Source organism: Polypterus senegalus, chromosome 4, assembly GCF_016835505.1.
Source record: "Polypterus senegalus isolate Bchr_013 chromosome 4, ASM1683550v1, whole genome shotgun sequence".
NCBI classification, from domain to species: Eukaryota; Metazoa; Chordata; class Cladistia; order Polypteriformes; family Polypteridae; genus Polypterus; species Polypterus senegalus.
Genome location: NC_053157.1, coordinates 246237100 through 246309188, shown reverse-complemented (window position 1 = coordinate 246309188; position 72089 = coordinate 246237100). Strand labels below are relative to the sequence as shown.

The window sequence follows — 72089 nt, the reverse complement described above, 5'->3', positions numbered from 1 at the left end:
CAAAAATATAAGACTAATAAATAAAAAGACTGTAATCCTAATAGTAAGTTACAAAAGAGTGAAAAGGAACAAAAATAACATGAGTGTGTATCTGTAGGTGAGTTTAAAAAAGGCCAGGCTTAAAAGTTCATGAAGAGAAACAGGCCGTGGAAATAATAAATAATTAGTTATAAAAGGCAACTCGACCACGAGACTGCCCAGTCCCCTCTGGGCAATCTACCTAACATAAATCAAACAGTCCTCTTTGTATTTAGGGTTTTCATGGAAGGACCTGATGATGATGGTCACGTAGACTTCTGGCTTTCAGTCCATCAATGTTGGTGCATCAGGATGCTTTGAGTAGGTGGTGGTGGCGCAGGCCGCCACCACAAAGAAACCGGAAAAAGAAACAGAAGAGAGAGTTGGGGTCAGTACGGATTTTAGAGCCACTATGAATAGTTATTATGAAGAATTGAACATACAGAGTATCAGTATTAAGTTAAAGTGAAGTTATAAAAAGGCCATGTCAAAGTAATGTGTTTTCAGCAGTGTTTTAAACTGCTCTACTGTATTTGCCTGGCGAATTCCTATTGGCAGGCTATTCCAGATTTTGGGTGCATAACAGCAGAAGGCCGCCCGCCTCACTACTTCTTTTAAGTTTAGCTTTTGGAATTCTAAGGAGACACTCATTTGAAAGTCTAAGGTTACGATTTGGAATATAACGTGTCAGGCATTCCGATATATAAGATATAGAGCGAGATTATTTAAGGCTTTATAAACCATAAGCAGTATTTTAAAGTCAATCCTGAATGACACAGGCAACCAGTGTAGTGACATCAAAACTGGAGAAATGTGTTCGGATTTTCTTTTCCCAGTTAGGATTCTAGCAGCTGCATTCTTCACTCGTTGCAAATGATTTATGTCTTTTTTGGGTAGTCCTGAGAGGAGTGCGTTACAGTAATCTAGTCTACTGAAAACAAATGCGTGAATTAATTTCTCAGCATCTTTCAGTGATATAAGAGGTCTAACTTTAGCTATGTTTCTAAAGTGAAAAAATGCTGTCCTAGTGGTCTGATTAATATGTGATTTAAAATTCAGATTACAGTCAATGGTTACCCCTAAAAATAATAAGAAAACAAATGAATGGTAGTTCTATGGAGGAACACATAAATATGATATGACTGAAGGAAATGAAATCTGACTAAGGCCCAGGGGTGAGGATGAGGAGAACAGAAGTGGATACCCAAGATTTAGAAATGACAATGTGTGTTGGTGGTATTCAATTTCATTAAGGAAAGACTTAAGTAACCATCTGCTTTAAATCTGAACCTACAGTGAGGGTACATGGGTTTGACTTATGAGCATCAAGGGTACAGATCTGACTTTAGGAGTGGGCTACAGACCACCAAATACAAATAAGAGTGTCAAACAGGCATTTACAGCTTTAAATGGTTGAGGCCCCATTTACTGTACGTCTCCGAACTTATCTGCACATTCACACCAGAGTGCACATTAAGATCTCACGATTTCAGTCTACTAAAGAGTCCAAGGATTAATAAAACAACAGAGGGAGGTCAAACTGTTAGCTGCAGGGCGTCAAAGCCATGATCTGATCTTCCTGCTCCTATAAGAGAAGAAAGACCCTTCACTCTCAGGCTGAGGACTCACAACTTTAGCCTGGCACAGCTGGTAGGGCTGACTGTTCTTTGTGGTTATTACGTCTCTGTTAGTCATTTGTATAAAAGTGTTAGGTAATATAATCATCATGAACTCTTACTAAACCTTCTCTATTCTGTTTCTGTTTTCATTTCAGTATTCTGCTGTTCCACTTCTCCACTGCCAAACTGTTTAGTAGCCCATGTCTAAGACAACTGAGATGAAATTGAAGAGTTAAAGGACGGATAAGCCTGCCCAACACAGACGTCTATGGTGGAAGGACCAGCAGGAGGTGGAGGGCCAGTAGGCTGAGGTCTTCTGACGTGTCACGTTCTCTGACTTTACATCATATAATTCAACATCAACACTCCACAGGTTTATTTTCTCCATGGATTGCTGATGATTGGAGTTTGTGTTTTCCTTTTCTCTTTTGTTAGCTGGGCATGTCTCAATGATGATATTAATGGACGTGTCCTGTTTAATCCTCTTGTGTTAATTAGTTGAAGTTGTTTTGTTAATTGTGTTTTTAAACAAATCTTTATTTTTATGTGTGTACCTGTTGTAGGTTGTAAAGTTTGTAGCCATGTTTTAAATATCAACCTGCCTCCAGTGATCTGAGCCTGCAGCAATGCACACAATTCTGTTCTCCACATTTTAAAAACATCTGCAAGCTTTTAGTAATTTGAAAAAAGCTAATTTACAGAGGATATGATAATAATGGTGGAGTTTATTGGGAAACCTTATAAAATATGACACACAAATAGAGTTCATCAATGTAATTTCTGGCTGTTTATTAACACAGAATGTTTAAATACCAAACTGATAAGAAGTCGCCTGTCCAAACTCTTTATTGTGTAATAATCAGAATAAAATTAAGCGGTAAAGGTCGACTATTTGCTAGGATCAAAAGATAAGAAGCCTCACATTGTGTGGACTAAAAGTTGTAAAGAAAACTGAAAACTGATCTAAAAGAGTCAAACTGGTAAAAATAATAATAATATACAGTCAAGGGTCAACGCAAGAAAAGTCTGTAAACACAGAAGCATTACGGAATTTTACAAAAGCTGATGAACAATGTCGGGTGTGGATCTCTGATAAAGTGCACCAGGGTGCTCATGCATAATGCGGTGCGTAGAATTTACACTAAAATATGGCGTACAGACAAAAGCGGAAATGTGCGTACGCATAAAAAAATCAAGATGCATTAATCTGTGTGTACACCAACTTCAACGTTCTTCCACTAAATAAATCCCAGTCAGCGTGAAAAGTAATCCACTTTAATCACATAGTTCATTTTGTCATTAAAGTAGAACATCATAAACTTTCTCTTTAAATTGTTTAATTTACTAATTTCTCAAATCCCATCGTAACTAAAGTAGCACGTTAAATGCTTTGTTTTGTATGTGTTCTTCTATGTGTGTAAATCACTACGTGCTTCTTAAACGGGCTTTCTCTTCCTCCGACAGGACACAGAATCCATTACATTTGTGATATTACAGCTCTCTGAATAATTAAAATACTGAGGTGTATACTTGATATCATTTTCATGATGATAGGAATTAAAGCATGTTATTAAACATGAGAACACGGTGGCGCAGTGATTGTTCCTGCCTCACGCAAGTTGCTTATTGCGCTGTGCGTGACCTTCAATGAAATAATTTATTGCATCAGTACTGTCTCTCTCAAACATACTAACCTCCAATTCCTGTCCTTCCTTTTCTTTCTCCAATTAACCAATCGTCACACAATCAACTCAATAATAGACTGTGGCAAGCAGCTGGGGGTGGTACCCAGCCGGGATGCCCAGAAGGACTGGAGGAGGGATTACGCCTCCTCCAGACCATGAGGGGGCGACTGCCCTGGTGGCTTTGGGGACCACGGGAACAGAGCTTAGAAACTCAACTCCATAGGGGCCCGTGGTCACCACCATGGGGCATCCAGATGCCAGGAGAGCCCTGCTCTTAAGCACTTCCGCCACAAAGACCAGGGACACCCGGAGTGCTTCTGGGTACATGGCCGGCACTTCCGCCACAGCACAGAGTGCCGGCAGAAGATCATTGGGAGGCACCTGGAGCACGTCCGGGTGGATTTAAAAGGGGCCACCTCCATCCATTCGATGGCTGGAGTCGGGTGGAAATGGACGTAGCTTAAAGGAGAGGAGTGGAGGCGGACCTAGAGGAAGAGAGGCTTTGTGAGGCCTGGACTTTGGGGGAGTATTGGGTTGTGTGGCTGCGCTGTAAATAGAATATGTACAATAAACGTGTGTTGGGTGTCGAACCTGTGGTGTCTGCCTCTCTGTGTCTGGGCCAAATTCCACACCCCATAAATGATAGGTTATGATAGGGGAGGGCGCAAATTAAAAAAAAAAAACAAAAAAAAATGAAATTTATTTTGAGGTTTTCTTTCTAATTGAATGGGAATTTTATGAACTCCACTACATTACGCTAAACTTCACTTTATCGCTGGTACGTGCCAGTCTAAGGGTTGACACTTCATTTTCTTGGTTGCCAAGCGTGACTTCCACTAATCCTCTTTAGTGGTGCCAATACTGGCTCAGAATAGCATCTCGATTTAAATGTGGCTCATATGCTAAATGCTCTTTGTGGTATACCCCTATTTTAGCATGGTGTAATTCATTAGTGGGTTGTGTGAATCATTGTAGAACCATTGCTTGACAAAGCACTGTTTCATTGTTTGAAGGGTTCTTTGCATATGAAGTTGATTCTTTGTACTTTGTGCTTGATATTTAGAAAACCAAAATGAAGCCTTTACTGTATGGTCAGACTACTTAGCAGGACATTACTAGACCAAAAAAACCTGAACTTGGCCTGTGATATGGTATGCAGCAAGAGTCCTTTTAATTGGTGTTTCACATCTTTTCATGGTTATTTGCTGCATGGAGCAGATTGTGGATCTAAATAAATTAAAGTTCTTTCTGGAACCTTCATGTGGAATGGCCTTTGGGAACTAAAAATTTTGTTGGTGTTTTGTGTGAAAGATGACTGTGTCAACTGTTATTCTGAATTGTCATTTGTGGTATCTGATAAATGGCTTTAGGAATATATGTGCTTGGGGATTTGTTCTTTCCCTGTGGGGTGATTTTTTTTTTGATCACCATTGTGAAGCACTGGAATGGAAGTAAAGATTCATAATCATTGAAATTTCTTCTGTATTTCTTCTTTGTGAATAAAAGAGGAGGCTAACATGGCAGGAACATACGGTCAGGGGAGGCAGGGGAGACAGAGCCTCAGCTGTCAACATGAAAAGTAAAAAAAAAAAACTAATAATGATAACATAAAATAAAAGTGTCCACTGGTCTGTGCTATGAATTTGTTTTCTGTATGATTCTAATGATTTTAATAATTTTTATTGTAAAATTCGCTAAATTGACACATTTCCTGATTAAATACAGGGGAGAAACATGAGGGGCAGCAGCGATGAGTCTCACCTCCCCTCAGACTGCACTCTCCCTCACACACTGACAGGGTTGATGCCTGCGATTGGCGCATGTCTGTTGCTGTCTCTCTGTATGTCACCAATATAATGTCTGCAGACACGTTTATTATACACACTTTCCACAGCCTGGCTAATATCTTTAATGAATGTGTGTGAAATATTTAGTCTCACTGATTGGACATAAAACTGCAGTGAAAACGCACAAGGTGAGTGAGGCAGACAGTACCGTGCTGCCCTGAAGGGGGTGCATATGAGCCTAACAGGTGCTCGTTGCTGCTGTTCTTCTACGCAGAGACACCAATAAGTTAGTGATATCAGAAAGTCAATTGCACTGCAGCGGTCCATTTATTTTTATGTTTTTGTTCCGATTGACTGCCAAAATGGAAGGTTACGATGTTTAAAACTAAAGGAAATTAAGTAGGTCTTTTGCAAGATAGTGATGGATATTTTCGTAGAGATGGGTAGGCACATGGACTTAATTTACAAATAAAGTTAAGACAATAAATGGTTTTTAATTTCATAAAATATGGGATCAGAGAAAAAAAAATCCAATATTTAAAAACTAAATGACCTAAAACAAAATACTCTTTTGTTTTTCTTGTTAACCTTTTGTTGAACAGTCTGTATTAAAATTGAATAAAGCATCAGAATTAAACGCTTTTAAAAACAACTAAATATTTAAATTAAGGTCAAAATTGAAATCTGTTTTTTTTTACACCACTCTACACTTTCATTTGTATTAAATGAGTATAAATAGAGAACACATAGAGGGTGCAGAGCAAATGCGCTCTCTCCTCTCTCTCTCTCGCCACTATAAATGTAACATTCTTTCTTAGTCAAATATGCACCTTACCTGCTATGTGTAAAGAATGCTGATGACATATTAAACATAACTAGTAGTCAATGTGCATGCTGGTTCAAATATTTGTAAATCTGACTTTGAAGGAGTCACTAGCCATGAAACTCACTGCACGTCACTGCAACACAAGGGTGTTAAATGTGAAGCCATCCCTGGACCAAGAATTCAAGAACTGATAAATATTTAGCAGAGGACGTTACAGAATTCTCAGGAGATGTAGGAGTGCCGAGTGAACAAAAGTGTTTAGGCGTCCAACACCTTAAATGAGAATTACGATGTGATTTTACACACGTGACATTGTTCAAGGCACAGATCAACATAGTGCACATTCAACTCTCTGTTTCCTTTATTACTAGTCTGATGTGCCATGTTTCAACTAATAGTGTGGGGTGCTTTTAGATAATGAAACGTATATATAAAGAGTATCTGGCCATAATTTAAAGTTTAGATATTAAAATAAATATTTTTCAATGAAACACAAAAAAGGATTAAAAGTAAATATTGTAAAGGCAGATGTTATTGTGAGCCATAAAGGAGGGGATGAGAGAATCTGAGCCATAGACAGTCGAAATGTCTAGCTGAAACAAATCCACCAAGCGGCATATCTGGCCTGGGTGTTTGACACAAGAGGTGCTTGACAAACAGCCATCATGGACCTGACACTGAGCTGAGAAATGGAAGAAAGTGGGAGAAGGTACAAATGGTAAAAGACTGTCAAGGAAAAGGAACTGTAAGTGGTATAAGATAGGAGTCCAACCAGTGCTGATGTATGAAGATGCCATCAAAAAGAAGTAGGAGCTGCTCATCAGGACAGAAAGAAAAGAGAAAGAAAAATAAATAAGGATATCAACAAGATGTCAGGGGTATCACAGAAAGTAGGATGACATGGTGCGGATCCCTCAGTTAGAAATGCATGCTGTTGGTGGATGAAAAGACATTTGAAGGATGGCAGATGGTTGGGAAGAGAGATTTGGTATCAAGTGTTGGGTCTGAGGGCAGACGATGCTGTGGTCAGGATCAATGGAGATCAGGATCTAAATGGCCGTCTGTTAACACCTGAGGAATGGTTTCAAGTACAACAAGAGCACAGCATTGCATACATCTATTATGTCACTGTGATCAAATGTGGACTATACAGTTAAAAAGACATCCTGAGTGGAGATGCTGGGCAATTTTATCTGAAAAGAAATCACTGAAGTCGGGGTCTGCAAAGTAGGATGCCGTTTCAGGATCTGGTCATCTTTAAAGGTGTTTGGTTTATCAGATTCTAACAAATGCTTACTGTAAGTCTGAGGCTCCATCCATTTCACTGTTTCTACTAAACTACTGATGACTTTAGAATTCTCAAATCTCCCATATGTATGGCACAGATGGACAAGATGCCCATTACTGAAACTGAAAGACAAAATTGTCATTTATGAATTAATAAATAAGGATTATTAATCTAATCAAACAAATATAATCTAGTGAAGATATTAAAGTTATAAGAATGTAATTTCTTTATAACTAATACAATGAACATTAAGAAAACTGCATAAAATGGGTTTGTGTGTGTGTACTGAGAAGGTCACAGTCTTTAGAAAATGTAAGTGCCTGGAACTGCTTTGTTTTTCAATACTGCTGTATGGCATAAATTAAGATGTAACCCTAATCTATGTATGACCTCAGAATGAACTGTTATTTTTTTTTTATATATACATTTTTTTATATAAAAATCTGTTGAAGAGAGAATCAGAAAAGAAGCTCTTATTGTAACAAATGTGAAGTCAAAGGTGATATATATATATATGTATATATTGTCAAGCTTGGGTCAGAGAGGTGCACAGGAGAGCACAGAAGGTTTTTCAAGGAGTATAAACTTTATTGCTGCCCTGGCAGATACACACAAGTCTCTTTCAGAATCAGTCCGGCCACACAGGGAACAGCTGTCAAACATGACACCTCGGCCCCGACTCCTGCTCAAAAGAACACCAAGTCTTCCTCATTAAAAGAGTACAGTGGCTCGGAAGCAGCGCCTGGAACAGAGGGAGTCTGAGGGAAGAGAGACAGGAGAGTGACATGTTAGAACGGCTGCAGCTCGGTCTTTTAAATGTTCAAATCCCCACGCGTTCAGCACGTCATGCAGCAAGTCAGCAAGAGCCTGTAGCTAATCCCGTAAAGAGGAGCTGTGAGAGTGTGTTTATGACTCATTGAAAAGTTGTTTAAGAGGGGTATCTGAAGGGCGACCGGGTCCCTTTTTGGCAGCGCTCACAATATATATACAGTATTTATATATATTGTGAAGACTGGCCTCAACCACGAACAGACACCAAGACAGCTATGTCTGAAATTTACTCTTTTATTGTGTTTTCCTCCTTTCAGTACAGCACAATGCACAAATCACTCTCAGTCCTTATTATTTCTTCTCCTGTAGTCTCCACTCCTCTCTCGCAACTCCGCCTCCTGGAATAGAGTGAGGCGGCCCCTTTTATACAGTACCTGGATGTGCTCCAGGTGCTTCCTGATAAACTTCCTGCAGCACTTCTGGGTGTGGCAGAAGTGCTACATGAGCTCACAGAAGCACACCAGGTGTATCTGTCTTCTGGTTTGGCAGCACTTCCTGTTGTGACGGAAGTGCTGCAGTCCATGTTTCCTGGAACGTTTGGGCGCCCCCTGGCAGTGGCCATGTGTCCCAACAGGGTGGAGGATCCCAGCTCCAATCTTGTGCCTCCCCAGCACCCCAGGGTAGCCACCCTCTCATGTCGCAGGGGAGGTATTGGCACTCTGCCGGTCCTTCCACGTCCCAGGCATCCCGACTGTGCAGCCGTCTATCACAATATATATACATATGTGTGTGTGTGTATATGTATATATATATATATATATATATATATATATATATATATATATATATATATATATATATATATATATATATATATATATATATATATATATATATATATACAGCTTGCACCAGTTATTATGTAGTGTCCATCTCGTGTGCTTAGCACCTTGAAGCAAAACTGGAACACTGAATTGCAGCATTCATGATGTCAACAACAAATAGTGTCTATCCCACCATAAACACAATTTGGCTGTTCTTAAAATGTGTGTGCAAACACACCATTTCAATCATCTGTAAAATCTCTCCACTCCATGTCACTCCATTACAGCCAGTAGAGTACTGACAGGTGAACACAATAGGACATCCTTAAACACCACATACAATTGGTGTCTCAGCTCTGCCAGGAAATGCCATCACCAGTGACATTCCTGATTTTTCTGGAGCGGTTGAGGTCATTTTCACAGTTTACTTCTTGCCATCAGCTCTATCTAGCTCTACTTCAGCCAGTTTTAGTTCAACCAAAGAGGATTGGGACAAGTTGTGCTTGGTAATCGAGGCAACTAAGGGTCATCTCATAAGGTATTATCTAAAGTTGCTGTATTGCTACTCACAATTTACTGTATTTTATTTTCCACCACTTATCCAAAACTGGGCTGCAGGGGTAACAGTCTTTGAAGGTATGCCCATACGTCCCTTTCCTCAGCCACAATTGCCAACTCATACTGTGCTGCCTCAAGGCATTCTTAGGCCATCTTTGGCCATAATCCTCCCAGCGAGCATTGGGTCTTTCCCAGAATCTCCTCCCAGCTGGTTGTACCGATAAATCCTCCACAGGGAGGTGTCTGGGGGTTTCCATATCAATGCTCGTACCACTCCAATTGAATCCTCTCTATGTGGACGGTCAGAGGCTCTACTCCTGCATCTCTGCAGTTCTTACTGAGAACAGCATGGGTTCCCTGCCTTCCATTTTTTTTCCATTGTCTGATAGTTTGGTAAAACTTCTTCGAGCCCAATTGATAGTCACTTTCCATGGTCTCTTTGAACTCCTCCCACATCTGGGTTTTTTCCTTCCCTGACCGCTAAGACCACTGTCCTTTTGGCCTACTAGTATCTCTCTGCTACTTCAGGAGTCTCCTGTGCGAGCCATACACAGAAGGCCTGATGCCTGATGGCATCTCTCACCTCTGATGTCTACCATTGGGTCCGTAGGTTGCTACTTTGAGATGCACCTATGGCCTTCATGTCACAGCTCTTTGCAGCTGCCTCCGCAGTGGAGGCTATGAACAGGGCCCATTTGTATTGGATGTCCCCAGCCTTCCCGGTATGCAGGAAAATCTCTTTTGGAGGTTGGAGTTGAAAGTCTTCTGGAAAAGGGCCTCAAGCAGATGTTCACAGTCAACACTCATTGCTTGCTTGGGCTTTCTAGGTCTGTCCTGGTGCCTTCCTCACCATCTGGCTCAACTTACCACCAGGTGGTGATCAGTTGAGAGCTCTGTCCCTCACTTCGTCCATGTGTCCAGAGTATATGGCTGCAAATCTGAAGACAAGATTATAAAATTGATCATAGATCTTTGTTCTAAAGTGCTCTGGTATGAAGCACAATTATGAGCCACCTTATGTTGATGCCCACTAACAAAACACTGCTTGGGTTTAGACCTGGGTGATTATTTGTCCCAATCATGCCTCTCCAGGTGTCTCCAACATTTTCCACGTAGGCAATTAAGTCATCCAGCAGAACTATGGATTCGCAGCTGGGACCATTTCTAGGATCCCCTTCAGGCCCTTCAAGAAGGTCTGTAACTCCGAACTGACATTTATTTCATAGGCACATATGGCAGTCATAGACTTCCCATCTGTGAACATCAGCCACACAGAGGCAGCCATCTCGTTCTCCAGGACAAACTCCAATATGACATCAACCAGCCAGAGACACAATACCCTCTCACCTGAGACATTTCACCCTAGGCATCTCTAGAGTAAAGGGGAGTTCAGCCTCTATTGAGGGTTTGGCTCATGAACCAAGTGAGTGGTAGGACATGAGCCCAACTACTTTAAATCTAGTTGGCAGCTCTCCACCTCACTCTCCAACTCCAGCTACTTCCTATCAAAAGAGGTGACATTCCATGTCCGTCCCACGAGTCAGTTTGTGTGTCTGGGTTCAGGTCCACCAAGGCCTCTGCCTTTACCTGCTGCACACGTCATATTCCACTGAGACCCTGTTCCTGTGTCTACAGGAGTTATTAGTCAGTTAGTTAGTTACTTAGTTAGTTACCTTATCATTAAAATAAATCTAATATGTTGATTACAAAATGGTAAAACATTATAAGTTAAGATATCTGTTGAAAACATTAAGAATTAAAGGTTTAAAACATTTAAATTATCTGTTTGTTATCATGGTACTTTTTTTTTTTTGTCAGTTTAGCATATCTAAAGTTTCTGCTTTCTGAGATTTGCAATTGTTTAAATTATACTGTTATGTTCCTTAAAAAAGATTAACATTAAAAGCTATGCTGTCCATTGAAATAGCCAAGAATTATTATGATTTATCAAAATTATGTCATTATTCCCAATTGTTCTTTTTTGTCAATGAATGGGGAAAGGAAAATACATAAAAATGCATTATAAAGGTGTGTTGGTGTGCTAGTTATATAATCATCAAGATATAAAAAGTACCACAACCCAAAAAGTGAAAGCACTTTGAAGGATTCCACAGTGGATGAAGAGGACCTTGGATGTATGTTGGCTGTTGATAAATGGAGGGCTTGCTTGTGGGGTTGAAATTTCCTGTCCACACCATCATAAGGCTTTGGCCACTCTGTTGTCCTCCAAAGTGCCTGTTTGCCCTGGCATGTGGATGGCATGCTGGGCAGTGCCACTGTACTGTTTTAACTACACTACAGCTTATCATCCGGGGTCACAGAATCACATTGCCGACTGCCTCTCTTCCTTATCCTTCCCTGCTACTGCTGAGACCATTTCTGACAATGAAGCGGAGTTTGTGGTGATTTAGTCTCTGGCTCTAACTGTCCTATCTAACTGTCCGATCTCTAACCTCTCTCTCTCTCTCTCATTCTTCCTAGGGCACGGAGCAGAAGCAGAAAATGGCCGACAGTGGGGTAATTCGCGTGGAAACCGTAGTTGAAGAACTCCAGGCACACGATGAACAGATTCAGAAACTCCTGTCCCGACGGAGATACCTTAGAAATCTGAAGGCCCGGCTGTTGGATAAACCGTCCTTGCCATCTGGAACTGGCGAAACATCAACCCTGCGTTGTGCCGACCTCACCCCGTGTCTCAGTAGGAGCGACACCGCTGATGACCTCGGTGGATTTCAGCTATGCAGGCGGGGGTTCAAGGCCAGAGCACCTCCATCGGCACAGGCGAGCATACTATCTCAGAACCGGTTTGACCCTCTCGTCCCCATTTCGCCTTCAGCCCTGGTGATGTATAGTGGTAGGTGATTCTATGTTAGAAACCTTAATGTCGCATGCCCTAATGCAAAATCGTTTGTTTCTTGTTTTCCGGTGCTCGTGTCCGAGATGTAATGAGCGTCGCCAGCAGTCTACGAAACACAAGGAGAGGGCAGTTGGATCAATCGTTTGCATGCGGCGTAAGCGATATAAGGCACCGACAATCAGAAATCCTGAAGGCTGACTTCGCAGCTTTGATTAAAGACACGAAGGAGAAGGACCCCATCGGCAAAGATCTTCGTTTTGGGGTCCACTACCTCTCGTCAGACGATCCAACGAGTACTGCAGTCGTCTGCTAGGGTTGACCAACTGGCTACAGGGTTTCTGCAAGAAGAAGGATGTCGGTTTCATCAACAATTGGAATCTCTTTTTGGAAAGGCCGCGTCTCTTCAAGCGTGATGGCCTGCATCCGAACAGTTTCGGCGCCCGGGTCCTCTCCGAAAACATATCGAAGGTAATTCGTTTTCTTGACTATCTATCTCTGCTCTTAACCCCTTCGAAATAATACTGTTGTGCTAGGACATGATAATGTTTAATAGAGTCTTCCGTTAAAGTGCACAACATTAATACTGTAATAAGCAATCTCAATGCACGTAGAAAACCTAGGAAATACGGCATAAATTCCAATAATCTAATTAAAATCACTATTTTAGAGGAACAATGTATTAAAACTATAAAACAGATCACAGATTAAACAAAAATACACACAGAGCGCTAATAAAATAATTTAGTTCCTATTCCAAATATCAATAAGCACATAGTACTCATCTCTGCACCTCGAAACATTAAATATGGCACTATTAAATGTTAGAGCTTTAACTAACAAAACGTTTTTATCAACGATCTTATTAGTGATAAAAATAGATCTTATTGCACTAAATGAAACATGGCTTAATTCAGATGCGCTGTTTTAATCGAATCTGCCTCCGGATTACAGTTTTACTTGCAGACCGCCAGGGAAAAGGGGGGGATTGGCTAACATTTACTCGAGCGATTAAAATGTAAAGATGTCAGTTTTGGTAAGTTCAAGTCCTTTGAGTATCTCACGTTGTTATTCATGGAGATTCTCAAGTTCTAGTACTATCCGTGTATAGACCTCCTAAATATAACGCGTCTTTTTGAGGAATTCTCTGACTTAATGTCAATTTTAATTACTAACTATGACACACTCCTAATAGTTGGCGACTTTAATTTTCATATAGATAATCAGTGTGATCTAAAAGTAAAAGAATTTATGAACCTCCTGGATTCTTTTGATTTGAGACAACTCATAAATCAGCCTACACATAAAGCAGGTCATACGTTAGACTTAGTGATTACTAAAGGACTGAAAGTTGATATAAAACAGATCATTGATATTGGTCTATCAGACCATTTTCTTCTACTTTTTAATATAGAAATAATGATAAAAACACTCATGAGAAGCATATTGTTAAAAACGCTTCTTTGATTCGCAGCAGCTTTAAAACTTACAAACATTTTAAGCAATCAGTCCGTTTATAGTGCCAGCTATAATAGCGAGGACAATGTAAATAGTAAGGTGGAAAGATTTAATTCTAAAGTGAGAGCTGCTGTTGACATAGTTGCACCTGAAAAGACAGTGAAAAAATCTTCTAGCATTGTTATACCATGGAAGACCCAAAGAGTGTCTGATTTAAAGAGAACATGCCGTAGAGCTGAGCGTCAATGGAGGAAGACTAAACTTACTATCCACCACGAAATATTAAAAGTCAAAATAACAGAATACAATAACACTGTCCGTCTTGAGAGACGCTGCTATTTCTCAAGATTATAAATAACAATGCTAGTAATCCCAGAGTCTTATTTTCAACAATTGATGCCTACTAAACCCAGGTAGCTCAAAGGAATGCCTCCTAAGTGCTTCCAGTGAAACCTGTGAGGCTGTCGCTGTATTCTTCAATCAAAAAATTAATGATATTAGAAATAACATAGTATATCTCCCCAACACTAAGGATCCTCCTAAACCCCAGCATCCTGTTATAAACAAATTAAACTCTTTCACTAGGATAGATTTACCTGATTTACAAAAAATAATATCTCAATTAAAACCTCCACCTGCGTCCTTGACCCATACCAACAAGGTTTTTCAAAGAAGTATCAGGCGTGCTAATTGATAATGTTCTGACATAGTAAATTCGTCACTAGATACTGGGGTCTTCCCAGACTGTCTTAAGACTGCTGTAGTTAAACCCCTACTTAAGAAACATAATCTTGACCCCTCGCTCTTGAAAATTTTAGACCCATCTCTAACCTGCCTTCTTAAGTAAAGTTCTGAGAAGGCAGTCATTATGCAGTTAAATGACCACCTAAATAAACATGCTATTCTTGATAAATTTCAGTCGGGTTTTAGAACAAATCACAGCACAGAAACTGCACTCGTTAAAGTAGTAAATGACTTGCGGGTAAATGCAGACAGAGGCCATTTATCTGTTCTCATCCTCTTAGATCTGAGTGCTGCATTTGACACCATTGATCACAACATTCTTAGAAATCGCCTTAGTCAATGGGTGGGCCTCTCTGGCAGTGTCTTAAATTGGTTTGAATCCTACCTGACAGGGAGAAAATTTTTGTTAGTTGTGGGAATTACAACTCGAAGACACATGATATCCATATGGTGTTCCACAAGGCTCTATCCTGGGTCCGCTGTTTTCTCAATCTACATGCTTCCGTTAGGTCAGATTATCTCAGGGCACAACGTGAGCTACCACAGCTATGCTGATGACACACAGCTGTACTTATCAATAGCACCTGATGACCCTGATTCTATTGATTCACTAACACAATGTCTGACTTGTATCTCAGAATGGATGAATAGTAATTTTCTCAAGTTAAATAAAGAAAACTGAAATTTAGTGATCAGCAATAATGGATACAATGAGGCTATTAGAAATAAACTGGATACATTAGGATTAAAAGTCAAGACGGAGGTAAAAAGCTTAGGGGTGATTGTTGACTGTAATCTGAATTTTAAATCACATATTAATCAGATCATTAGGACAGCATTTTTCACTTAAGAAACATAAGTAAAGTTAGACCTCTTATATCACTGAAAGATGCTGAGAAATTAGTTCACGTTTGTTTTCAGTCGACTAGATTACTGTAACGCACTCCTCTCAGGACTACCCAAAAAAGATATAAATCGTTTGCAACGAGTGCAGAATGCAGCTGCTAGAATCCTAACTAGGAAAAGAAAATCAGAACACATTTCTCCAGTTTTGATGTCACTACACTGGTTACCTGTGTCATTCAGGATTGACTTTAAAATTCTGCTTATGGTTTATAAAGCCTTAAATAATCTCGCCCCATCTTATATATCGGAATGTCTGACACCTTATATTCCAAATCGTAACCTCAGATCCTCAAATGAGTGTCTCCTTAGAATTCCAAGAACAAAACTTAAAAGAAGTGGTGAGGCGGCCTTCTGCTGTTATGCACCTAAAATCTGGAAGAGCCTGCCAATAGGAATTCGCCAGGCTAATACAGTGGAGCACTTTAAAACACTGCTGAAAACACATTACTTTAACATGGCCTTTCTATTACTTCATTTTAACTTAATTTAACTTAATCCTGATACTCTGTATGTTCAATTCATCATAATAACTATTCATGGTGGCTCTAAAATCGTACTGACCCTACTCTCTTTCTGTTTCTTTTTCCGGTTTCTTTGTGGTGGTGATAGCCTGCACCACCTCCACCTACTCAAAGCATCATGATGCTCCAACAATGATGGATGGATTAAAAGGCAGAACTCTACGTTTGTTTTTTCTGTCCCCCCTGGCCATTGGACCTTACTCTTATTCTATGTTAATTAATGTTGACTTATTTTGTTTTCTTGTGTCTTTTATTTTTCTATTCTTTATTATGTGAAGCACTTTGAGCTACTGTTTGTATGAAAATGTGCTATATAAATAAATGTTGTTGTTGTTGTTGCTATCACTGACTGAGCTGGCCTCTGCCTCTGTATTTTACAATGAATGAGCTGCCCTGCAAACTTTGATTACCAATAGTGAGCCATCTTCTCTTAATGTTGTAGATAGAGTTACACATCTATATTTCTGATTATAAGATTAATTCAGTGTACAAGATGGTTATGTGTTCTGTGGTGCTCATCTCATTGCTCCTTTCTCTCAGCATCACACGTTGGTTGCATTCACTCATCTAAGTCACCAATGAAATGTATAAACTTGACACCATTTGTGTCAACTATATTGGGGGCCAGGGGCGTTCTGTATAATCGGTGCGTAAGCACAAAACTGTTGTGTACACCTGTTTCCACGCTCATATCACAATGTATAAAAACTAAACTTGGTGTAAAGCCACGTACAGTCTCATGACAGCTCAAACCATGGTGTACGCAGTTTTCAGCTCTGTTTTGCAAACTGGTGGCACCCAGCGTCAAAGCAGTGCCACTGTTCCTGGGTGTCTCCCCTTTATTTTTTTTTAGATTTACATCCATAACGCGGCTTTATCAAATACACTGACATTAACCACATATTGTTTTTAGTTTAAGGCATGTGATTGTAATCAACCTGTAACCATATAATGGTTCACGGAATGGCCAAACTATTCTAAATATTATAATTATAGCTGCTTTAGCATTGTTACTCTCGGTGCACCACTTAGAGTATTTTAACCCACCGTATCTGAATGTGGAATCAAAGTACTACAGCAGCTGATTGGAAATCTCTACTGCAGATTGTGTCAAGAACTGAGAGAATTGTTGGGGTACAGCATCAAGCACACACTGCCTCAGCCATGCCTCAGTCTGTTTGAACTTCTCCCATCTGGCAAACACTTCAGAGCCTTTCCTGTACAGACCCCGTGGTTCTATATAGCTATACTAATAAAAGGCAAAGCCCTCACTGACTGACTCACTCACTCATCACTAATTCTCCAACTTCCCGTGTAGGTAAAAGACTGAAATTTGGCAGGTTCATTCCTTACAGCTTACTTATAAAAGTTAGACAGGTTTCAAAACACCACGGGAACTCTGTCTGCTCCACCATTTTCTCTGCCACAAGAGGTTTACAGGCCGCCTCGCTGCTCTCCGCCCTTTTTTCCACCTTGTCAGGAGACCCACGGTGTATTTCGGGGATCTCCTGCTTACTCTGGGGTCGGCGCACAGCTTGAGTCTCTCTATTGGGAAAAGAGAGCCTCTTTACTGTTTGCACGCCCGTTGACTTTAAAGTAACCAGAGGCGGCGTCTTCAGCACCGCATCGCTCCAAGAGACAGCACTTTTCATCTGTTCAGGTACGATCGGTGCTTCCACTGCCCCTTCTCTCATCACACCATATTCGCTTGTAGGGCTCGTAGTGACTTGGCACCCGCTACTAATTAACCGCGGGCCCGTGTCACTCTGTGTCCCCTTATTCTGGACGGTACCGGTAAAACTCACCTGTACCGCCTAATCATCATGAGGGGAGACTCCCGACCAAATCGCCATAAGTATTCATCCACCTTTCTTAAAGGTGCTTCAGCCGCTGCTCCCAGCTCCCTAACAATCTTCTTTATTGTTGTCACAACCTGTAAAAAATTTGTGCATGGGCTGAAGCAACTTCTCCAGCTCGTGCACGTCCAAAAAGTTACTTAATTCACCCGGAGGCATGCTCGAGCCATCATTAGCCTTACCCTCCGGCTGGGAGCCAATAAACACGGCTGCTCCTGGCACGTGCTTAGACAGGGAGCCTGGGATTTGGAGTTCTTTTCGGAGGACCGCGGTGCCACTTTTGGCTGACTGCGATCCATCTGTATCAATTTATCGATGGACCGATCAGTCATTTCCCAGACCTCCTTACCTTTTGGTAGAGAGAGCGGTGCTTCGCTCTCCTCCCTTTTCCACTTCGGAATAACCAAGTCCATCTTTTCCTGGGTGAAGCCACAAGCAGCTTAACACGGACCTTCTCCTTCCCATAATCTTCCGGGGTGGGTCATGTGTCCTTCACCGGCACCCGACATGCGGAAGTCCTTTGGGTTACTCATTTGCCTGAACGAGAGCGTGCCATTGCCTTCGGGTTTGTGTTCTGCCTCCCGCTGGACATCTGGGAGGTATGTACATGGGACATTTGTTAATTTAAAAAGATTCTCAAGTACATTCCCGGCACATACCTCATAGGAGACGTCCTCCTCCAGAAATCTCTCCCAAAACGCGTAGCCGCTCCATGGTTCGTTTTGAGCACAGGCAATGCCGAGCGCTAGACCTCCGCTGTTGCTGGCACTCTGCTTTGTCTTCTTCTTCCCCATGACGGACTTGATAAAGGTGAGGTTTCTGCCGATTTTTCCTGTGTGTGTCGTGACGCTGTCTTCCCGGGGTATTCTGTCCACAGTAAAAAAATTTTCCCAGGTCCTCTGCCAAACTGACGGCCAGAGAATCCTGCCGGCTGCGCCAACTATGACAGATAAGGGTTTGCTCGCACCCTTGTACCCTCAGACCACACGTTAGACACCAGGTAAAAGTCCAAATAATTATTATTTATTATAATAATAAGTGCACAAAGCACACTCCTCTCCACAATTCCCAATAACAATAAACAATCACAAATAACAATCCTCCTCTCCCAGACGCTTAGCCACCCTGCCTCCCAACTCAGCTCGTCCATCTGGGATTTCCTACAGTCCTTTATAGTCCTTGACCCAGAAGTGTTTGTCCCTCTGTCCATGTGACTTTCTGTCACTTCTGGGTCAGGTAAAAATTTCTCTTTTCTTCAACCTGGAAGTACGTCATTCCTCCCGTTCACGTGACCAGGACGCACTTCCAGGTTATAGGGCACATATGAGTCCACAGCGACTCCTTTTGGTCCCCAAGGTATCCAGCAGGGCTGTGTATAAAAACTACAAAGTCCATGAGGCCCTGCTGGAACTCGGGTCACGTCCATGCTGTCAGGAAAGCACCTCCTGGCGGCCTGGGGGTGAGGGCCGGCAACTCTTGCCGGACATCCATCACAATATATATACACACACACACACATATATATAACTATATATGCATAATCATATCTACATACTGTATATATACACACACATATATATATATATATATATATATATATATATATATATATATACATATTTCCATATATATATATTAGGGGTGGGACTCGATTAAAAAAAAATAATCTAATTAATTATAGGCTTAAAATTAATTAATCTTGATTAATCGCATGTAATCGCACAGGTAAATTTGCCCTCAAAGCGCAAAGGTTTTTTTTAATGTAAAAGGGTTTTAGTGGGTGACAGAATCAAATAATAGACATGGACATGAATATTGTAAACTCAAGCTCTTTTAATTTCTGAAAAAAATGCATTTAAACTGCATTTCAATTCAAAATAGAAACAAAAATATCATCCCTGGCTAAAATTGGGCAGACTTAAAAATAAAGTGGTATTCTAAGTACTTTAAGTACATGTTCCGAATGGTATTGTCTTTAAATAATAAGAAAAATTTCAACATAAAGTGCAGTTTTTCTTCTTAAAAAAATAAGGCAGAAACATAAAAGGTAATTTGACCAGCTTACTCTTTAATCTCTGAGTAACATTAGCCAAAATTATTTTGTACATTAGGCTAAAACAGTGTGATCATTGAACATTTTATAATTAGATGTAAGTAAAATTACTAACGGTCACGGAAGTCCAATGATCCCCAGTAAGAGCCAAAAAGTCCGTTTTCTGTAATGCATCTAAATTTGCTTGCTTTTCAGTGTCAAAAAGCTGTTGAATTCTACTTGAAATAGTTTTTCGGCATGGTAGTTGGAAAGTTGGATCACCTGACGCTAACTCTAGCACATTTTCTAACCCCCTTATCTTCCACCACTGTTAGTGGTGTACAGTCCAAAGCAATCCATTTTGCGAGAGAATTAGTATGTTTGACCGATGTTGACTTACTAATTTTGGTCCTGAAGCCAGTCATTTCATCAGGTTTGGGCTGCCGACACCTTTTGTTGGTATTCAAACTCGTACTGCTAGTGCTAATAGCATACACAGTTTCTGTGCTCGCTGTAACATGTTTTGCATTTAGATGGTACCGTAAGGTTGAAGTGCCTCGGTGGTATGCAAACTCCTTTTTGCACAGTTTGCACAAAACCACGCTTTTATCAAGGCTTCCGTCGGGTAGTCTTTCGAAATGAAATTTGTATATATATGTGGATGTATGTGTGTATATATATATGTATGTGTATATATATATATATATATATATATATATATATATATATATATATATATATATATATATATATATATGTGTGTTCCAAGAAAAGAACCTCATATGTATATATGTACATATGTATGTACAGTATATGTATATACACTCACCTAAAGGATTATTAGGAACACCTGTTCAATTTCTCATTAATGCAATTATCTAACCAATCGCAAGGCAGTTGCTTCAATGCATTTAGGGTTGTGGTCCTGGTCAAGACAATCTCCTGAACTCCAAACTGAATGTCAGAATGGCAAATGTACAGAAAGGTGATTTAAGCAATTTGGAGCGTGGCATGGTTGTTGGTGCCAGACGGGCCGGTCTGAGTATTTCACAATCTGCTCAGTTACTGTGATTTTCACGCACAACCATTTCTAGGGTTTACAAAGAGTGGTGTGAAAAGGGAAAAACATCCATTATGCGGCAGTCCTGTGGGCAAAAATGCCTTGTTGATGCTAGAGGTCAGAGGAGAATGGGCCGACTGATTCAAGCTGATAGAAGAGCAACTTTGACTGAAATTACCACTCGTTACAACCAAGGTATGCAGCAAAGCATTTGTGAAGCCACAACACGAACAACCTTGAGGCAGATGGGCTACAACAGCAGAAGACCCCACCGGGTACCACTCTTCTCCACTACAAATAGGAAAAAGAGGTTACAATTTGCACGAGCTCACCAAAATTGGACAGTTGAAGACTGGAAAAATGTTGCCTGGTCTGATGAGTCTCGATTTCTGTTGAGACATTCAAATGGTAGAGTCAGAATTTGGCATAAACAGAATGAGAACATGGATCCATCATGCCTTGTTACCACTGTGCAGGCTGGTGGTGGTGGTGTAATGGTGTGGGGGATGTTTTCTTGGCACACTTTAGGCCCCTTAGTGCCAATTGGGCATCGTTTAAATGCCAGGGGCTACCTGAGTATTGTTTCTGACCATGTCCATCCCTTCATGAATACCATGTAGCTATCTTCTGATGGCTACTTCCAGCAGGATAATGCACCATGTCACAAAGCTCGAATCATTTCAAACTGGTTTCTTGAACATGACAATGAGTTCACTGTACTAAAATGGCCCCCACAGTCACCAGATCTCAACCCAATAGAGCATCTTTGGGATGTGGTGGAACGGGAGCTTCGTGCCCTGGATGTGCATCCCACAAATCTCCATCAACTGCAAGATGCTATCCTATCAATATGGGCCAACATTTCTAAAGAATGCTTTCAGCACCTTGTTGAATCAATGCCACGTAGAATTAAGGCAGTTCTGAAGGTGAAAGGGGGTCAAACACCGGATTAGTGTGGTGGTCCTAATAATCCTCTAGGTGAGTGGATATATATGTGTATACGTATATATATGTTTATATGTGTGTGTGTTTATATATATATATATATATATATATATATATATATATATATATATATATATATATATATATATATATATATATATAGAGCAACACTCATAACAGTGACAAAACAATTACATTGACATTTTCAAAATGTTTCCTTTTCTCTTTCATTACTTCTTTAACACACTATTTCTCCACTGCGAAGCGCGGGTATTTTGCTAGTAACTCTATAAACGCACTCAATCAGTCCATCAACTTCTCCCGGTAGATCTATTGGTACTTATAACTACAATCACCTCACTGTAAACCTGCACCACAGTTGTAATATTGTACAACCTGAGCCATGTATGCTTTCATATTGTATATTTTCATTATTTTTTATTGTATTATTATTATTATTATTGTTGTTTCTGTTATTTTAACATTTTACAGGAAAATAAGTTTATGGAGGATTTGCATATTGAGTCTCAATTTACCATACAAAAACAATGAAGGAATTCAATTCAATTCAATGGAAGAGAACGTATATTTACAAATGATGATGACTGGCTTCTAAGTTAATTTAGATGTCCAGGCGCTATCTTCTTGGAGCTCTTGATATCATTTTTCAAATGAAATGCAGTAAAGCATATATATTACATTATACAGATTCATTTTTAACTTAATTTAAATAATGTATACTATTATTAAACATGTTGACATGGTGGACAGTGATAGCGATGAGCTGACGCCCCGTTCATTGGTTGTTCCTGCCTCGGCTTTATTCTACGCTGGGGGCGCACTGGCTGGATATATGGATCGAATAATTAAACTTGTACTACGAAGATATTTCAATGTTCCTTAACAGTTCGTCATTCTAAGCTTACAGATGGCTTGACATTTATTAAAAAGCTCATTATGTGGTGATGGGTTATATGGAGAAAGAAAGGAAGGACAGGAATTGGAGGTTAGTACGTTTGAAAGAGACAGTACTGTTACAATAAATTATTTCATCAAGGGTTGAGAACAGCATTGCAAGCATCAATTGTTTCTTCTCCTCCTAATATTCCTATGACTTTGATAAGTTAGAGAAGAGAACTTACTATGAGATGGACAATTTGATTAATAAAGAACACCAGCATGAGTAGAATGAATAATCAGTTTAACAGCTCGCTGTCTTGGTGTGCTGAGGGCTGCCTGGCCATCACATTACAAATCTGTTCATGGTGATTTATGTGTTGTTTCTTGTTTTTATTTTATTTCATTTGTAAATGTGCCCTGAGCCTGTCTAATGTGAACTGCAGTATGCAATAATAAATAAGAAATACTGACGTGAATTAAATCCCCTATGACAGGTCATCTGTTCTCTCACTGTATGTCTTATTGTCACTTTCTGATCTTCATTCTCTCAGCTCCTGTCTCACATTAACTGTTCACCCTCAGTGTCTCCTCAGATGTTCTCTTTGCGAGCTCTCAGCTTTCTCTTTAAATCTCCTCCTCCTCCTCACTGAGCACAGACAAATATTCACTTTGATTTCTTCACATGTGACGTCCTTGTTTGCCTGACAGATTCTCTCTCCTTGCCTCTCCTCAGATTGACGATGGCTGAAGCCCAGCTGTTTGTGTCACAGGACGAGTTCACCTGCTCGGTGTGTCTGGACACCCTGACTGACCCTGTCACCATCCCCTGTGGTCACAATTTCTGTCTGAAGTGCCTCACCAACTACTGGGATCAAAGCCAAGAGTTCTTCTGTCCGCAGTGTAGAGAGAACTTCAGCACGAGGCCTGCTCTGCGAAGAAACGCTCTGCTGAATGAAGTCATCAAAAAATTAAAAAAGACGGGACTCAGTTCTCCGCTATCTAAGATTTATGCCAGCCCTGGAGACGTGGAGTGTGACGCCTGTGCTGGAAAGAAGTTCAGAGCAGTAAAGTCCTGTCTAACCTGCTTGGCTTCTTTCTGTCAGCCTCACCTGCAGCCTCACTATGAAATAGCAGCCTGGAAGGGACACAAGCTGGTTGGTCCTGATAGAAATCTGAAGGAGAAACTCTGTATGAAACATCAGAAAAGTCTGGAGATGTTTTGCAGAACCGACAAGACGTGCATCTGCTTGATGTGTGGAATGACTGAACACAATAGTCATTGAACACAATAGTCATGAAAGAAAAGGAAAACAGGTGAGTGGATTTTAGTGTTCAATGGAAACTCAATACAAAATAATTTAAAAGTGATACGTAAATGTAGTTTGTCAGAGAACTCCATTCTTTCAATTTGATTGTATAGGACAGCAGGGAGATGGAGCCTATCCTGTTGAGACTGGGTGAAAGACATGAAACAGTCCAGGATGAGATACACAGTGTGATCCGTGGACAGTCGAGTGAGCTGAGTGCTCTCATTAAACTGTACCTCAGGCCTCCCTAAGAGACGCGTTACACTCACATGTCAGTTAATATTGATGTCTGGGGTTAGGTCTAAAATTCTTATAATATGCATAGAAGTAGCTTTGTAATAAAGATGTTCCAACTTTATTAAGTTATTAAATAGTTCTGCACCTAATTAGTGATCAGGCATAATTTCATTTAGTCAGCTCCTTGATATTTACACAGTACAATTGTGAGATGGACAACATAAGAAATTTGGCAAACAAGTGGAGATCATCAAGCCCATTTTTTTTTTTGCTAATAAGTATGCTTCCCAAAATCTCCTCCAGATTCTTCTCAAAGGTTATCAAGATTTCTCTTTAAACTCCGTGTCTCAGTAGTTTGCTCCTCAGTCCCATAACTCTTTGTGTAAAGAAGAGCTTCCTGGCTTCAGTTTTAAATGCATGTCCCCTTAATTCCATTAATGTCTTTGAGAATGTAATTCAACCTTAAGAAGAAAAGAATTCTGCTGGTTCCACTTTATCAGTACCTTTGAGGATTTTAAATACCTGGATGAGGTCCTCACGCTGTCTCCTCTGCTCACACTAAACAGGTTTAATTCTCTGAGTTTTTCACAGTTTGCTTTGTCCTGAAGTCCTGTGGTGCACTTGGCTGCTCTCCTCTGATCAGCTTCATGTGCTGCTTTGTCTTACTTATGTTTCACTTGAATTTCAGCACCTCAGAAGATTTTATTTTTTGACCGTTTGTTCATTTGGGTCAATTCCTGAGATGCCCCAAAGATAAACATCTGGTTTTAAATTTTAATCAGTTGTTTAATTTAATATATTTACCCTAAAGTGTCTGAGTTTCTAAAGGTTCTGTCGTGTTTGGATGAGGAAGGAGCTTTTGATGAAGATGAATGAGGATATTTGTGTACTGAATTTGGATTTGGTCTCAATGTTCTTCACTAGAATTGACCTGTTTTGAGTTTTCTTTACACCTTTCAGTCCACACCTTCTGATCTCTTGACCCTAATAGATGGATGGCCAGTACCCCTGAATTCTGTCCTGTTTATTACACAATTAAGACTCTGGACAGGCTGCTTCTTCTCTCTTTGGTGTTTAAACATTCTGTGTTAATAGATAGTCAGGAATTACACTGATGAACTCTATCTCTGCTTCATAGGGTTTCCTAGTTAATATTTGGATAATAAAGTCCACCATTACTATCATAACCTCTGTAAATGTGGATTTTTTCAAATCAAAATTTTTTTTTTTTTTTTTCAAATTGTTCAAAACTTGAAGATATTTTTTCATTTTGCAGTGCTTTTTGCATTGTCCTCATTGCTGAAGGCTCAGTTCACTGGAGAGAAGCTGACAGTTAAAATACTGTTACAAACTTAGAGGAAATAAACCTCTGGAGGTTCAGCAGCCATTTTGAACAGACAGAAGTCAGACACATCAGAAGACCTCAGCCTACTGGCCTTCCACCTCCTGCTATTCCTTCTACTGTACACGTCTGTGCTGGGCAGGCTAATCGGTCCTTTAACTCTTCAACTCCAAGGCTCCCGATACCTCAGGTGTCTTAGTCATGGGCTAGTAAACAGCTTGGCAGTGGAGAAGTGGAAGAGCAGAATACTGAAATAAGAAAAGAAACAAAATAGAGAAGGTTTAGTAAGAGTTCATGATAATTATATAACCTAACACTTTTATAAAAATGACTAACAAACAGAGATGTAATAAATACAGCTAACAGTTAGCCCTACCAGCTATGCCAGGCTAAAGTGGTGAGTCCTCACCCTGAGACTTCAGTGGATTCTCTTATATGAGCAGGCCAATCAGATCAAAGCTAAAAGTTCGACCTCCCTCTGTTGTTTTACTAATCATTGGACTCTTAAGAAGACTGAAATCATGAGATCTTAATGTGCACTCTGGTGTGAATGTGCAGAAAATTTTAGATACGTACAGTAAGTGGGGCCTCAGCCATTTAAAGCTGGATATGCCTATTTGAAATTCTTATCTATAATTGGTGGTCTGTAGCCCACTTCTAAAGTCAGGCCTGTACCCTTTATGCTGTCTGGTCAAATCAACGTACCCTCACAGATTGGAATTAGTCAGTTATTAATGAAATTCTACACCACCAGCACAAACTGTCATTTCTGAATCTTGTGTATTCATTTCTGTTCTTGGCCTCCCTTGGTCTTAGTCATGTTTCATTTCCTGCGGTCACATCTCATTTATGTGTTCCTCCATATAACTGCCATTCATTTGTTTTCTTTTTGATGGCCTTACGTATTCAGATCTCCTATTTAAAATGTATTGTCAATTTGATTTTGACTTATCCCCTATAGTCAAGACATTTCAAAGTTGCATTTTACACTTTTATTATTATCACAGCCTGTTCCTCTTCATGAACTTCTAAGTCTGGTCTTTCATAAACTTATGTTTTTGGTTTCTAGTTCTCTAGTTTGATTTTATATTTGTTTTTTGTATTAGTATTTTTTTTACTTTTTTGACTTTCATATTAATATCTAGCCCATCTTATCCCTTAGTCTTATTAAGATCACTGCCTGTTTCTCATTATGAGTTTGTAAATCTCGACTTCTTAAACTCCTTGTTAAAAGTCCACGACTGACCTCCTTGTCTGCCTTCCCAAAACATCAGTGGATCCCATGCCAGGGGTGAAATTCTGCTGTAAAAATCACCCCAATGCCCCTTAGTCCTGTGCCCCTCCATCTTAAACCCAACGTGAGCCTCATGTTAAACTCTCTGATCTCTCCAGTCCTCCCAGGAGTGTCTTGTGTCACAGACAGCACCTCTGATAAGACCACCGGGTGTCTTCTACTCCCAATCTTAGCTCCTCCATTTCCACTCTTTTCTTACTCAATTGCCAGTCTGCTCTTACTTTTGTCACTTACTGTGATGTTGACAATGACAACTGGATCTGCACCTCTCTGTAAAATAGCCAAGCCACATGCCCTCCAAGCCATAAAGCAGCCCACTGTGTGCGACTCGTTTGCTCTTCTTCATGTTTGAACTCTGAGTTAGTTAACTTTCACTTGTGTTATTATTTATGTCTCTGATCTTCAGTTCTAATGTTTTCTTTAAGTATTTCTATTAGTGACTCCTTTGATTTCTTGTCAGATTTCTCTGAGCTCATTAAACTCCTCTTCAGATTTCACTTTTTCCTGAACTCCTCAGACTCACTCGTGTCTTCTCTGCCTCAGTGATCTCACTTGACTCCATAAAATGACCAAACACTTGACAAAGTTCTCACAAGTCTCAACTCCACAATAGCCTTGTTGGTCCTGCAATTGCAGTCCTTTGCCATCCGAGGTCTCCTGGGTTTGCAGGTTTCTTCTGTTTTTATTTGTGAAGCTCTGATATCCTGGTTGTCGATGTGATGTCCTCTCAATCTCACGGACTGACTCGTAAACCAGTGAGCCTTCAGACTCCGTCTCCTTTATTTGTAGCTCGCTTCAAGCCCAAACTCCATCTTGAATTGAACTGTTAAATTAAACCTTTATTTGAATGTGTTTGTGATATTCATATTTGTTTCATTAAATCTTTGAGTGTCACCTACTGTGTCAAACTGAAGACAAGTGTGACAGAAACAGTAAGTTGTGTCATGGAATGTGAAACAAATGTGTTGTACAAATTTAATCACTCAAAATGACACCACAAGCTCAGAAAATGGAAGTGAATTCTGATGAGACCACCATGTGTCCTCTTGTGTGTCCAAACAGAAACAGTTAGGGGTAACACAGAGTGAAATTAGGAGGAGACTTGAAGAGAAAGAGAAGAATCTGAAGGAGACGACGAGGACAGTGGAGGAGATGAAGGTGAGTGGAATTAAGATGACATTTCATATCAAAGAGAGAAAAAAAAACTAAAGGGATTGTGAGTTTGTGGTGATGACGTGTGAGGACAGGGAGATGGAGAAGGAGAGAAGATGGTTTATTGTGTCCTTCATGGCGTTTCACTGCTGACAGCATTTCATGTTTTAGTCATTAGGAATTCAGACAACATGACCCTCATGTCCTCAGGTTTCTCATTCCTTCACTTAAATGTTGGCACTGATGTTCTGAGTTGGATCAGTCAACACAACATTCCCTAATGGACTTTCTCTGTTCATTCTGATAATATTTATTGGACCCCAGAAGTGAAGGTGTTAGGCTGATGGACTGAGTGCCGATAATGCGCACCTCCACCTGTTTACAAGCTGATCTGCTGAAACAGGCCGGTTGCTGACACTCACCTTCCTAAACTAATATAAGGACAGGCCAATATCAGCCCATGAAGAGTCCTGCTGTACATTCATCTTTTGATATCATCAGCTATGTCGTAAAGACAGTTATAAGGTTGCTGTGATGTGAGATTTTGCATACAAGATGATAAATATTTTGTATGTCTTTATTTGTAATTTAGGCAAAGCAATGTAATTTAGTGTTACATTAGTGTTACATTAGTGAGAAGTATTCATGTTTATGCCCCTTTAGGACTGAGTCTCTTTGAATTTTATGACAGGATTTTGGGGAAGTGCCTTAAACCAGTTTGGCAAGTGTTTCTCTGCTAAAGTCTCTCTCAACCCCCTACAATAAAGCCAGGCTGCCTAACTGGCAAACTTTAGCTCAATACATGGTTTGGGGCAGGTGTGAAGGTGTTCTATACCCCCATTGGTCTGAAGTATGGCTGTTCAGAATTGGCTTGTATCAGAAGCCTTTAACTACCATGGTGTCCTACTGGCTCAAGGGGTTGGACAGAACATCTATAAATTTGCTCAATCCCTCACACTATCTCTCTCTTACGAAACTGCTGAATGGCCATCTCACACCATGAACTGAAAAGTACAATAGAATGAAGAGCACAGCTCGGCAGTCATATTGAGACAGACATGCGGGCTGTTCTGAAGAAATCTGACCACAAATGATGCCTTAACTAGAGACATTTTAAGTAACTAACAAGTCTGTGTGCCACCTGAAACTACACATCACCATTTATCAGGTGGTTTGGTTGCCAATATTCAAATGTACTTTGCATAGTTATTATTTATGAATATTACCAATAATACATTGTTTAAATTGTAATTTAACTCCTGCTTGTCTTTTACTACACCTAATTGCCTGAGGTTACAGATGTAGAAGGGAAGGCGGGGAGAAGTTATACACAAGAATACCTTATAAACAGTGGTAAGTCTGTGGGATTTGAGGCATTTTGACAAAGGCTACATATTAATAACTAGCAAAATACCCGCGCTTCACAGTGGAGAATTAGTGTGTTAAAGAAGTAATGAAAAGAAAGGAAACATTTTGAAAATAACGTAACATGATTGTCAATGTAATTGTTTTGTCACTGTTGTGAGTGATGAGTGTTGCTGTCATATATATATATATATATATATATATATATATATATATATACACACACATATAAACATATATATATATATATACATATACACATAGACATATATACATATACATACATATCTACATATATACAGTACATATATATATATACACACATACATATATACATCCACATATATATATATATATATATATATATATATATATATATATATATATATATATATATATATATATATAGTGGTGTGAAAACTATTTGCCCCTTCCTGATTTCTTATTCTTTTGCATGTTTGTCACACAAAATGTTTCTGATCATCAAACACATTTAACCATTAGTCAAATATAACACAAGTAAACACAAAATGCAGTTTTAAATGATGGTTTTTATTATTTAGGGAGAAAAAAAAATCCAAACCTACATGGCCCTGTGTGAAAAGTAATTGCCCCCTGAACCTAATAACTGGTTGGGCCACCCTTAGCAGCAATAACTGCAATCAAGCGTTTGCGATAACTTGCAATGAGTCTTTTACACGCTCTGGAGGAATTTTGACCCACTCATCTTTGCAGAATTGTTGTAATTCAGCTTTATTTGAGGGTTTTCTAGCATGAAGCGCCTTTTTAAGGTCATGCCATAGCATCTCAATTGGATTCAGGTCAGGACTTTGACTAGGCCACTCCAAAGTCTTCATTTTGTTTTCTTCAGCCATTCAGAGGTGGATTTGCTGGTGTGTTTTGGGTCATTGTCCTGTTGCAGCACCCAAGATCGCTTCAGCTTGAATTGACGAACAGATGGCCGGACATTCTCCTTCAGGATTTTTTGGTAAACAGTAGAATTCATGGTTCTATCTATCACAGCAAGCCTTCCAGGTCCTGAAGCAGCAAAACAACCACAGACCATCACACTACCACCACCATATTTTACTGTTGGTATGATGTTCTTCTTCTGAAATACTGTGTTCCTTTTACGCCAGATGTAACAGGACATTTGCCTTCCAAAAAGTTCAACTTTTGTCTCATCAGTCCACAAGGTGTTTTCCCAAAAGTCTTGGCAATCATTGAGATGTTTCTTAGTAAAATTGAGACGAGCCCTAATGTTCTTTTTGCTTAACAGTGGTTTGCGTCTTGGAAATCTGCCATGCAGGCCGTTTTTGCCCAGTCTCTTTCTTATGGTGGAGTCGTGAACACTGACCTTAATTGAGGCAAGTGAGGCCTGCAGTTCTTTAGACGTTGTCCTGGCGTCTTTTGTGACCTCTCGGATGAGTCGTCTCTGCCCTCTTGGGGTAAATTTGGTTGGCCGGCCACTCCTGGGAAGGTTCACCACTGTTCCATGTTTTTGCCATTTGTGGATAATGGCTCTGACTGTGGTTCACTGGAGTCCCAAAGCTTTAGAAATGGCTTTATAACCTTTACCAGACTGATAGATCTCAATTACTTCTGTTCTCATTTGTTCCTGAATTTCTTTGGATCTTGGCATGATGTCTAGCTTTTGAGGTGCTTTTGGTCTACTTCTCTGTGTCAGGCAGCTCCTATTTAAGTGATTTCTTGATTGAAACAGGTGTGGCAGTAATCAGGCCTGGGGTGGCTACGAAATTGAACTCAGGTGTGATACGGTTGAGTGAGCGCTGGCGGGACTGGTCGCCGCTGCTGCTCGGTAACTAGAATATTGATTTTGTTAAGACTAGTGATTTTGATGGTATTTCTTTTGCCATATTGCTGACATCTCTGCGTGGCTATATATGCTATATATATGCTATATGCTATATATATTATATGCTGTGTCTGCATTTAGCTTCAGGCTAACCTCCGTTTCGTTTGAAACGTACCGGTTTATTCTCTGCACGTCTGAGCTGCTTGCGGCCTCCTCGCCTACAATGTGGACTGGTAGGATATTTGCTTGGTTGTTTGTTTGGAGTCTTCTGTCGCTCGTTATTCAGCCTGCGACTGGCCTCCTCCAGTACCCAGCTGCTGAGCTGCTTCGACTGCGTCTTCTCCTGTCTGTGCCTCTGCTGTCGGTGCTATATTTCGACCCGGACGTCATACTTCTCCCTCGTCGGAGATACATCCATCGTGGTCCCGCGGAGATTCGAGCGGGCCTCGAAAGGAATTAACTCTTTTTTGGTCTGATTTTCGGCACCCTCCACATAACACAGATAGGAACGCTGACCATAGCGTGTTGGCCAGCTTAGCTCGGTCGACTAACACCACTGTCAAATCGACAGCAACATTGTCAGCTTTGGTCTATTGAACATCCGCTCACTTACGAGCAAGGGACATCTCATTCAGGATCTCCTCATTGACCGTAAGTTTGACTTTCTCTGTTTAACTGAGACTTGGCAGCAACCTCAAGACTTTTCACAACTTAATGAATGCACCCCCCCGGGGTTTGTTTACACTTGTCAACCCCGTGCATCTGGCCGTGGAGGACTTTTGAAAGCATGTGGTTTTTTGTAACATTTTTAATAAATGGTTATTTCATCTCCGTTTCAACAATACAGAGAGATTAAAGTAATCCAACTAAACAAAGAAAACTGAAGAAAAGTCTTTTCAAGATCTTCTCTGTAAATGTCATTCTACAAAAATGCCTTATTCTAACTGAGGAAAAAAGATGGGACACCCTCACATGTATTCCCTCTTAAATTGGCTCAGATCTCACACAGGTATATCACACCAGGTGCACATAATTAGTAGATCGTTACTCTGCATGTTGAATGAGGCTTTGCCCTATTTAAACCTCTTCAGACATTTAGTTTGGTGTGCTCCTGACTGCTGAAGTGAGAGTGAGCACCATGGTGAGTACAAAAGAGCTGTCAGAGGACTTCAGAAAAGATTGTAGCAGCTCTAGTGAGTCTGGGAAGGGATTTTAAAAGATCTCAAAAGATTTTGAAATCAGCCATTCCACTGTCCGAAAGATAGTCTACAAGTGGAGGGCTTTTAAAACAACTGCCAACATGCCCAGGACTGGTCGCCCCAGCAAGTTCTACCCAAGAGCAGACCGCAAGATGCTAAAAGAGGTCTCCAAAAACCCTAAAGTGTCATCATTCGAGAACTACAGCAGGCTCCTGGCTATTGTTGATGTAGAAGTACATGCCTCTACAATCAGAAAGAGACTGTACAAGTTTAACTTGCATGGGAGGTGTGCAAGGAGGAAACCTTTGCTTTCCAAGAGAAACATCGAGGCCAGACTGACATTTGCCAGAGATAAAGTTGATAAAGACCAGGACTTCTGGAATAATGTTCTTGACAGATGAGTCCAAAATTGAATTATTTGGACACAAGCAGCAGAGGACATGTTTGGCTTAAAACCAAACACAGCATTCCAAGAAAAGAACCTCTATACCAACTGTGAAGCATGGAGGTGGAAGTGTCATGGTTTTGGGGCTGCTTTGCTGCAGCAGGACCTGGTCACTCACACCATCATAGAATCCACGCATGAATTCTACTGTGTATCAGAAGTTGCTTGAAGAACATGTGAGACCATCAGTTAGAAAAAATTAAAGCTGAAGCGGAACTGGACCATGCAACATGACAATGACCCAAAACATACTAGTAAATCAACCAAAGATTGGCTGAAAAAGAAGAAATGGAGAGTCCTGGAATGGCCAAGTCAAAGTCCAGATTTGAATCCCATTGAGATGCTGTGGGGTGACTTGAAAAGGGCTGTACGTGCAAGAAACCCTCAAACATCTCACAGCTGAAAAAGTTCTGCATTAAGGAGTGGGGTAAAATTTCCTCAGACCGATGTCGGCATAAGACTGGTAGATGGCTACAAGAACCGCTCACTGCAGTTATTTCAGCCAAAGGAGGTAACACTCGCCATTAGGGGCAAGGGTGTCCTATTTTTCCCTCAGTTAGAATAGGCATTTTTGTAGAATGACATTTACAGAAGATCTTGAAAGACTTTTCTTCAGTTTTCTTTTGTTTAGTTGGATTACTTAATCTCTCTGTATTGTTGAAACGAGATGAAATAACCATTTATTAAAAATGTTACAAAAACCACATGCTTTCAAAGGGTGTCCTAACGTTTCTCCATGACGAGTATATATATGTGTGTGTATATGTATATATGTACATATGTATGTACAGTATATGTATATACACTCACCTAAAGGATTATTAGGAACACCTGTTCAATTTCTCATTAATGCAATTATCTAACCAATCGCAAGGCAGTTGCTTCAATGCATTTAGGGTTGTGGTCCTGGTCAAGACAATCTCCTGAACTCCAAACTGAATGTCAGAATGGCAAAGAAAGGTGATTTAAGCAATTTGGAGCGTGGCATGGTTGTTGGTGCCAGACGGGTCGGTCTGAGTATTTCACAATCTGCTCAGTTACTGTGATTTTCACGCACAACCATTTCTAGGGTTTACAAAGAGTGGTGTGAAAATGGAAAACATCCATTATGCGGCAGTCCTGTGGGCAAAAATGCCTTGTTGATGCTAGAGGTCAGGAGGAGAATACCGACTGATTCAAGCTGATAGAAGAGCAACTTTGACTGAAATTACCACTGTTACAACCAAGGTATGCAGCAAAGCATTTGTGAAGCCACAACACGAACAACCTGAGGCAGATGGGCTACAACAGCAGAAGACCCACCGGTACCACTCTTCTCCACTACAAATAGGAAAAAGAGGTTACAATTTGCAATGAGCTCACCAAAATTGGACAGTTGAAGACTGGAAAAATGTTGCCTGGTCTGATGAGTCTCGATTTCTGTTGAGACATTCAAATGGTAGAGTCAGAATTTGGCATAAACAGAATGAGAACATGGATCCATCATGCCTTGTTACCACTGTGCAGGCTGGTGGTGGTGGTGTAATGGTGTGGGGGATGTTTTCACACTTTAGGCCCCTTAGGTGCCAATTGGGCATCGTTTAAATGCCAGGGGCTACCTGAGTATTGTTTCTGACCATGTCCATCCCTTCATGAATACCATGTAGCTATCTTCTGATGGCTACTTCCAGCAGGATAATGCACCATGTCACAAAGCTCGAATCATTTCAAACTGGTTTCTTGAACATGACAATGAGTTCACTGTACCAAAAATGGCCCTACAGTCACCAGATCTCAACCCAATAGAGCATCTTTTGGGATGTGGTGGAACGGGAGCTTCGTGCCCTGATGTGCATCCCACAAATCTCCATCAACTGCAAGATGCTATCCTATCAATATGGGCCAACATTTCTAAAGAATGCTTTCAGCACCTTGTTGAATCAATGCCACGTAGAATTAAGGCAGTTCTGAAGGTGAAAGGGGTCAAACACCGGATTAGTGTGGTGGTCCTAATAATCCTCTAGGTGAGTGGATATATATGTGTATACGTATATATATGTTTATATGTGTGTGTTATATATATATATATATATATATATATATATATATATATATATATATATATATATATATATATATATATATATATATATATGAGAGCAACACTCATAACAGTGACAAAACAATTACATTGACATTTTCAAAATGTTTCCTTTTCTCTTTCATTACTTCTTTAACACACTATTTCTCCACTGCGAAGCGCGGGTATTTTGCTAGTAACTCTATAAACGCACTCAATCAGTCCATCAACTTCTCCCGTAGATCTATTGGTACTTATAACTACAATCACCTCACTGTAAACCTGCACCACAGTTGTATTATTGTACAACCTGAGCCATGTATGCTTTCATATTGTATATTTTCATTATTTTTATTGTATTATTATTATTATTGTTGTTTCTGTTATTTTAACATTTTACAGGAAAATAAGTTTATGGAGGATTTGCATATTGAGTCTCAATTTACCATACAAAAACAATGAAGGAATTCAATTCAATTCAATGGAAGAGAACGTATATTTACAAATGATGATGACTGGCTTCTAAGTTAATTTAGATGTCCAGGCGCTATCTTCTTGGAGCTCTTGATATCATTTTTCAAATGAAATGCAGTAAAGCATATATATTACATTATACAGATTCATTTTTAACTTAATTTAAATAATGTATACTATTATTAAACATGTTGACATGGTGGACAGTGATAGCGATGAGCTGACGCCTCGTTCATTGGTTGTTCCTGCCTCGCGCTTTATTCTGCTACTGGCGCTACCACTGGCTGGATATATGGATCGAATAATTAAACTTGTACTACGAAGATATTTCAATGTTCCTTAACAGTTCGTCATTCTAAACTTACAGATGGCTTGACATTTATTAAAAAGCTCATTATGTGGTGATGGGTTATATGGAGAAAGAAAGGAAGGACAGGAATTGGAGGTTAGTACGTTTGAAAGAGACAGTACTGTTACAATAAATTATTTCATCAAGGGTTGAGAACAGCATTGTAAGCATCAATTGTTTCTTCTCCTCCTAATATTCCTATGACTTTGATAAGTTAGAGAAGAGAACTTACTATGAGATGGACAATTTGATTAATAAAGAACACCAGCATGAGTAGAATGAATAATCAGTTTAACAGCTCGCTGTCTTGGTGTGCTGAGGGCTGCCTGGCCATCACATTACAAATCTGTTCATGGTGATTTATGTGTTGTTTCTTGTTTTTATTTTATTTCATTTGTAAATGTGCCCTGAGCCTGTCTAATGAACTGCAGTATGCAATAATAAATAAGAAATACTGACGTGAATTAAATCCCCTATGACAGGTCATCTGTTCTCTCACTGTATGTCTTATTGTCACTTTCTGATCTTCATTCTCTCAGCTCCTGTCTCACATTAACTGTTCACCCTCAGTGTCTCCTCAGATGTTCTCTTTGGAAGCTCTCAGCTTTCTCTTTAAATCTCCTCCTCCTCCTCACTGAGCACAGACAAATATTCACTTTGATTTCTTCACATGTGACGTCCTTGTTTGCCTGACAGATTCTCTCTCCTTGCCTCCTCAGATTGACATGGCTGAAGCCCAGCTGTTTGTGTCACACACGAGTAGCTCACCTGCTCGGTGTGTCTGGACACCCTGACTGACCCTGTCACCATCCCCTGTGGTCACAATTTCTGTCTGAAGTGCCTCACCAACTACTGGGATCAAAGCCAAGAGTTCTTCTGTCCGCAGTGTAGAGAACTTCAGCACGAGGCCTGCTCTGCTAAGAAACGCCTGCTGAATGAAGTCATCAAAAAATTAAAAGACGGACTCAGTTCTCCGCTATCTAAGATTTATGCCAGCCCCTGGAGACGTGGAGTGTGACGCCTGTGCTGGAAAGAAGTTCAGAGCAGTAAAGTCCTGTCTAACCTGCTGGCTTCTTTCTGTCAGCCTCACCTGCAGCCTCACTATGAAATAGCAGCCTGGAAGGGACACAAGCTGGTTGGTCCTGATAGAAATCTGAAGGAGAAACTCTGTATGAAACATCAGAAAAGTTCTGGAGATGTTTTGCAGAACCGACAAGACGTGCATCTGCTTGATGTGTGGAATGACTGAACACAATAGTCATGAAAAGGTCGAGCTGAAGACGGAAAGAAAAAGGAAAACAGGTGAGTGGATTTTAGTGTTCAATGGAAACTCAATACAAAATAATTTAAAAGTGATAACGTAAATGTAGTTTGTCAGAGAACTCCATTCTTTCAATTTGATTGTATAGGACAGCAGGGAGATGGAGCCTATCCTGTTGAGACTGGGTGAAAGACATGAAACAGTCCAGGATGAGATACACAGTGTGATCCGTGGACAGTCGAGTGAGCTGAGTGCTCTCATTAAACTGTACCTCAGGCCTCCCTAAGAGACGCGTTACACTCACATGTCAGTTAATATTGATGTCTGGGGGTTAGGTCTAAAATTCTTATAATATGCATAGAAGTAGCTTTGTAATAAAGATGTTCCAACTTTATTAAGCTATTAAATAGTTCTGCACCTAATTAGTGATCAGGCATAATTTCATTTAGTCAGCTCCTTGATATTTACACAGTACAATTGTGAGATGGACAACATAAGAAATTTGGCAAACAAGTGGAGATCATCAAGCCCATTTTTTTTTTTGCTAATAAGTATGCTTCCCAAAATCTCCTCCAGATTCTTCTCAAAGGTTATCAAGATTTCTCTTTAAACTCCGTGTCTCAGTAGTTTGCTCCTCAGTCCCATAACTCTTTGTGTAAAGAAGAGCTTCCTGGCTTCAGTTTTAAATGCATGTCCCCTTAATTCCATTAATGTCTTTGAGAATGTAATTCAACCTTAAGAAAGAATTCTGCTGGTTCCACTTTATCAGTACCTTTGAGGGATTTTAAATACCTGGATGAGGTCCTCACGCTGTCTCCTCTGCTCACACTAAACAGGTTTAATTCTCTGAGTTTTTCACAGTTTGCTTTGTCCTGAAGTCCTGTGGTGCACTTGGCTGCTCTCCTCTGATCAGCTTCATGTGCTGCTTTGTCTTACTTATGTTTCACTTGAATTTCAGCACCTCAGAAGATTTTATTTTTTGACCGTTTGTTCATTTGGGTCAATTCCTGAGATGCCCCAAAGATAAACATCTGGTTTTAAATTTTAATCAGTTGTTTAATTTAATATATTTACCCTAAAGTGTCTGAGTTTCTAAAGGTTCTGTCGTGTTTGGATGAGGAAGGAGCTTTTGATGAAGATGAATGAGGATATTTGTGTACTGAATTTGGATTTGGTCTCAATGTTCTTCACTAGAATTGACCTGTTTTGAGTTTTCTTTACACCTTTCAGTCCACACCTTCTGATCTCTTGACCCTAATAGATGGATGGCCAGTACCCCTGAATTCTGTCCTGTTTATTACACAATTAAGACTCTGACAGGCTGCTTCTTCTCTCTTTGGTGTTTAAACATTCTGTGTTAATAGATAGTCAGGAATTACACTGATGAACTCTATCTCTGCTTCATAGGGTTTCCTAGTTAATATTTGGATAATAAAGTCCACCATTACTATCATAACCTCTGTAAATGTGGATTTTTTCAAATCAAAATTTTTTTTTTTTTTTTTTCAAATTGTTCAAAACTTGAAGATATTTTTCATTTTGCAGTGCTTTTGCATTGTCCTCATTGCTGAAGGCTCAGTTCACTGGAGAGAAGCTGACAGTTAAAATACTGTTACAAACTTAGAGGAAATAAACCTCTGGAGGTTCAGCAGCCATTTTGAACAGACAGAAGTCAGACACATCAGAAGACCTCAGCCTACTGGCCTTCCACCTCCTGCTATTCCTTCTACTGTACACGTCTGTGCTGGGCAGGCTAATCGGTCCTTTAACTCTTCAACTCCAAGGCTCCCGATACCTCAGGTGTCTTAGTCATGGGCTAGTAAACAGCTTGGCAGTGGAGAAGTGGAAGAGCAGAATACTGAAATAAGAAAAGAAACAAAATAGAGAAGGTTTAGTAAGAGTTCATGATAATTATATAACCTAACACTTTTATAAAAATGACTAACAAACAGAGATGTAATAAATACAGCTAACAGTTAGCCCTACCAGCTATGCCAGGCTAAAGTGGTGAGTCCTCACCCTGAGACTTCAGTGGATTCTCTTATATGAGCAGGCCAATCAGATCAAAGCTAAAAGTTCGACCTCCCTCTGTTGTTTTACTAATCATTGGACTCTTAAGAAGACTGAAATCATGAGATCTTAATGTGCACTCTGGTGTGAATGTGCAGAAAATTTTAGATACGTACAGTAAGTGGGGCCTCAGCCATTTAAAGCTGGATATGCCTATTTGAAATTCTTATCTATAATTGGTGGTCTGTAGCCCACTTCTAAAGTCAGGCCTGTACCCTTTATGCTGTCTGGTCAAATCAACGCATACCCTCACAGATTGAATTAGTCAGTTATTAATGAAATTCTACACCACCAGCACAAACTGTCATTTCTGAATCTTGTGTATTCATTTCTGTTCTTGGCCTCCCTTGGTCTTAGTCATGTTTCATTTCCTGCGTCACATCTCATTTATGTGTTCCTCCATATAACTGCTATTCATTTGTTTTCTTTTGATGGCCTTACGTATTCAGATCTCCTATTTAAAATGTATTGTCAATTTGATTTTGACTTATCCCCTATAGTCAAGACATTTCAAAGTTGCATTTTACACTTTTATTATTATCACAGCCTGTTCCTCTTCATGAACTTCTAAGTCTGGTCTTTCATAAACTTATGTTTTTGGTTTCTAGTTCTCTAGTTTGATTTTATATTTGTTTTTTGTATTAGTATTTTTTACTTTTTTTGACTTTCATATTAATATCTAGCCCATCTTATCCCTTAGTCTTATTAAGATCACTGCCTGTTTCTCATTATGAGTTTGTAAATCTCGACTTCTTAAACTCCTTGTTAAAAGTCCACGACTGACCTCCTTGTCTGCCTTCCCAAAACATCAGTGGATCCCATGCCAGGGGTGAAATTCTGCTGTAAAAATCACCCCAATGCCCCTTAGTCCTGTGCCCCTCCATCTTAAACCCAACGTGAGCCTCATGTTAAACTCTCTGATCTCTCCAGTCCTCCCAGGAGTGTCTTGTGTCACAGACAGCACCTCTGATAAGACCACCGGGTGTCTTCTACTCCCAATCTTAGCTCCTCCATTTCCACTCTTTTCTTACTCAATTGCCAGTCTGCTCTTACTTTTGTCACTTACTGTGATGTTGACAATGACAACTGGATCTGCGCCTCTCTGTAAAATAGCCAAGCCACATGCCCTCCAAGCCATAAAGCAGCCCACTGTGTGCGACTCGTTTGCTCTTCTTCATGTTTGAACTCTGAGTTAGTTAACTTTCACTTGTGTTATTATTTATGTCTCTGATCTTCAGTTCTAATGTTTTCTTTAAGTATTTCTATTAGTGACTCCTTTGATTTCTTGTCAGATTTCTCTGAGCTCATTAAACTCCTCTTCAGATTTCACTTTTTCCTGAACTCCTCAGACTCACTCGTGTCTTCTCTGCCTCAGTGATCTCACTTGACTCCATAAAATGACCAAACACTTGACAAAGTTCTCACAAGTCTCAACTCCACAATAGCCTTGTTGGTCCTGCAATTGCAGTCCTTTGCCATCCGAGGTCTCCTGGGTTTGCAGGTTTCTTCTGTTTTTATTTGTGAAGCTCTGATATCCTGGTTGTCGATGTGATGTCCTCTCAATCTCACGGACTGACTCGTAAACCAGTGAGCCTTCAGACTCCGTCTCCTTTATTTGTAGCTCGCTTCAAGCCCAAACTCCATCTTGAATTGAACTGTTAAATTAAACCTTTATTTGAATGTGTTTGTGATATTCATATTTGTTTCATTAAATCTTTGAGTGTCACCTACTGTGTCAAAATGAAGACAACTGTGACAGAAACAGTTAAGTTGTGTCATGGAATGTGAAACAAATGTGTTGTACAAATTTAATCACTCAAAATTACACCACAAGCTCAGAAAATGGAAGTGAATTCTGATGAGACCCCATGTGTCCTCTTGTGTGTCCAAACAGAAACAGTTAGTGGGTAACACTGAGTGAAATTAGGAGGAGACTTGAAGAGAAAGAGAAGAATCTGAAGGAGACGACGAGGACAGTGGAGGAGATGAAGGTGAGTGGAATTAAGATGACATTTCATATCAAGAGAGAAAAAAAACTAAAGGGATTGTGAGTTTGTGGTGATGACGTGTGAGGACAGGGAGATGGAGAAGGAGAGAAGATGGTTTATTGTGTCCTTCATGGCGTTTCACTGCTGACAGCATTTCATGTTTTAGTCATTAGGAATTCAGACAACATGACCCTCATGTCCTCAGGTTTCTCATTCCTTCACTTAAATGTTGGCACTGATGTTCTGAGTTGGATCAGTCAACACAACATTCCCTAATGGACTTTCTCTGTTCATTCTGATAATATTTATTGGACCCCAGAAGTGAAGGTGTTAGGCTGATGGACTGAGTGCCGATAATGCGCACCTCCACCTGTTTACAAGCTGATCTGCTGAAACAGGCCGGTTGCTGACACTCACCTTCCTAAACTAATATAAGGACAGGCCAATATCAGCCCATGAAGAGTCCTGCTGTACATTCATCTTTTGATATCATCAGCTATGTCGTAAAGACAGTTATAAGGTTGCTGTGATGTGAGATTTTGCATACAAGATGATAAATATTTTGTATGTCTTTATTTGTAATTTAGGCAAAGCAATGTAATTTAGTGTTACATTAGTGTTACATTAGTGAGAAGTATTCATGTTTATGCCCCTTTAGGACTGAGTCTCTTTGAATTTTATGACAGGATTTTGGGGAAGTGCCTTAAACCAGTTTGGCAAGTGTTTCTCTGCTAAAGTCTCTCTCTCAACCCCTACAATAAAGCCAGGCTGCCTAACTGGCAAACTTTAGCTCAATACATGGTTTGGGGCAGGTGTGAAGGTGTTCTATACCCCCATTGGTCTGAAGTATGGCTGTTCAGAATTGGCTTGTATCAGAAGCCTTTAACTACCATGGTGTCCTACTGGCTCAAGGGGTTGGACAGAACATCTATAAATTTGCTCAATCCCTCACACTATCTCTCTCTTACGAAACTGCTGAATGGCCATCTCACACCATGAACTGAAAAGTACAATAGAATGAAGAGCACAGCTCGGCAGTCATATTGAGACAGACATGCGGGCTGTTCTGAAGAAATCTGACCACAAATGATGCCTTAACTAGAGACATTTTAAGTAACTAACAAGTCTGTGTGCCACCTGAAACTACACATCACCATTTATCAGGTGGTTTGGTTGCCAATATTCAAATGTACTTTGCATAGTTATTATTTATGAATATTACCAATAATACATTGTTTAAATTGTAATTTAACTCCTGCTTGTCTTTTACTACACCTAATTGCCTGAGGTTACAGATGTAGAAGGGAAGGCGGGAGAAGTTATACACAAGAATACCTTATAAACAGTGGTAAGTCTGTGGGATTTGAGGCATTTTGACAAAGTCTACATATTAATAACTAGCAAAATACCCGCGCTTCACAGTGGAGAATTAGTGTGTTAAAGAAGTAATGAAAAAGAAAAGGAAACATTTTGAAAATAACGTAACATGATTGTCAATGTAATTGTTTTGTCACTGTTGTGAGTGATGAGTGTTGCTGTCATATATATATATATATATATATATATATATATATATATATATAATACACACACACATATAAATATATATATATATATATATATATATATATATATATATATATATATATATATATATATATATATATATATATATATATACAGTGTGTGAAAAACTATTTGCCCCCTTCCTGATTTCTTATTCTTTTGCATGTTTGTCACACAAAATGTTTCTGATCATCAAACACATTTAACCATTAGTCAAATATAACACAAGTAAACACAAAATGCAGTTTTAAATGATGGTTTTATTATTTAGGAGAAAAAAATCCAAACCTACATGGCCCTGTGTGAAAAAGTAATTGCCCCTGAACCTAATAACTGGTTGGGCCACCCTTAGCAGCAATAACTGCAATCAAGCGTTTGCGATAACTTGCAATGAGTCTTTTACACGCTCTGGAGGAATTTTGACCCACTCATCTTTGCAGAATTGTTGTAATTCAGCTTTATTTGAGGGTTTTCTAGCATGAAGCGCCTTTTTAAGGTCATGCCATAGCATCTCAATTGGATTCAGGTCAGGACTTTGACTAGGCCACTCCAAAGTCTTCATTTTGTTTTTCTTCAGCCATTCAGAGGTGGATTTGCTGGTGTGTTTTGGGTCATTGTCCTGTTGCAGCACCCAAGATCGCTTCAGCTTGAATTGACGAACAGATGGCCGGACATTCTCCTTCAGGATTTTTTGGTAAACAGTAGAATTCATGGTTCTATCTATCACAGCAAGCCTTCCAGGTCCTGAAGCAGCAAAACAACCACAGACCATCACACTACCACCACCATATTTTACTGTTGGTATGATGTTCTTCTTCTGAAATACTGTGTTCCTTTTACGCCAGATGTAACAGGACATTTGCCTTCCAAAAAGTTCAACTTTTGTCTCATCAGTCCACAAGGTGTTTTCCCAAAAGTCTTGGCAATCATTGAGATGTTTCTTAGTAAAATTGAGACGAGCCCTAATGTTCTTTTTGCTTAACAGTGGTTTGCGTCTTGGAAATCTGCCATGCAGGCCGTTTTGCCCAGTCTCTTTCTTATGGTGGAGTCGTGAACACTGACCTTAATTGAGGCAAGTGAGGCCTGCAGTTCTTTAGACGTTGTCCTGGCGTCTTTTGTGACCTCTCGGATGAGTCGTCTCTGCCCTCTTGGGGTAAATTTGGTTGGCCGGCCACTCCTGGGAAGGTTCACCACTGTTCCATGTTTTTGCCATTTGTGGATAATGGCTCTGACTGTGGTTCACTGGAGTCCCAAAGCTTTAGAAATGGCTTTATAACCTTTACCAGACTGATAGATCTCAATTACTTCTGTTCTCATTTGTTCCTGAATTTCTTTGGATCTTGGCATGATGTCTAGCTTTTGAGGTGCTTTTGGTCTACTTCTCTGTGTCAGGCAGCTCCTATTTAAGTGATTTCTTGATTGAAACAGGTGTGGCAGTAATCAGGCCTGGGGGTGGCTACGGAAATTGAACTCAGGTGTGATACGGTTGAGTGAACGCTGGCGGGACTGGTCGCCGCTGCTCGCCGGTAACTAGAATATTGATTTTGTTAAGACTAGTGATTTTGATGGTATTTCTTTTGCCATATTGCTGACATCTCTGCGTGGCTATATATGCTATATATATGCTATATGCTATATATATTATATGCTGTGTCTGCATTTAGCTTCAGGCTAACCTCCGTTTCGTTTGAAACTTACGGTTTATTCTCTGCACGCCTGAGCTGCTTGCGGCCTCCTCGCCTACAATGTGGACTGGTAGGATATTTGCTTGGTTGTTTGTTTGGAGTCTTCGTCGCCGTTATTCAGCCTGCGACTGGCCTCCTCCAGTACCCAGCTGCTGAGCTGCTTCGACTGCGTCTTCTCCTGTCTGTGCCTCTGCTGTCGGTGCTATATTTCGACCCGGACGTCATACTTCTCCCTCGCCGGAGATACATCCATCGTGGGTCCCGCGAGATTCCGAACGGACGCCTCGAAAGGAATTAACTCTTTTTGGTCTGATTTTCGGCACCCTCCACATAACACAGATAGGAACGCTGACCATAGCGTGTTGGCCAGCTTAGCTCGGTCGACTAACACCACTGTCAAATGCGACAGCAACATTGTCAGCTTTGGTCTATTGAACATCCGCTCACTTACGAGCAAGGGACATCTCATTCAGGATCTCCTCATTGACCGTAAGTTTGACTTTCTCTGTTTAACTGAGACTTGGCAGCAACCTCAAGACTTTTCACAACTTAATGAATGCACCCCGGGTTTGTTTACACTTGTCAACCCTGCATCTGGCCGTGGAGGAGGTGTTGCGATAATTTATCGCAGAAGTGGAAAGTCCTGCCGTTGCCTGCTCCTGCTGTTAGCTCTTTTGAATCGACTGTGTGTCAATTGTCTGGGCCAGTTCCAACCATCATTGCAACTGTCTACCGTCCTCCTAAGTCTAACAACAATTTTTGAACGATCTTGCTACCTTCCTTACCAATCTATCTGTAATTACTCCAAATATAATTCTGCTGGGGGATTTTAATATACATCTGGACAATATCAATATCCCTCTCACTAGAGACTTTTTATCTTGCCTGGAGAGTTTTGGATACCAGCAGCACACTGATGTTCCTACCCATTGTAAAGGACATATCTTGGACCTGATTTGCTGCTCTGGTGTTGTTCCTTTTGATCTTACAGCAGATGAACTCACTATAACCGACCACTTTCTCCTCTCATTCAACGTTAAACTTACCTTTTCTGTTCCTAAGCTTCCACGTCTCATAGCCTTTCGTAACATTAAGAATATTAACTTGAATTTGCTGTCTTCTAGAATTGATTCAAATGGACTTTTATAATTTATCCTCTCCCATAGAACTGGTCTCATATTATGACACTTGTCTTAATGGTATTCTTAATTCTCTGGCTCCGCTAAAAACCAGATCTGTTTCTTTTCCTTTTCTGCCCCCTGGTTTACGCCTGAACTTCGTCTTTTGAAAGCTAAAGGCAGGCAACTTGAAAGGTTGTTTAAAAAAAACAGACTCTCTGTCCACAAAGAGATGTATAAAATCATCTACTCAATTACAAGGATTGTATAGCTCAAACCAAATCTAATTATTACACTCAGTTAATTACTAGTAATACAGGTAACACCAAGTCTTTGTTTTCTTTACTTAATAATGTTACACAACCTCCAGACTCTTTACCATCTCACCTTCACTCAACTGCCTTCTGTAATTCTCTTATGTCTTTTTTCAATGAGAAAATCCAAAAGATACATCAGCACCTTGGTCCAGATCCTTTCTGTATTTCTTCTGAACTACACTCACCTATTCACTCTTTCTCTTCTTTCCAGCTTCCCACTTCCTCTGAAATCTCAGATCTCATCTGCAAATCCAAGTCATCTACTTGTCAGCTGGACCCCCTGCCTACAGTTCTGGTTAAAGCCTGCCTCCCCCCTCTAGTCCCTCTTATTGCTGCCATCATTCACTCTTCTCTTACTACTGGTATTATTCCCTCATCTTTCAAAACTGCTGCTATAACCCCAATATTAAAAACCTGGTTGTGATCCTACTAATTTCAATAATTTTCGCCCCATTTCTAACTTGCCCTTTATCTCCAAAATTCTTGAAAAAATAGTTTCTATCCAACTTCACACCCACTTGTCTCACAATAATCTATATGAGAAGTTCCAATCTGGTTTTCGCCCCCTTCATAGTACAGAAACAGCACTTGTTAAAATTACTAATGACCTCCTTATGGCTGCTGATTCTGGTCTAATCACTATTCTCATCCTTCTTGATCTGAGTGCGGCCTTTGATACTATTTGTCATACCACTCTCCTTAACACTAGAATTACCAGGGCCTACGAAAAAACTCGTAATTCCGTCCCACCTTAAACTGCTTCTTAAATCCCTTCACACCTCTCCGCCAGCGCCCTTTGTCTTCTAAATGTGCTGATAAAGAGAAGCCGGCTATTCCATCCCCCACCAATTTAGAACGTGCACGAACTTCTCTCAGCTCATGCCTTGATTGAGTATCTGGGAGTGAAGTGGAGTTTTAGAGTGGAAATAATAGATCGTTGTTTGGAACACACGCATTTCATGTCTGTTCCGTTTCTACAGTAATCTGTGTCAACACATTGTTAAAACAGAAACTTTTTTTATATTCTAGTAGTAGATGACAAAATGTAGGCATAAACTATATAATGTATGAAGCCTGAAGTCCAAATAGCAAAGAAACATTTTCACAAGAATAACACAATTGCACTTTTATTCAAACATATAACTGCAGAAACTAAAAGCCGCCTTTAACATGTGACATTGACACCAGTTTACTGTAACTGACTCCGTGGTTCGATAGATACAGCCCCGCTTGAATCAAGGGTGACGGGTTCGATCCTGCGCCCCTCCCTTTTGAGAAGTAAACTGCTCTTAGTCTTACTGTTTTAGAATAAAAGCATACATTTGATTTCAGTCTGTAACAGCCGGTGCAATTTATGATCTTTGTAAAGGTTAGCTTTTTTTTTATTCACTTTTCACTCTCTCAGTCGCGTTCAGAATCAATCCATACAACCCCATCTGACACGGCTGTTTTCACTAAAGACGCGCTATAGCTCTGCAGTGTACCACGATGCATACTAACGCTACCCCCCAGTTCTGACACACAGCGCTGGCGAAGCTGCCTTCTTCGTGATCTCACCGTCACTTGCTTTTCTTTTTATTCAGTTTTATTGAGTGTTCCTGCCAGTCCCCGCATGTTGCTGTATGCTTTTTCTTTTGTACTCCAGGACATGCAGAGGAAAGAATGGTAAAGACCAGTAACTTCGGCGCTATATGCAATCATCAGACACTCCCCATCTGCCCGTGTCGCTCAAACACAGGAACATATATTGGTGTAAAAGTATAACAAAAGTGCACTTTTATTCAAGTGCACTTTTTCCATCGCCTTTTCCTGTAAGAAGCAGTGTACACACTTCTCTCTATGCTGTGGTTTCTATTACACACCTGAAAGAAAGAGACAATATATGTGAAAATATAATCGCACTAATGCAATATTATTTGAAAACGAACAGCGTCAGATCGGGTGTGAATTTATGCAGGAACTGGAAATTCTCTGATGCGGGACCTTCCCCCAGGGAAGAAAGTACAGTGTCAGGTGCTCATTCAGTGTAATAGAAACCATAGCACAGAGAGGTGTGTACACGGCAACAAGTACACGTGTCGTAAATGTAGGAAGGACGGTCCTTGGGTGTGGGAACTGTTAATATTTGAATGTGATGATTTTATATAGCACGGAATGAAAATCTGCACTTCTTAGCATTGCACCATGCAAGCTGTCGTATCAATCGCCTACTGTAACTTGCTTTCTTTTTCTTCGGTTATACAGGTAGTTTTGAATAAAAGTGCACTTGTTTTGTTTGCGAAATGAAGTGTCTGCGTGCACTTTTCGTGGCATTACACGTGTATTTTTTGAGCATGCCCGTTTGAGCAGTATAAAAGTATTGAAAAGTATAACAAAACAACGGGCAGATGGGGAGTGTCTGATGATTGCATATAGCGCCGAACTTACTGTTCTTTACTATTCTCTCCTCTGCGTGCCCTGGAGTACAAAAGAAACAGAATACAGGCGCTATAGCTCTGCGTGTACCATGATGCATACTAACGCCCCACCCGGTTCTGACACACAGACGCTGGCGAAGCTGCCTTCTTCATATCTCACCGTCACTTGATTTTCTTTTTATTCAGTTTTATTGAGTGTTCCTGCCAGTCCCCGCATGTTGCTGTATGCTGGATATTTTCACATGTATTGTCTCTTTCTTTCAGGTGTGTAATAGAAACCACAGCATAGAGAGAAGTGTGTACACTGCTTCTTACAGGAAAAGGCGATGGAAAAAGTGCACTTGAATAAAAGTGCACTTTTGTTATACTTTTACACCAATATATGTTCCTGTGTTTGAACGACACGGGCAGATGGGGAGTGTCTGATGATTGCATATAGCGCCGAAGTTACTGGTCTTTACCATTCTCTCCTCTGCATGTCCTGGAGTACAAAAGAAAAGCATACAGCACCATGCGGGACTGGCAGGAACACTCAATAAAACTGAATAAAAAGAAAAGCAAGTGACGGTGAGATACGAAGAAGGCAGCGCCAGCGCTTGTGTGTCAGAACTGGGGGTAGCGTTAGTATGCATCGTACACTGCAGAGCTATAGCGCGTCTTTAGTGAAAACAGCCGTGTCAGATGGGGTTGTATGGATTGATTCTGAACGCGACTGAGAGAGTGAAAAGTGAATAAAAAAAAAAAGCTAACCTTTACAAAGATCATAAATTGCACCGGCTGTTACAGACTGAAATCAAATGTATGTTTTTATTCTAAAACAGTAAGACTAAGAACAGTTTACTTCTCAAAAGGGAGGGCGCAGGATCGAACCCGTCACCCTTGATTCCAAGCGGGGCTGTATTTATTGAACCACGGAGTCAGTTACAGTAAACTGGTGTCAATGTCGCATGTTAAGGCGGCTTTTTCTTTCTGCAGTTATATGTTTGAATAAAAGTGCAATTGTGTTATTCTTGTGAAAATGTTTCTTTGCTATTTGGACTTCAGGCTTCATACATTATATAGTTTATGCCTACATTTTGTCATCTACTACTAGAATATAAAAAAAGTTTCTGTTTTAACAATGTGTTGACACAGATTACTGTAGAAACGGAACAGACATGAAATGCGTGTGTTCCAAACAACGATCTATTATTTCACTCTAAAACTCCACTTCACTCCCAGATACTCAATCAAGGCATGAGCTGAGAGAAGTTCATGCACGTTCTAAATTGGTGGGGGGATGGAATAGCGGCTGCTTTATCAGCACATTTAGAAGACAAAGGGCGCTGGCAGAGAGGTGTGAAGGGATTTAAGAAGCAGTTTAAGGTGGGACGGAATTACGAGTTTTTTCGTAGGCTCTGGTAATTCTAGTGTTAATAGATTATCTTTGATTGGCATTACTCACACTCCACTTGATTGGTTCAGATCTTACCTTTCAGGCCCCACTCAGTTCATACAGCTTAAAACTTTCACATCCCAACCCACCACTGTTACTTCTGGTGTGCCCCAAGGCTCTGTCCTGGGGCCTCTTCTTTTTATTATTTACCTTCTTCCCTTGGCAATATTTTTCGCAAATATAACATTAATTTTCACTGTTATGCTGATGACACCCAGCTCTACCTTGCTGGTAAACCCACCTCATCTTTTCCACCACCCTCACTTATTGATTGCATTTCTGAAATTAAATCCTGGTTCTCTTCAAATTTTCTTAAATTAAACAGTGACAAAACTGAGGTTCTCCTCATTGGTTCAAAATCATCCTTATCCAAAACCAATAATCTTTCTTTTATTATTGATAACTCTGTTGTTTCCCCATCATCTCAGGTCAAGAGTCTGGGTGTCATCCTCGACAGTACTCTATCTTTCCAATGTCACATTAATAACATCACCCGGTCTGCTTACTTCCACTTACGTAATATTAATCGCATTCGTCCCTCCCTCACTCCTCATACTACTGCCATTCTTTTTCATAGTCTTGTCACTTCTCGGCTGGACTACTGCAAGTCACTCCTTTTTGGTCTCCCTAATAAATCTCTCCATAAGCTTCAGTTAGTCCAGAATTCTGCAGCACGTATCATCACTGGAATCCAATCTTTTCACCATATTACTCCGGTCTTGCAGCAGCTTCATTGGCTCCCGATCAAGTTTCGTATTGATTTTAAGATTCTGCTACTAACTTTTAAGGCCATCCATAACCTCGCACCTCCATATCTGTCTGACCTTCTACATGTTGCCATTCCATTCCGTAACCTTAGATTCTCTTCCTCCACCCATCTGACCGTTCCTCCCGCCCGTCTATCCACCATGGGGAGCAGAGCTTTCAGCCGTTCTGCTCCCAAGCACTGGAACTCATTACCTGCAGATCTCCGAAATATCAAATCATATTCATCTTTCAAATGTAAACTTAAAACACATTTGTTTAAAATGGCTTTTTCTTCTTCCTCCTGATTATTGTGGTTTTGTTTGGTTTTAATTTTTAGATTTTCTGATGTTTTAAGTTGTTTATAATTGTGTTTTGTATTTATTTATTTATTTGTTTGTTTGTTCGGTGTCCTTAAGTTCTCTGAAAGGCGCCTTGTATAAATAAAAGGTATTATTATTATTATACACCACAGTTAGGTTATTTTTTAACAAGGGGGCAATTACTTTTTCACACAGGGCCATGTAGGTTTGGATTTTTTTCTCCCTACATAATAAAAACCACCATTTACAAAAATTGCATTTTGTGTTTACTTGTGTTATATTTGACTAATGGTTAAATGTGTTTGATGATCAGAAACATTTTGTGTGACAAACATGCAAAAGAATAAGAAATCAGGAAGGGGGTAAATAGTTTTTCACACCACTGTATATATGTATATACATATATATATATATATATATATATATATATATATATATATATATATATATATCTATATAAATTTATATATATATATATATATATATATATATATATATATATATAGTGGTACATGGCCGGCCGTTCATCCCTGCCAATGCCCCCAGGCCGCCAGATGGAGCCCTCCTTGCAGCATAGAGGTGCCCCGAATGCCAGCAGGGAATTATGGACAATGTACTTTTAATGCACAACCCTGCTGGATACCATGGGTGCCGCCAGGAGTCACTGCAGGGAAGCCCAGAGAATATTTGCCTTACGCCCAAGAAGTACGTCATAGTCACGTGGACAAAGGGAACGATGTGCTTCCTGGGTGAAGAAAAGAAGGATTTTTATCTTACCCAGAAATGTTCCAGGTCACATGAACAGAGAGGGTGAAACGCTTCCGGGTCAAGGAGTATAAAGGACTGGAAATCCCAGACGGACGAGCTGAGTTGGGAGGCAGGGTTTCCAAGCATCTGGGAGTTTGGAGGATTGGATTATTTGCGTATTTAATTATTGGAGAATTTGGAAGTGGAGGGTGCTTTGTGCACTTATTATTATAATAAATCAATTATTTGGACTTTTATCTGGTGTCTGACGTGTGCTCTGAGGGTACAAGGGTGCGAGAAAACCCTAATCTGTCACAATATATATAGTACGCACGAGTAGGGGACCGCGGACGGATTCGAACGCACCTGGGAACATGTTCGCCGGCAGGGAATGGCGGGGTACTAACTTTCTCCCTCTGCTTTCTCATAGGAAAAAGGACCCTCCGCCACCATAAGCCGGGTTTTCACCGCAGTACGGTACTTCCGCCCTTCCTCCGCCATCTTGGCCTGACATCACCAATCCCATCCTCCCTCACGGTCCTTCCCAGCATTCATCCACTTCCGGCTCCTCCCATATAAAATGGCCGACAACGCCATGATACAGCGTCTGGTTTATGAAATGATTAGTTTATTTTTTTGTCCTGCTTTTTCTTTTCGATTGTGGACAAAATTCAATATATGGGACCGGAAAACCCCAAACCTTTTTGCTGTGTCCTTCTACATCTTTTACAATATACATATATATACCCTTTGGGGTGGGAGCAGCTGTTGCTGGGGGTGCCAGAATCCATTGAGGAAGAAAAATGAAAAACATTATTTGTACAAAATCTTAATTTATTTTTCCATTCCTAAATAATTAAATGGGCAGGCTATTTCGTATCAGTGCAATACGCTGCTTGTTAAAACGGATGACTCCCGCTCTTACGTGCACTTAGTACTGCTTGGGTATTATGAACTATCGTGTCTGTTCAAGTTCTATTTAAATGTTAAATATAAGTAATTTTTATTTAGTTGACAGAAATATCTTTGGTGGGAATGTAAGTTAAATTTAGTCATCATTACATAAATTTTTCTTCACCATAGAAATTTAAAGACTGAATTCAACTTAAATTCCTACCAAAGATATTTCTGTCGACTAAATAGAACCTACTTATATCCAAATAGAACTTGAAAAGATATATTTTTTCGAATCTGATCGTGCATTTTAGATCGACTTGACGCGCACTACTTCAAGCCCGCGTGCTATTGTGCTGTCGCCTGCCTGCCTCAATAAGTCACCGTTGCTTCGCTCTTACTTTTTTACCGTTCATTTAATCATGGCTAGTCACGAAAAAATTAGAAAATGGAAGGAGGATTACACTGAGTATGGCTTTACCAAAACAATTATTGATGGCGAATAAAGTATCCATTATGCATAAAGCTTCAATTGGTGAATCGTTTTTTCTGCGTTAACCTCATATTTTTTCATACTTCTTCTCAAACCAAGGGGGTGGGAAATCGAGATCGTCCGTCACAGGAGGTGCGAGGGTAAAATGAATCCGCAAGCGCTGATACAGTATATATGTATGTGTGTGTGTATATATAATATATGTGTATATATATATATATATATATATATATATATATATATATATATATTTTACTGTCAAATAATGCAAAGAGTACGCGGCACGTGTTTCGCCCTAATTCTGGGCTCATCAGGTGTACACACTCACTGCACCCCCTCTCGAGAATTGAACCTCGGACGTCAGCGGTGAAGCCTCTTGTGTTGCGCCACGGTGTGTGGTTTGTTTATTTGACAGTATGTAGATCGGGGAATATATATATATAAGATAACTCCTGTAGCCACAATAAATGCCTTTATTGAACAGACAAACCAGGGGTGAACAAGTTCCTTTCTACTGTAGCTACAGCCGTGACACACATTAAAAACATCAATAATAACTCATAAACTTGCAATATTATTTAGGAAAATCGCAACATTTTACTCACCAAAAATTCAGATTATTTGTAAACAAAATCCATCCTCCTCTCTTTCCTCAAAAACAGTTCAATTACTCTGTTGTACAGATTATCCGTGCGCTTCAGTTCCATCAAAAAGTCCCTTTTTACCACCATCGAAGCTAATGCTGAAAGGCAAACCCACCCTATGGTATTTTTGGCATAAGTTTCAATTCGCTTTAGGGCTGAAAATGTCCGCTCGACTGAAGCAGTGTACACGGGAATGCTCATCACCAAATATGCCAATGTGAACAGCTGCCCCATGCTCTCATTCAGATTTTTCTGATGAAGGAAGTCAAGGAGATCAGTGGGAGATTTTCCTGCAAAATCATCCATGGCATACATTACAGTCAGTTCTGTTTTTAGCCGAGAGAGATCAAAAACCGCTCTGTGGCTCTTGTGTTAAACTGGAGAAGGCTGCATGTGTGAAAATTTTCTTGTATTCCCGAAACTTTTGGGGCACGAGGAGCGTGACAAACATCAGGTTTTCATGGTCTTGAAATCTGGTCTGTGTCTGGCAAATAATATTGTCCAGAATCCTGCCATGGAGTTGGCCGTAGTGCGCACAAGGATCTTGCGCTCGGAGAGTTTGCGGTGCGTTCAGTGGCCTCGTAGAGTTCCTCATATCGGTTTTTATCCTTTCAATGATTCTGAATAAGGTGACGTTGCTGTACGCTTGCTAGAGGGCCCTCCAACTCCAACTCAAAATCTGATTGGTTGAAGCAACCGATTAATCGACATTTATTCTGTGTTAGAGTGCCTGCACAACGGATTCTGAAGGCCACTCTGCCTGGCAAAAAATGATGGCTGAAATGTGATTGGCTAAATGCAGCACAACCATTAGGAAAAGCTATGAAAGGAAGCGGACAGAATATTTGGAATTATTTAATAAGTATTCATGGACAAAATATAACTAACATCAGTTTGTGATTCAGATATTTTTACTTATGAATATGCTAAGCACAGTCCTTGACCGGCGAATATTTAACTTATATGGGCAGGCACTCAATTACGTGGGAGACGTGATGATGTGAGATGCAACTCCGCCTCCCACGGCCATCGAGCTGCAGTCTATTACAGTATATGGACGAAAATAGCTTCCAGTTATGACCATTACGCGTAGAATTTCTAAATGAAACCTGCCCAGCTTTTGTAAGTAAGCTGTAAGGAATGAGCCTGCCAAATTTCAGCCTTCTACCTACACGGGAATTGGAGAATTAGTGACGAGTCAGTCAGTCAGTCAGTCAGTCAGTCAGTGAGGGCTTTGCCTTTTATTAGTATAGATAGAAAAGGCAAAGTAGAGCAACATAGTACTTTACTAAGACAAAACAAAGGCAATTTTGTAAAAGAAGGAAAAAATAAACAATCAAAAAAGAAAGACACAAAGATGAAATTGACAATGACATTCAAAACACAATAGCCGCCATACATGTGAATAGAAATATACAGAGTGAAATACACACCTCAGCCCCTTCTGAAGTTCACACAATACTCCAGAGTTCAAGTTGTCTGATTATAATATGGAAATGAATTGGAGAAGGTGGCCAGTGAAAGAATATGAAAATTAAAATGTAAAATGTTTTCACAGTCAGTCCTGAGCCATTATAATAAAACGACTGCAGTGAGCTCACCGAGTCTGCTAGTTGGGATTAAATTCAAGATTCACGTCCCTGGAGCCAATCGCAGGCTTTCACCTATTTAGACAGGTCTTCAAAGATGGAGTTTCTTTTTTACAGATGCTGATCCATTTAGCAAGTTTTCCTGTCTTTTTCCTCCAATTGTTGGATATGGATATTTATATACAATCGAGACAAGAACAGGGAATTCAGCCCAACAAAGCTCACCAGTCCTGTCCAATTTATTCTTCTAAGGATAACATCAAGTCGAGTTTTGAAAGTCCCTAAAGCCCTACAGTCTACCACTCTAATTGGTAGCTTATTCCAAGTGTCTATGGTTCTTTGCATGAAGAAAAACTTAGTAATATTTGTGCGAAATTTACCCTTAACAAGTTATCAACTGTGACTCTCTGTTCTTAATTAACTCATTTTAAAGTCACAGTCTCAATTCACTGCATTAATTCCCTTCAGAATTTTAAACACTTCAATCATGTCACCTCTTAATCTCCTTTTGCTTAAACTTTAAAGGCTCAGCTAATCTTTACTCATAACTCATCCCTTGTAGTCCTGAATCAGCCTAGTTGCTCTTCTCTGGACCTTTTCTAGCACTGCTATGTCCTTTTCGTAGCCTGGAGACCTAAACTGCACACAGGACTCCAGATGAGACCTCACCAGTGTGTTATAAAACTTGAGCAAAACCTCCTGTGACTTGCACTCCACACATCAAGGCGCTATATAACCTGACTTTCTGTTAGCCTTCTTAATGGCCTCTGAACGCTGTCTGGGAGTTGATAGTGCCAAGTCCACTTCATCTCCTAAATCCTTCTCATAAGGTGGACTCTCGACTTTCAGACCCCTTTTGCGTATTCAAACCTCACATTTTTACTTTCCTATGTGTAACGCTTTATATTTTCTGACGTTAAATTTCATCATCCACAAATCTGCCCAAGCCTGTCTGATGTCCAAGTCCTTCTTTAATGATATAATGGATTCCAAATTATTGGCCAATCCTCCTGTCTTGGTATCATCTGCAAACTTAAACAGCTTATTGCTTATATTCCTATCTAAATCCATCCATCAATCCATCATCCAACCTGCTATATCCTAACTACAGGGTCACGTGGTTCTGCTGGAGCCAATCCCAGCCAACACAGGGCGCAAGGCAGAAAACAAACCCCAGGCAGGGCACCAGCCCACCGCAGGACACTCCTATCTAAATCATTTATATACAGTATATTAAAAATAGCAGCAGCCCCAGCACTGACCCCTGCTGGTCACCACTCTTAACATCGGCCAGTTCTGATGAGGTTCCTCACACCATCACCTTCTGCTTCCCGTGTCTGAGCCAATTCTGCACCCTTCTATAAACATCACCCTGAACTTCCACTTCTTTTAGTTTGATTCCCACCCTCTCATGTGGCACAAAAGCTCCCCTTTGCTTGTAATGCAAAGTGTGATTAAATGCATTATTTGTTAACGCGTTATGGAGCACATGCATCGAAGCTTCTCAGCTGTGCTTGTGCTAAGAAAAGGAAAGATTTTAAAAATAGCGTAACACGATTGTCAATGTGACCTTTTGTAAGTAGTGCCTGGAGGATTCAGTGTGGAGAAACTCTAGAGATAGCGTGTGTATTAACTTGTGGATTTTTCTGTGAGTATTTGGTGGCAGTCTGACGAAGTTGCTTCGAAAGACGGCGTTAGCCGCGGAGCTCAGCTCAGAGCGAAATAAGATGAATGGTAGGGGAGATGATGACGTGACTCCCCCACCCGCCTTAACTGTCAATCCCCCACAAACACAGTCTCTCGGAATTTGCATAAGCACACCCCTTCACCTTCAATTTTAACTTAGTTACAAAGTGATCAAAACTCTCGTTTATATCCTGCGTCCTCTCATTAAACTTGTATCCCGCATTACCTGTGGGCATGTGAAACACCAGCGGTCGCCTGTCTATGAACTTAATTTAAAGTTTAGGTTTACACCTTGCTTTCTTTCCTAGGTAGCAGCACTCATGAATATGGTAGTATATGTCATTCGCTCGCTTCTTATTGTTTCGCTGCCTTTCATTTATGAACTTGGCATTATTACTAATGAATTTGCTATTGCAACTATGGCTCATACTTGTATGATGACACCTGGTGGGGCGTTACTATGTGGGAAGTAAATGTGAGGTAAAAGGTGCCTGCTGTCCAGGATCATCAACCCCAAAGCTGGAGATGTTCTGCTGTTTTCAGATCTTTGAACAGCTGGACAGTGAGTCAGATAACTCTGTGATAGAAGGTGAGGATGAGAAGCCGTAAAATGTCACCTCCTAACCAGCCACTAGAATGAAAAAGAAATGATTATATGGGATTTATTTATTAGGGAATTTAGAAGAAACTTTGGTACAGATACTGAGAGTCTCATATGGCGTTTCACCTTTTGGTACACATGTGGAAAACCTCCCTGGCTGGGTTTATTAGGCTCCTAGCCAGAGCAGGGAAGGAACAATCCAGTTGTCTCTGTCAAATGTGTCCAGTTCTAAGTGAACAATTAAAACAATTTAAAGACTTAGGTACAAAGCTGAGGAGCAGTAGTGACATAGTGATTAGACGTTCAGCCTATGCCACACATAAGACTCAGGAAATTAGATAGATAGATAGATAGATAGATAGATAGATAGATAGATAGATAGATAGATAGAAAATGTCCTACATAGAATCTTTATATATTTAAAGATTTATTCTTCATAAAGTAGTATTCCAAATACATAGACACACTTTTGATCCAAACAAGGCAATCCAAAACAAGCAAAGTTTCCAAACAGAATTCAAAGAGAGAGTTTGAAAAACAAAACACAGGTTAAAAAATCCAAAAATCACAAAAGCATAAGGCACAGCTAAATGAACACAAGAATTTGACAAACTTGCAGAGCACATTCACAATGAACCTGTGGGAGACCCTCGGGATGTATATGGCAAAAAGGTAAGGTGATTGGCGGTGATTGGCAGATGGTCCACCTCTTGGTAAGCCACACACAAACCTCATGGAACATAACACAGGCGGCTTATAGACAAAATCAAATACAAAGAATAAAGCACATACTCAACCAAATCAACATTAACATAAATAAATAAACAAAACAAAACAAAAAATGAACAAAATCTAGTGGAAGGAATCCTGGCTTTAAAATGTCGTGGTCAGCATGGGTGTATAGAGGGGATTTCATGCATCAGTAATAAGCAGAAATTCTAGGAAGAAACAACAAAAGCAGATGAGTATAGTACCATAAACCGAAGTGAAGGTCGGTCTGTGAGGTTGGCTCTCCAACTGTCACCTCTGTGTCTGGATTGGACTACACAGTGCTGAGTGACACATTGTACCTGCCTACTTTCTTTGAACTAAAGACACACCCCACTGGTCTGGACCGGCTGTGTTTAGTACTTTAGTACACTCGATGGTGTTGGTCTGTTTAATGTGAGTCTGTGTTAAATAAATTATGTTAGATGAGTTTGGTCTGTCTGGGCACAGATATGTGTGTGAAGAGTTCTGTCTTAGCTAGATGAGAACTTTCACATAAATGAATCCTCGCAGAACTGGACATTGTGGAGTGTGCTACCTTGGATAGTCTGCCACCTCATTACAGGGTCAGAGCTACACTAGTGATCACAATGAGCCAATTTGGAGTTTCTGCCAATTAACCAAACTAAAATGTGAGGATGTGGTGAAAGATCTGGAAAAACTAGAAGAAACCCACTGAGATACTGAAAGAAGGGGTAAACTCGACATGGACAGTAAATGGAGGACAGTGGATCTGAGATTCAGCAGATGCCACCCTTGGACATGTTATAAAATATTAAAGCTTAAGTAAAACATTTGGAGGTGTACATTATGTAAAGTCTGCACTCAGTCAAACAGTGGAGATTCTTAAGCTATGGAGCCTAATAAAACTGAGAAATACCAGAATGAACAAGAGAAGATCATTACGATCTCTGGAATAAATCAAGAATATCCCATCTCTCCAAATGAGGCATTTTACAGGAAAAGATGAGCTCTCCAATCAGAACTTAACCTCTTGATAACAAAAGAACCTAAACAACTGATCTTTAAATCACAACATCATTACGGTGAACATGGAGAGAAGGGTAATAACATCTTAGCTCAGCAATCCACAAGCAGGAAGTTTGCAACGCAATATCAAAAATTACCAGCGCAACTAGAGATAAAGTAATGAAGCCTAAAAATATAACTCACACATTTAGCAAGTACTATAAGTCTTTATATTCTAATCAGTTTAAAGAAGATGAGACACAATCTGAGGAGTTCTCGGATGTAATGCAAACACAACAGCTGGACACTCATAGTGCAGAGGAACTGGACAAACCTCTGACACTCTCAGATCTACTGGATGCTGTAAACTCACTCCAAAGTGGGAAATCAACAGGCCCTGATGGCAACCAGTGGAATTTAATAAAGATGTTTTCAACTAAGTTAGCTCCACTATTATTAGCAATGTTTACAGAAGCTACGGACAACAAAAATCTACCAAAAAAACTCCCACCCATGTCTTTTCCAGAAGAAATCCTGATCAGTCTTGAGGAGTCAGACAGCATCTCAGCAACATATAAAAACATTTCAAAGAATCTCCCCTTTAAGTGTCCTAGGATATGGAGGGAAAAAGACCTTTTAATGAATATCTCAGAAAAGGAGTGGAAGTCAGTCATGCACAGAATACACTCCAGCTCCATATGTGTGAAGTATTCAACCATTTGACTTTGACTCTTTCATTGATCACATTTATCTCATTTAAAATTGGGAGGAATCCAACATGCGCGTGTGGCAAACGAGCTCCAGCCTCACTGGGCCACATGTTTTGGGAGGAAAACAAAGTAACATCATTTAGGGCCAAAATATTTGAATGTTTTATCAGACAGCCTTGGGGTCACAATCACTCCTAACACACTAACAGCTGTGGTTGGTGGGCTACCAGAGGGGCCTAAAGTGGAGGAGAACACATTGACTGTAACTGCGTTTCCTACATTGTGAGCTCGTAGTCTTGTCCTGCTGAACTTGAAGACCCCCAGCCCACCTGTAATAAGTCACTTAGTCACTGATGTTTGACATTTAAAAAAACAAATTCTCACTTAGAAGATCTGTTCAAAACCTTTTTTAAAATATGGCAAGATATAATTAATAAAAAATTAAAATAAGCATCCATAGCAAGGGAAAAGCAAATTCTCCCTTTTAATTTATTTATTTTCCTAAATTATTATGAATTTTGGCCCAGCTCTTGGCTCTTCTTTTTTTTTCTGGGTTGCAGCGTGAATCCTGTTTGGTAGTTTTTTATTTTTTGCATTTTTTTTTTTTGTTTGTTTAGATTTCTGTTTTGACTTTCTGATTTTATTTTTTTTATTTTGACTTTGAAAGTCATTTGTTGTATAAGTTAAACTTTATTGTATGCAATGTTATTTTTAAAATAAAAACAACTTAGATTATTAATGAACGTTGAGCCTGCTGATCTAATTCAGAACATCATGGTCAACCTTCAGTGTGAGTTTTTGTTAGTAGAGTTAAGTTCCTTTTAAGCAGCTGATAGAATATCAGAGGACTTTAGGGTGATGCTGTCTGAGTCTCCACTGAGTTACACCTGGGATTCTGTCAACAGTGAAAGGCCATGAAGGACACCACAACACGTCTTCTCTAACTCTCCCTTCTCGTTTCCCTACTCATCATCACCAGTGAAGCTCTGCTGCTCTTCAAGTTCTCGTTTATTTCTCCCCTCTTTGATGTGAAGTGTTGTCTTCCTTTTCCACTCACCTTCATCTCCTCCATTGATTTCCTCATCTCCTTCAGTGTCTTCTCTCTCTCCTCAAGTCTCCTCTTGATGTCACTCAGTGTCTCCCCCATCTGTTTCTGTTTGGACACACAAGAGGACATGTATGGTCAGATCAGAATTCACATTCACTTTGTGATTTCTTCTTCTCTTTCTGAGTCCTGATATTTTCACAACACATTTGTTTTGCATTTCATGACACAATTTAAATTTGATTTAACAAGCGGGAATGACAAAAAGATTAAAAGAAAGGTTTAATTTAATCAATGCAAGACTGAGTTTGGGTTTGAAGAGTGCATCAAATCCAGAAAACAGTTTGAAGGCACACTGGTGTGTGAGTTAGTTCTTAACGTTTAGAAGACATCACATCAACAAACTGGAAAATGTGAAGTTCACACAACACCAAAAATAATAAAACACAAACTGGAGTGTGTAAGTAAAGAAACTGGTGAAAGGCCAGGAGGACTTAAACACGTAATGTCAGTAATTAGAGGATCTACAAGGCCATTTGATATCCTGAGTCAGACATGTGAGGACGTTGTATGCCGTTGTCATTTTCTGGAGCCAAGTAAGATACTGAAATACACAAACGATTCTGTTGAATTCAGGAAGAAGGCAACTTAAAGGAATTCTGAAACTCAAAAATGATATTTTTTGTATGTTACTTACCTCAGGTGTTTTGTTTAGGTGATGGATTATTTTTTTTAATAAAACTAGGGAGCTCTGCCCCCTGCTCGCTCGGCTCGACCATCCCCAGGTTTGGTTCGTGCCGAGCTCCAAACATTTAAAAGCCTGTACAGCAGTTGTCCTTTTGTCTTACTGCCTTGTCTCTTTTCTTTACCAGACATCCTCTGCTCCTGTGGGGGGTCCCACTCCCGAGGCGCATCCCTATGTACAGGAAAATTTTCTATTCTTCTAATAAAGAGATGGAACTGTCCCCTCCGACTACACATGGTGCTCGATTCACTCCTGAAAGAGACTTATGTTTGTTTGAAGTGTCTGAATAACATTTGTCTCTAAAATCTCCTGTGTATCTGTGCAACTCTGTGACCCAGCATGACCGTGTATGTGGATTTCACTCTCACCAAACCACAAATCTTTTAATTTTCATGGAGAGGCCTCTTCATTGGGAAGAAACACTATTTTTCCCTGATGGCAACACAAATTCGATGATCTACAACTCTACGACTTCAACTTTAAATCCAAACAATATATTCAATCTCTTTTTGCTGTTCTGCTATTTCACAGAGTAATAATTTCCATTTGTTTGGGCTAATGTGATCTTTACTATCATTTTTTGTAGACTTTCAAAATGGCCAAAGTCTCCATCTCGTGGACCTTGCTTCCATCTCCCTGGACTTCCAAAAAGTCTCTTCCGAAAGATCACGTCTCGTCTCCCAAGATTTTTTTATTATAATAGAGAGATGTTTATTATATTTATGTTTTTGATTTCTCCAGATCCTCTCAAGACCACCCAGCCATCCCAGCTCAGAGATGTGCAGGTGGGTGAGCCTGTGTTGTCCTGATGACGGATTATCTGTCAGGCAGACTCAAGGACTGTGTGAGCAACACTGGAGCAGCACAAGCAACAAGCCTGTCTGCTTTACTCTTCACTCTGCACTCCTCACACTAAAAAGAACAATTTTATTTTCTTGCATATCCAAAAATCACCCAAGGAGTGTCTCAGTGAGCTTTAACAGGCCCAGTTTTTTGAGAGCCCCCTACTCCAGATTCTCTAAGAAGACAAGAAAAACAAGAAAATCGAGGTTGAATACACACACAATAGAGCTAATTTTCCAAAGCCCCAGTCCACCTAAACTGCGTGTCTTTCGATTGTAGGAGGAAACCCTCATGGGTCCACCAGGGACAAGTCACAGTCAAAAAATAAAATATATTTATAATATAAGGACAACTGAAGATGCACGTATTCAAGTGTATACAGACAGACGACATCAACAGACAATACCAAACATGAGTCTGTGTTACTTTAGTTGGCTCTTTCTCTTGTACTTACAGGAAAGGCACATAACTTGTGATTTTATTTCTCATAATTTTTATCCAAAAAATTTCCCAGGAAACATCATTCATTCAGAACCAGCTTTTAAATGTTCTCGTCTCAGTTCTGAATCAGTTCTTAGTTACTTATTAAGTTTCTAGAGTAAGCACTATGATGGCCGTTTGGTTTTCCTCACAGGTTGCCTACACTCCCTTACAGCTCCTCTGTGTGTGTGTGTGTATATGTGTGTGTAATGCTGCTCTAAACTTATACAGCCCAGTTTACTTCTCTCATTGGGTTTTTGAAGAGACCCTTACAACAGCTAAAGCCTTCTCCTTCACACAGTTATGGTGATGTCAATTCCCAGAATTCACCCCCGGGCTTAACTATCTTAACTATCAAGTTACAGGCAGAAGTTGTCAGGTTCTGAGCAGGTAAACTTCTGACTTGGTTTATGGTCACTCAGGTGGAGGTGATGCTTTGTCCAGATTGTTGTATCCATGAAGAGCTTCCTCAGGCACACATTTAAGATCATGCAGTTTGCTTTGTCTTTCTTCAAACATTCTTTTCTCTCTCTCAGCCTTTTCTATTTGTGGCTGTGGGTTGTTCTGCAGTTTAAAGTCTTTGAGGTTTCACACTTACTGGCTATCTTTTAGTGGCTTTCAGTAATTCTACAGATTTTATACTGTATGTGGTCTATCTTACTTGGGCACCTTGCTTTCCTTTATCAAGTCAAGACTGAATGAGACACCCACGTTCAACTCCATTACAGGGGTCTTCAGCTCTTATCGTCTGGCACTATGTTACCCTTTGGAGTGGAAGAGATCGTTTAGGCTTTGTGATGGATGGAGTGGACTTGCTGCTGTAGGTGTTTCGATGAACAGAAATCCAACCTTGTTACTGCTAATTGCTGCTAAGTGTTGTCCATCAAGTTTGTAAGGGGTTGATTTTTGGCACCTTCTTCAGTCACAAATTTATAAAGAGTGCCACACTGCGACATCGCTGGGTGTCATATGCTGTGGTTATTCAGACTGATCAGATGACACACAAAACTTTCAAGGAGAGTCCTGATGAAGTGAACTGACATATGAGCTGAAGTTACGAGTCAATAAAAGAGGGGCAGGCAGTGGCAGCATAAGAAAATGAGCTTCTGACCAAGCAATGACAGTCTGTCCTACAATTACGCTGCACAACAATTTTTTTTGAATGGCTTCCTGAAAAATTTTTGCTGATTATAACAGGTACCTACTGGGTATGCACAAATATAGTTTTGGTTTTACAGTATCACATAGGAACTCTGTGAAATAGACATTTAAATGTTTACTGACAATAACATATTTAGTCAAGTTTATGTTTCACATAAGCTGTTAAATTCAACAGAATTAAAGTGTTTTGCTCCTGATTTTCTTTTGTATTCAATGTCTGGTGCATCACGTTGCAGTGTCCAACAGTAGTGAGCAAGCATTGACGGATTCCAGTTGCCCTGGTATCGTTTCTCCATTGTAGCAATGTCAGTCAGTCAGTCGGCTTTTGCTTTTGATAGACCCAAATCTCTAACCAAATCATTCAATTCGGACTGTGTTATGAGATGTTGCTCATCTGATGAGCAAGGTTCAAAATCCGGGTCAATGTCACTGTCAATACCCTGCATTGCGGTTTCTTCATTTAGTTCATCTAAGGTCCAATACTCTGATGGTTTCAGAATTGGAAGACTGTCGTCATGTGACAAGGGTCTCATTGCTGAAGGCAGATTAAGATATCCAATTAACTTCTTGTTTCTGGCAGAGAAACCAGACACATTAGTCAAACAGAAGTAACAGTCCGTCACATGGTCTTTCTGTTCTCGCCATATCATCGGAACAGCAAATGGCATCATCTTTTGAGTGTGTCTGAGTCAGGCTCTCAGACTGACAGTACATGTCACACAGCAAATGTGAGGCGCCCATTCCTTGTCTTGATCACCAGTTGAAATACAGATGATAAGCTTTCTTCACAAGAGCAGTCATCCAACGTCTCTGAGGCGCATGTGTATATTCACCACAAATATAGCAGAATGTATCGCGGCTGTTACAACATTGACGAGACATATCACCCGACACCAAAACGTCTATAGCATCAAGCTTACTTACTGTTATATTGATACAGATACTATACTTTTAAAATACGGGTACTATACATACACACTGACTATCTATAGAAACCAAATGAGCAGGGTCGGTGTATGCAAGCCACCTTTATAGCATGTGAGACAGCGGCAAGCTCGTTCAGACCTGCCCAGGATGTCAACTTCCACAGAACAGCTTCCAACCTGGCCTGATTCCATACCTGGACATGCCCAGGCTGCACAAACCATTGTTGCTAAGTCATTTACAGAGGCAAAAATGTTTGGATACAAATATAAGAAAAAATCAAGACAAATCTGAAATGGTACGTGATGGGTAAATTTTGATATGATATTCGTGATCAGCACCCAAAAATCTATAAGAAACACCCAACAGTGTTCAAGAAGCAAAAACTTTGTTGTGCAGTGTTATATTTCTGCTTTCAGGGACATCTGAAGAACTGATTTATGTAAATCAATCCAAGTCAAGTGAAAGCCAAACAACAGAAAACACAAATAAATCAAAAAATTAGGAGCTGATATTAATGACCTGATTCATATTAAACTGAAAAATATCTGGCAACTTTATAGACTTCATTGTTGTTTAAGAAGTTGGTTTCTAAACGTGTGTTCACCTGTGAGCCGAGCTCTTTTAATATTCCAGCGAGGACTCGGCCACATTTGTGTCACTTACTGAGACCTGACAGAGCCGATGTGACACTAGTCCTTTATCAGAAGAAACACCAAATGGTGGACTGAAGTTAAGTGTCTTTATCTGAACTTACTGTACATTGAGGTTGTGTAGCAGTTCTGGTTGATTTTAAATTTGGCTTAGATGGTCAGACTGCCAACTGTAACATCATCTTGTTAAGAACACCTCAGGAGGGTCCGAATGTCAGACATTTCTACGCGTAGCCCACATGACGCTCACACCCCTGCCAGTGGACATTTCTAGACAGCAGGCAATAGTTGGCCTACCACTGCCTTAGGTACTCAAAAGAAAAACTGATCAGAGCAGAAAGAAACTCAGCTGGCTGTAAGGAGAGAACTCAGTTGTTTGTGGGCCATATTGGGGATCTTATCTTGAGCTGCTTCATGACTTGCACACAGTCTCACCAGGATGGACTCCAGCAGCCAATGCTCTGAACTTGAAACATCAGGTTTATAAGGTCCAGTAAAACCTCGATTATCAGTCAGGGGTCAGGACCGAGGCTGTGACAGATAAGAGAAAAGATGGATAACAGAGCAGCTACTTTACAAATGATATACAGTAGATTAGTGTAGCAAGCAGTCGTAAAGAAATATATTATCAAAATGAATTAATTTATATAATATTGTAATGACCAGCGTAATAAACAAATACAACTCAGAGGTCCTGGAGTTTTCTATGTTTTGCTTGGAGTCTTCGTTCCATAATAAGCGGTGTCCTGTCTTACACTCCGTTATTTGGCTTACAGAGCTCACCTCCTAAACAATCAAAGAAAGCTTTCTCTACCGATCAGTTGATCTCCTGCCACTCTCGTTGTGTACTTCTGATCCCACAAACACTCCTGCTTATTGTCTCCTGACTCCCTGCTCCACACCTTCCCTTCTCTCCTCACTTCTCCTGTCTGCCCCTCACAGAACAGAAGCCCCTCAGCCAGTCCCCTCACTTACAGCTTTCTGCCCTTTCAGCCCCCATAATGAGCATCACAAGCTGCCTGCACGCCACAATATATTAACACAACCTGATTTAACAGAATATATAAAGAAAATTACAATGCAGAAGACCTTAACATTAATACAGAATAACATTACCATCACTGGTTTCCATTTTCAACACATTTTTTAATTATTTCAGCAACCCCCTTTATATTTTTCTCTGTTGGCCTTCCTAGTCCGTCATTAAAGTAATACTTGCAGAACTGTTGCAGTTTCGTAAACGTTTAATAAGTTCAAACACCACACACATATGTTGATAGCCATAACAATGTACAGTAGTTTAGTTTAATTATAACAAAAGAGAAAAGCTACAAACCGCTATTAAAGCTGAAGGTACATAACGGACACTGGGATTTCTGTTGTTCCAATATTCAGAACTCGCTGCAGTAATCAGAAGACGCTGGTGTGCACAAGGTTGGGTTTTTGTTATTTAGTCCTGACAGGTAATCAAGTGACAGATAATTGAGTTTTACTGCAGATGAATAGATTTCTCTGTCACATTAAATGTACAAATTACTTAACTCAAAGTTATTCAAACAGTTTCCATTAAAAACTAAACTCCACTCACCTGTTTTTCTTTCCTCTCTGTCTCCAGCTCAACCATTTTATGACCATTATGTCCAGTAACCACACACATCATGCAGATACAGGAGTCATCAGTTTTACAGAATATCTCCAGACTTTTCTGATGTTTCTCACAGAGTTTCTCCTTCAGATTGCTATCAGGATCAACCAGCTTGTGGTGCTTCAGGGCGTCTCCTTCGTAGTGAAGCTGCAGGTGAGTCTGACAGTAGGAGGCCAGGCAGGTGAGACAGGACTTCACCGCTCTGAACTTCTTACCAGTACAGAAGTCACACTCCACGTCTCCAAGACTGGCATAACTCTGAGATGGAGGAGGACTGATTCTTGGTCTCTTAAATTTCATGATGACATTATTAAGCAGACTATTTCTTTGCAGAGCAGGCCTCGTGCTGAAGTTTTCTCTACACTGAGGACAGCTGCACACTTGGCTCTGATCCCAGCAGTCCGTGAGGCACTTCAGACAAAAACTGTGACCACAGGGGATGGTGACGGGGTCAGTCAGGGTGTCCAGACACACCAAGCAGGTGAACTCGTCCTGTATACAAACAGCTGGGCTTCAGCCATCGTTAGTCTGAGGAGCGGCAGGCAGAGAGAATCAGTCAGACAAACAAGGAAGTGACTTGTGAAGAAACCAAAGTGAAAGTTTGTCTGTGCTCAGTGAGGAGGAGGAGGAGGAGGAGATTTAAAGAGAAAGCTGAGAGTTCATAGAGAGAACATCTGAGGAGACACTGAGGGTGAACAGTTAATGTGAGACAGGAGCTCAGAGAGTGAAGACCACAAAGTGATAGAAGAGATGGCCTGTCTCAGGGGGTCTGCTAAAGTGTCATTCACATCAATATTTTTTATTCATTTATTACACACTGAAGTCCACATCAGACTCCATATTAGTCATCTTTATTAAACAAATTATGCTTCCCATAATAAGTTCTCGTCTCCTGCTTATTAATTAAGCATTTTTGTGTTTTTTTTTGTTCATGCCAGGAATTTATCAGATTATTCAGTAAAGACCCCAAATGAAGCCCACTCAGTTTAAGAAACAGAATAATATGATACATTAATAAACACAAGGATAGTAGAAATATGAAAACATCTTAAAAACTGTAAACAGACAGACAGACAGACACAGCTGGCACTCGCCGCTCTCGGCTCCTTCACAATTTTTTACATTTTCTTGGTTATTCAAGTCGTTTTATCTCAGGATTTGTGAGACTTAATCAAGTCTGTTGAACAGGCTCGTCTACTCCTGCACCCTATGATTAACACACACAGATCCTAGTCACACAATTGAGTACAAGTGATGCCCTGATGCCAGTCCCGCTGTAATAGCCCACCTCAGACTCATTCCATTAAAGTACATAAGAGTGACCCCTCCAGCCTGTCACCTCTCAGTACCCCACACTGGGACTCACTGTCACCTACACTAACAAATGTACAGATGTCTCTGAGACACATGAAGACTCATATAACATTTGGTTTTATTCCAGTTCCCAACCAAGGGGGTCTTACTTCTGCTGCCCTTGCTCTTCTGTAGCCAGCAGATGCACCACATGCACTTCAGATCAGGTCCTCTACCTCAACCTAAGCATATTCAGGCCTGGCCAGTACTTGGATTGGAGCACATCTAGTAAAAGCTTGGGTGTCTGCTGGTGCTGAAAATGTGTTGGTGAGGCCAATAGGGGGCTTACCCGGTGGTCTGAATGTGGATCCCAATGCCCCTGTGCAGTGATGAGGACACTGTGCTGTATAAATGGTGCTGTCCTTCAGATGAGACGTAAAACTGAAGTCCCGACTATCTTTGGTTATTAAAGATCCCTGTGTATCCTCCATGAAGATGTCTTGGCTAAATTGCCCTCCAAGACCTTGTCATTGTGTCCCCCTAATCGTCCCCTCTCTCTAACTGTTTCTCTCATCACTTCATCATCTAATACTTAATGTGTGGTGAGCATACTGGCACAAAAATGGCTGCTTTCACATCATCAGGTGGATGCTGCACATTAGTGGTGGTTGAAGTTGCTCCCCACTCACTGTGTAGAAGAGCTTTGAGTAGTGAGAAAAGCACAATAAAAATATAAAGAATTATTATTATTATTTAAGTTCAACCTCTCAGCGTTGATAACACCCTGGGCAAGAAAACAGTCATTTCCAACATTCATTGCCCTAATATTAACTTCATTCACTCAAGAAATAAAGTCAAAGTACAGAAATGTCAAAGGAATGTGTCATTTAATAAGCTGGGATGAAATATAAGTGATGAGCATGGACCTTAACGCTATCATTGGCGGTGCACCACCTATTGGAATGTAAGTCATGTATTAATAAAATGCATTATGTTTGCCATTTTAACAGATGGCACATCACAAACATTTGCAGTAATAGAATGTATAGAATGTTGGAATGACAAATAACAATGTGTATATCTCTGTTATATACAATTTAGTATGGGATTTGTAAAAGCCATTTTAATGTTTGAGATGTGCCATCTGTTGGAGGGACAAATGCCATTAATTTTATTATTACAAATGTTTGTGTTGTGCCATCTGTTGGAATGAGAGAGACATACAAACTGAATGGACACGCAGATACACAGACACAGAGACACTTTTCCTTTAATTAAGGTGGATAACGTTGAGAATTTAGATTAGGTATAAATACGCTTTATTATTAGTTTTAGTGCTATTAGCTATGAAAAGTGTAGTCCTGAAGTAACTTTAAAAGGACACCATTTATGCCAGCATAAGGGCCCTGGCCTGCCAGCCTTTTCACAGGCAGATCTTGTTTTGTGAACGCCGGTGCTGAGCCGCTCACTGACAGAAGACAAACAAACTGCAGGCAGGGCCTTTGCCAGTGTGAGTACTGGGCAGGCTCTTAGGCTGGCACATCAAACATATAAGCACTTAACGGCATTTAGATTTATTAGAGCTCAGTAATACTTTGGACAATAACATTAAAATAAAATGCATTCTGATATCTACCTAGTCTGAGCTACTGTATAGAGGGGTTCTGCTCATTGATGCCCGTGAAGTTAGCAGCAGCTTAGCCCTAATAGTTGAGTGAGCAGCCAAGTGCCAAGAATGAACAGCACCGCTGTGTGCGTTTGCAGGCTTTTATATGAGCACACCCAGATATATGTTAGATTAGCATTTAGGTTTATATGACAATGTCTCTTTATATGTCCTAACGATAATAAATAAAGTTACAGCAGAACATATTAGTTAGCTTATTTAATCAGTTGTTAAAGGCTTGTCTCTTCTCCGTCTTTCATGCACGAAGCTCCGTGTCCAGGCTACCCGCAGTTTGGCCCTCATCAGTGAAGCTGCATGCTACCACTACCAGCACAGTTGCCATTTATTTTAGCCTTACAGTGGTGTGGTTCAACCCGTGGGGCAAAATATCTACAAGGGGGTCGCAAAGAAAAAATGGAAATCGAAGAAGAAGCTATTGTGATGTACTGTAGTTAATGTTTTCTGTTTACTCTGTTCAGGGCAGGCTCTGCATTTTTATAACTACATAGGCTGGCGAGCAATGGAGGCCTGGCTAATTCCAAAAAGAAGTGCATTGCAGTAATCTAGACAAGATGTTATAAAAGCATGTATCACTGTTTCAAGGTTGCGCTTAGACAAGACAGGCTTGCTTTTTGACAGCTTCCTCAACTAGAAAAGCGAGATTTTACCACTTCGTTCACATGGCTATCAAGTTTTAGTGGAATCCATTTTCACACCTAAATTTGTGATCATGGATTTCTAAAATTGAGCCACAGTGGAAAGGTCAATGCAGGGGGTCCCGTTGATGCTATTGGGTCTAAATAGCATGACTTCTGTCTTGTTCTCATTAAAATTTAGAAAATGTAATGCCATCCAACTCCTTATGTCAATAAGGCAATCAAGCAGGGGCTGGACAGAACATGGACTGTGTCTGTATACACAGTTGCGTGAAAAAGTAAGTGCCCCCCATGACGTGGATTTTATTTTTCCTTTTTTAACATTTCTAGACACATCAAGACTCGGGTTCAACAGACAGCTTTGGTGATTCACTGCCTGAGTCTCTCTATCCCATAATGCACCAGTCACAGGACCCCCATCACTCTCAGCCCCTCAGTCACACAACACTCAGACTTTCATATCCTAAGCCTGTCCTGCTCTATTAAAACTTCAATGATTATAATTGTGATGATCCATTCAGTCAAAGCACAAACTCACATTTTAAAAAGTCGTCTCTGCTCTGAGGTTCAGGAGGCTGGAGGGCGAAAACTGGAGCTTCATGAGCTGAAAATTAAAAGAAAAGAGAAGAGGAATGGAAACTGTGAAGGTAGTATTGTGGGATCTTAGTGTAGTTTTTAAACACATTTTATAAATGTAGAACAGTTAAAATAAAAAATATTTATAAAATATACAAGGTCTGGAAAATTAGGACAAATGTCGATTTGAATATTCATATTAATAATAAATATACAGGGAGTCAGAGAGAATTGAGACCCCTTCACTTTCTGCACAGTGAAATGATTAGGTGGTCCTCAAGTTGTCAGAGTTCTGACATAGTCATCCAATTTGCTTATTTTCTCTGCCAAAATATATCAAATAAAATGCTTTTGGTGTTTAAACTCCTTTTAAATGTAGGTGGGAGACATGACTTCTGAGCAACCAACAGCAGGAACACGAGAACCTAGGGGGAGCACAGCTGAAAATGGATGAACGTGAACTTTTAACGTGGACTCCATCCAGCAGAATGTAATGGACACCGAAGACAGCAGGAGCAGATTGACATGTTCTGATATTATAAAGCACTGGTGCTGAGCTCAATTTGATTCCATTAACGTCTTCTCTGTTCTCATATTAAAAAATTTATTTGTGCACTGAGGCAGCTTAGCCATTTTAAAACAGATTTCTGTTCATTAATCTAAAGTTGAGCAAAGCAAAGGAAATA

General features: G+C 40.2%; 2 protein-coding genes and 2 long non-coding RNA genes across 5 annotated transcripts; 3 read left to right on the top strand and 1 right to left on the bottom strand.

Moving 5' to 3' along the window:
- Positions 1-23228: 23228 nt before the first annotated feature.
- On the top strand, positions 23229-23926 carry LOC120528410 (E3 ubiquitin/ISG15 ligase TRIM25-like; the record flags this gene model as incomplete). Its single annotated transcript, XM_039752575.1, has 1 exon — positions 23229-23926. A coding segment is annotated over exon 1 (534 nt), but the record flags the coding sequence as incomplete, so codon positions are not given.
- A 5-nt stretch (positions 23927-23931) lies between these two features.
- Positions 23932-27991, top strand: LOC120528420. Its single transcript, XR_005633516.1, has 2 exons — positions 23932-23966; positions 27895-27991. It is a non-coding gene; the product is annotated as an uncharacterized LOC120528420 (long non-coding RNA).
- A 12919-nt stretch (positions 27992-40910) lies between these two features.
- On the top strand, positions 40911-67662 carry LOC120528419. Its single transcript, XR_005633515.1, has 3 exons — positions 40911-41013; positions 67183-67365; positions 67551-67662. It is a non-coding gene; the product is annotated as an uncharacterized LOC120528419 (long non-coding RNA).
- Positions 60391-67554, bottom strand: LOC120528407 (tripartite motif-containing protein 29-like). Of its 2 annotated transcripts, none has more exons than XM_039752565.1 (2): positions 67156-67554; positions 60391-60869 (listed from the first exon to the last, which is right to left on the bottom strand). In XM_039752565.1, exons 1-2 carry the CDS (start codon positions 67510-67512, stop codon positions 60657-60659), a joined length of 570 nt encoding a protein of 189 aa, XP_039608499.1. In that variant the 5' UTR covers positions 67513-67554; the 3' UTR covers positions 60391-60656. The 2 variants fall into 2 exon arrangements, with proteins under 2 accessions (XP_039608499.1, XP_039608500.1); XM_039752566.1 differs by lacking the exon at positions 60391-60869 and adding an exon at positions 65280-66098.
- Positions 67663-72089: the final 4427 nt, after the last annotated feature.

Excerpts from the sequence above, each read along its gene's own strand:
- LOC120528407 (XM_039752565.1), bottom strand. The coding sequence starts at position 67,512 with ATGAAATTTAAGAGACCAAGAATCAGTCCTCCTCCATCTCAGAGTTAT. Across the intron at positions 60,870-67,155 it reads CAGAGAGGAAAGAAAAACAG|AAACAGATGGGGGAGACACT; the intron begins GTGAGTGGAGTT and ends GTGTCCAAACAG.